Below are 62,179 nucleotides of genomic sequence, written 5' to 3'. Positions count from 1 at the left end.
TGCCTGCAGTTACCTGGCTGTGGTGATCATTTTCCTGGTGATTTTGTTCTTTGAGGGACAGCACCAAGGTTAGGCTGGCTGGAGGGTGATGGTGGACAAAGATGCAGCTGTAGTGTTTTCACCACTTTCTGACAGGTACATGAGGTGCAAAGTGGAAGTCCTCTTCAGAGATGATTTGTAAGGTTTAATGGGAGTTCTTCTGTTTTATATGGCTCCCAATGAATTACAAGTGCTTTGAAGATGGCAAAAGAATGGTAGAGCCTACAGATGCCCATCCATATGAGATACCACGCAATTTCCCTCAGCTTTTCAATGAGCTTTGTAATGACCGTATGGTAATCAAGGAAACATCTGCCTGGCTGTGCTTCTGCCATTGCTGTGCATCTTGTGAAGCCCCACTGCATGCACTTGTCTGTCTTGTCCTGGTTCAGGGAGAGTTACCTGGGTCTCCATATGGGTCTGCCAGCTTTAGTGCACTTTCCATGGCGCTTGGATACCTGTTCTGTTCTCTTGCTCAGTTCTGCCCTAAGGTAATGGCTCTTGCCAGTGTATTAGGCTGAAACCTAAGTGCAGCAGCCCTGAACTGATCCCAAAGTGTTTTGAGGCTTTTTCCGTGCTTCAGTGCTATATAGCTTCTTTCATGTTCTCTTGAAATAGCCTCTTCCCTATCCTTGTTTTACATTGAACAAGGAAGAAGCCTTTCCAGCACTTGCAACTATCCTGTGTCGACCTGATCTTTTTAATTATCACATTGTTGAACACAATATGCAGGGGGATTGTTTTGCATAGTAGAGTCAAACGCTGCACCAGGGAACGATGAAGTTTCTCTTGGGTGTTTCTCAAAAGGATGCTTGCAAATCTGAGAGCTAGCAGACAGCCTGTATGTTATGTAAAACATCTGGCTATGCTGACAGCTTTTGGGTCAGGGGTGGAAAGATCACATCTCCAAGTATAATCAGACTGGAAAGTACCATTTTTGTGCTTGCTGAATGCTTTGGAAAAGAGGTGTGAGTGCTAAGCGACAATAGCAAACTCAGAGCCTCAACATCCTGAAAGTCTAGCATGTACCTTGCCTGCAGGTATGCAGATGTGCAGATGGCTGCATGCACTTGCAAATACCTAATGGAAATGTGAGTACGGAGCAGCAAAGACTTGGAAGCAATTCGTGGGACTGGAGTGGATTTGGATGTCATCTGTTTTTTTTGGGGGGGGGGGGGGGGAAGGTGGGTGTATGGAGAGACTTGGGTCTCCCATTGTCAGCTTTCATATTAAATATTTTGGGGCTTTTTTTTCAGCTGTAAAGCCTGCAAATAACTGCAAATACACTTAAATCTGTTCATGCTATTACACTGATGCAGGAGCTGTGCTCACTCTGGAGCATCTGCTGCATCCAAGATACCTGACCCTGTCTAGTGGGGGGTGATAGCAGCTGACAGAAGCAGGTTCAAGGTCCTCTGTCCTACCAGACAAAACCAGTTCCAGGGAATTTGCTCTGTTGACTTTTGCTTCCACTTAATTACATCAAGCTTTTCCCCCTAGCTTTGAAGTTGAGGAGTGAATACACAGCACATTTATTCCTTTCCTGAAATAATAATAAAAAAAGCCCAAAGCTCCCAAATGGGTGAGCCAGGTGCTAACAGTTGGCTCTAAAAGTGGAAGGGGCAGATGAGATGCAAATCACCAACCCACTTAGGGTAAGGCTCAAGTCCTTCGAAGGACAGGGAGGAATGAATGAGTTGAATAGAAATGGTAAAGTAGGATTGGACTCCTACTCACAAACAGCCTAATAACCAAATGTGGTATAGGGCTAGGAGCTGGTATTTCACATTTCAGAGCTACCTTAAGGCAGGTCGCTTGGGTTATAAATTTATCTACCTTGCTTATATTAGTGTATGTGTTTGTGGACACTGCTAAGTTTGGGCAAGGGAATCAGGGCCATGGGTAACAGGATCTGTTTTCTGATATTAGAGTCCAGTTGATGGTGTCCCAGATAGCAAAGAGCAAGGTTTGGGCTGTCATATAGGGGATATTTATTTTCCCTTCACTTCCCCTTCTCCAGCCACAACCTAATAGTTAGTAATGCAGTGCTGGGCATGTGTTCTGCACAGTTGTATCTTAACAAACAAGCAAAACCTGTAGTAAGTTAACACCTTGGCCCTAAATTTGTATTTCGTGTAGAACTCTTTAATGGGGTATGGGAAGCAATTTCTAAGCTGCTTTGATTACTTTTATCCCACCTGCACTATGGGAACCTCTTAGTTAAAACCCCAAACTTTATAGAAAACAGCACAGGTTTATTTAAAACAAACAACTGCATATAGGTAAGAGTTGCTGCAACTTCATAACCATGCAATGTTACGCAGTGACATAACTAGGGAGGGCATGTATTTTACGGTAAAAGTTACGGGAGGGATGCAGAAATCCTTCGCGAACCTGCTCCCTGGGAACGGCTGGAAGCAGGAACGGGTGACTGAGTCCCCCTGGTGTCCTCACCGGGAAACGGTCTCTCCCTGAGAGCAGGGAGACGTGTGCGCCGTGTCCTAGACGTGACAGAGACAAGTGGCTCTGTTTCAGGTGGAGGAAGTTGTGCTGCACAAACAAAAGTTACTTTAACTTGTAGCAATTAAAGAATGCAACCTGATCTAGTGGAAGGTGTCCCCGCCCATGGCAGGGGCGTTGGAACTGGGTGAGCTTTAAGGTCCCTTTCAACCTTAACCATCCCTTGATTCTGTTTCTACACATATTTTGGTTGGGAGGGTTTTTTTGCTGTTGATTATGATAGTGTAAGCTCTTGTTTAGATACTCACGAAGCAGCCTTATCTATGAACAGCCACCAGTGCAGGGACAAAGGAATATTGGAAGAGAAAGTTGGTTGGTTACACCTTCAGTACCTATAGCGAATTTGCTCTGGTTTCCTCAGGTGAAGCTCTGCTTCCTGCCTCCTGGGCAGATTCTCTTGGCATTTCCACTCCTGCACATGTGTGGAGCTTCTCCTGCCCCTTGCTAGCCTGGAACTCCTGCGTCCTTCAAGTACCCATTAGCTCCTCAAGTGCTGTCCCATGTCCCACCAGCCGAGCTGCAGAGTTCTGTGCTACACCGCTTCTGGGGTGTTGGATTAAGTTATAAAACTCACAGCTGAGGAAAATGTTTGGGGTTGTTTTGTGCGAGATGAAGGCTGGCAGCAGCCTGACACCTGCCTTTTCAGGTGGTCTGCTGCTATCTAAGCCCTTGGCTGAGAGTTACAATAAAAGGCCTAGGGAGGAGGTGGTGCTGCCTGACAGAAGCTCAGTGCAGCAAGCTGCTGACTGTCTCAGGGAAGCAAACTGATCTTGAGTTGCTGAACGTGCTCCTCCCCTTTGGCAGAGGTGGTGGGGTTAATCATGACACAGCTGAACGGTGGCAGTTCATGGGACATACCCTTCATCTGGCACTGTATTCAGTGTCTCTAGTTAAGAGACACTGGCATCACAGGCATCACTGGCATACAGGCATCACCCAGGAGCAGTTTCATGCCAAGCTTGGGTAGTCCTTCTGTTGAAGAAGTAAGGGAAGGGAAAGGCACAAGGAGACTTGAAACTGGTGCAGGATTCACAGACAGGACATCTACTTGTCACTCTCCTGACAATGGTATCACTTCCACACAAATCCACGGCCACCTTGAAAATACATGTCAAGCTGGGATCAATCCATCATACAACTCAAAGCTGAGTGGGGCTGCTTGCCCAGGAGCAGAGGCCTCCATTTCCTGAAGAAGATAAGCCAGTGTTCCCCTTAGTACCTGCTGAAGGATGGGCATGGACTGACTGAAACCCTTGTCTAAGAGGATAGAGCATCAGTTCAGTGTGGAAGCCTCACACTGCAGGAGAGTCTTGGGGAAGATAACACTGCTGGAGCCCGTGAAGGGATTAAGAGGAGGATTGCATTAAGGCAGCTTTTCAGTGTCTTCCTCAAAAACCAAGGTCTGCTCATTCCTTCAGGGGATACTTGTGTCCATAACGCCTTGCAAACAGCTCCAAAGTTGTGGCATCACTTACCACTTGTGTCTGCATTTCAAGATCCAAGTGTCGGCCCAATATTAGCAGCAAGACCTCTTGGGTGGTGTCATCTTAACTCTGCCTGGGAAATGCTCCCATCTAACTTGAATAGTCTTTCAGGGGTTTGCAGTGCCTGAAATACCTCCTATTTCCAGTCATCCGATGCTTTTCCTGCCTTCTAAATCTCTTATAGGTACGTTCAAAGTTAATTACATCTGTGTTTTCATTCATGTCATCTGAAGGGGTGATAATCTGCTCCCCCTTCCCAGTGTGGCTTAGTGAGGAAGCAGCAATTAAAACATACCTTTCCGGGGCCAGCTGTGAGAGGTGGTGAACCAGCTACCTGCTCCTCCATCCAGCTTCCTTGTACCTTTGTATCATGGCACGTACCCAGCTCCAGCCTGAAGTCCCCCAGTCTCTGATGCATGGGATATGGGGGACTTCTCTCTCATGATTGTGGCCTGGGTAGTGACAGGGATGAGAGCTGCCTGTGTCAATCCTTGCAGGGAGAGGAAGAAACGTATGGCTAGAAATAAACTGAGGGTTACAGATACTATAAGCACTCCTGTGCTGTGTCAGTGAGGATCTTAACTGCTTTCAGCTGTAATTTCACTCTGTCCTGAAGTGCCTGTGGGGTTGTTAGGCAGAAGCCCAGGGCCATGGAGGTCAGAAGCAGCTCTTGGAGATGGTCTAGTTCAGTTCCCCTGTCTCTGTGCAGGTTCACCCAGAGCTGGCTGCCCAGGACCGTGTCCAGTTGGGGTCTAGGTATCTTCAAAGATGGAAACTCCACAAGCTCTTCAGGCCTCTTCCCTTGTTCAACCACCCTCACTGTAATAAAGTTTTTTCTTGTGTTGAAACTAGATTTTCCATATTGGTACCACTAAATGCCAAATCAAAGGAATAACCTAAATAATTGTTAGTGGCATGTCCCACAGAAGACAACTGATTTAAAAGACTGAAGTCCCTTACTTGCAGCTTTCCATACTACACCTGGTACAGGTACCTTCCTCTCTGAAGCCCTGGGGTGTTTTATCTTCAGGACATCTCTCCCCTTTGGATGTGTTTCCATTTGCCAGATCTCTCTATTCCCATGTAATCTGGAGCACAGATGAGTGGCAGCACACCCACTTAGCAGATCCTTCTGGGAAAAAAGCAGGTAATTACTAGGATGCTTCCAGGAAAAGACCAGGGGCTCAGTGGGAAACCAAAAGCAGGGGAGCAAAGCAGCAGGGAGGAAATGGAGTAAGAATAGAGATGCTCTATGGCTGACCATCTCACCAGTAAGTTATGGAATGAAGCTACTAGAAAAATTAAACCCCCCAATGACTCCATAATCTTATAGCTGACGTACTGTACCAGGACTTCACCAAGCTTCAATCCACATCTCCCCCCAGGCTTTCTCTGTGACCAGTGACAGCTCTTTGAAGACAAGACACCTGCAGTGAACACAGAGGTTGATGTCATTAAAAATTTACTGATTCTGAATTAAGCAGTGGGGGAGCCAAATAGTTGGCTTGCTGGTTTTTGCTATTTAAAATGTTCCTTGTTATGCAGTTTATGAACTGTCAGGTCCAAGACTTATTAGGACACAAAAAAAGCAGATTAAATGATGCAAATGATAAGGAATGGATGGGACAGAAACAGGGTGAGTAATTCAGGCCAAGCTGCTGCACTATCTTAGAAACTTAATCTAGTCTTGAAGCAGCCTGGCTGGGCAGAAGCTAAAAGGGAATGGAAGGATTAAGGCCATGTCCATGTCCCTTTTTTTAGCTTTCACACCTATGCTGCACTACCCTTCCCTGGGCCAGTCACAGCCCTCCAGCTCCCCACCTCAACTGAGGTGGGAGTTGTTTTGTGTTTTATAAACCCCTCTGACTTGTGAGGCTCTCTCCTGATTCTCTTGCAGAGCTGGGTCAATTTCAAATGGTAAAAGAAAATGCCATTTTTCACTGCTGTGGATGCAGACCACAAAAGGATGCCTTTTGGGTTGTTCTCTGAGCTCAGAACTAGAAAAAAAGAGCTACTGCCTCATCTTCCAAGTCCCTCTTGCAGCAAAGCTAAAAGAAGCACTTACAGAAAAGCCAGATAGTCATAAATTTACTTTCCATTGCTCATCCAGTTGCAAACCAACCCCCATTTCTCCTCCTTTAACTTGTTTGTGGTCCGTGCTGATCCCTCTTCAGCCTGGAGTGCAGCGTAGGTGAAATGCGAGCCTGCTAATTCTGCACTTTCCGTTCTTCCCGTGTACCGGCTGGAGAGGAAGAAGTACTCCATAAGTGCAAGGAGTGCCACCTAATGGCCCGTTGAGGAACCCCAGAGCTCCACCCAGCCCGCCTTCTTGGTGGCTTTCCCCCATATACATTAGTAGAACAGTGTATTTTCACAAGCACGCTGAAAATGCAAGTCTCTTTCATGGCTTGTCTACCCATAAACTATGCTTTGCGGGTAATGTAATGTAGAGTGTTTAGTTTCATATGCGAACACTTGTTTCTTTAAGCTCAAGGTTTGTGTAGCAATCCAGATGCAAGTAAGAACTTGGATGTCCGTGGTGCTTTTTCTCAGAAACTCACCATTAGCTCCTTGGTGTTGCTCTTCAGCACAGCATAACTTGCTTTACTTTAAGGATGCATAGAGATGCTGTATGGGAAATACAACAGAAATGAGGGGCTCCAGAAGAACACACACAAGCCATTTACTCTATAGCACGTCCTGCTGCTGCAGCAGGAATAGCTTAAATTTTCAATAGCTACTTTGCATTTCAGGAATTATTTAATAGTTGTTCAGTTACAACCAAGCCCTAATCTTTGATTTGGTAAAACAGTATTACCTCAAATCCTTTATTACTAACAGTGGTCCAGTGCCAGGTAGCAGAGCCTGTTCCAAAGGAGCTGCATTTACTTGTTCTCTTGAAAAACATTCCTAGAAAGGAGGCTCAGGGAACTAATTCCTATAAAGTCTGAGCAGCAGCACCTGCCATGCCTGAGGAATGTACTTCCACCTAGACATAAACAGCCTGCTCATCAGCTTAGGCATAGGCATTAGGGTTGAACTTGCTGCAAGAACATACTTCCCATGCAACCTAGATTTCCCAAATGAAAACAAATAGTAGGCATAGAATCATAGAGTGGTCTGGGTTGGAAAGGGCCTTCAGATCATCTAGTTCCAACCCCCCTACTGGAGATGGTGAAGTATAGAGAAATGCACATTATCACTTTTAACACATACTTTGAAGCAAACTATTTCTATTACGTATCTTTTTTGCAAGATACTAATTCATTTTCATTAGTTCAGAGAAAAATTCTATTTTCTTCTTCTTCATCAGAACTCATTGAGTATTATGAAAACCTCAATAACATGTCAAATATTTTCAAATGTTTTCTACTTCATGGACCTTCAAGATTTCTTGCTCAACAACCAGCTTCAAGGTAACTTAAGAGCAGCCTTTTATTACAATGAAATACTTAAGCAAACCCCCACTTAGACAGTTTAACCCCCAGAAATGTTACCTGAATCATTATGAACAGTTCCAGTAGATCACCACAGCATGAGATTGCTTCCGTCTTCAGTGTGCAGACCCATTTCCTGACAAACAGCACACACACGCATTTGACCTCTCTCATACTTGATTTGGCCCAGAAGCATATTAACTTGTTTCTCAGATTTCCAGTCAGGTCACTTACTTTGCAGCTCAGTGAAGTGTGTTTGTTCAGGATTTATTACTAACTTATGTTACAGTCTCTAAACTCACTGAGGACAAAGTCAACTGATACAGAAGATGGAATTTCTCACCTTCAACCCAAATTTACCAGCATATTTTAAAAACAGATTGGTAGCCATTGTCATAATTGTGGGAAAGACACTGTATTCAAGAACAGTCTTACAGAAACAGCATTCACAACAACATACCCAAAAAACCAAGGCCATGACCTGTTAATAATAGCCTGCAATAGGTAGGAGCTGCAAAGTGTATCCACCTAGGTCTTTGTCACCCTTACCTCCGTATGAAGGACATCTTGGCATCATAATACCTCACTGTAAAAACACACATGGGCAGAAGTAATGTTTTTAAATAGCTGGTCCAGAACTGCTCAATTGTTTTAAAAACAGATCTATTTTAGGACATTTATGTATGTGAGACAGAACTTCCTGTAGCTTAAGTTAGCCCTGCCCCGACAGGCATTTACTGGTCACTGAATTCTGCAGGTCAATCCCCATGTTTGTTTTCTATTTGTTTTTCAAATGAACATCACTGATGTAGAAGATGACATAAGAAAGAAAAAACTCCATTCAGCTATCCCCACAATCCTCCCTTCTCCTTTTATCAGTTGCAGTGGGACAAACAAGGAAACTGGTGAGAACAATAGTAAGGGAAATACCTCTCAGAAAACATTTCATGATGCAAGATACCACCTCATGATATGTATCTAGCCCTCTTCTTAAAAAACCTGTGGTAGTAAAATACATTTTAGGAGTACCATCCATGTACACGTCAAGTTTCACTGGGAACACAGAGACACTGCAGTTTTATGAAGTACGTACAAAAAATTAACATGTCAAATCAAGTTTTAGAATCATTATTTGTAAATTTCTCAACAAACAAGAAACAAAAGTGAAACTGTACTAAAAATACGATGGAGAAGGCAGAGTTGGATGTGGTCTATATTCACCAATGCCTGTTTTGACAGGGAAATTTAAGAAGGAAAATGTTGATACAGATAGGATATACTAAACCGGACAGTTATTAGATAGACAGCTGAGCCCACTGGTGAGTAACGCAAGATGGCCACAACTACCATGAGAAACCCAGGATTAATTACATTTAATGAAGATGAAAATTCAGTAACAATTTATTCAACATATTTAAGAACAATCCAATTCACATTAAACCTCTGTAACATCATTATTTAAAAAAATACACCAACATTTAGAAAGGGTTAAGGTTTCATTTGCTAAATTCCATTGCACATCAGTTTATTTTCGCATTTCAAAAGGGAGCAGCAAGTAGTTGATTATATAAAGGCAAACATATTTGCATCCAAGGCTAATATAGCCATTTAAAGTTGTAGCAACACTACATGAAACAGCATAATTAATTTTTGGGTTTTTAACAGAAATATTTGTAATCAATTTTACAAGTAAGGAATCCAGATGTTAACTGTGGAACCAATACTTTCAGTGTAGCAAGAGAACTATTAACATCTCACAAACTTTATGTAGAAAACACATCTGCTCAGCATTCACAACTTCTCATAGCACAATGGTTTGAGTACTCAACTGCCTGGCTCCTTGGATACTAACCACCAGGCTGGCTGGCTTCCAGAAGCAGCAAAATAAAAGACTGTCAGGCACTGTCAATTTAACACCATTTTGACTTGTAAAGCACTGGAAGTTTAACTGAAAAATCATCTTTTAATGACATGGCCAGGAACAGTTTTTATCAATACTGATACCAATATTCCTCACAACTTTTTACTTACTAGTGTCAGGATATGGGGGTCAGTTACTCACACTCGTAACTCTCATATCCTAACAAAAAACAGTGAACAGTTTGTGCAGATGATCAGAAGCAGTGGATGGAGAGTCTAGCTGGGACCCTGGACCAAACAGACACACCTAAGACTGAAGTTCATTAGCTTTCAAGCGACCACTCGTACTTTTAATGGTGTAGCTAATGTTTAAACAATCTCTGAAAATAAGTTCCTCAAAATGCCTTTAACTTTTAAATTGAGCCCTTAAGTATAGGGCCTTCTCCTTGTCTACCAAGAACCTTGTGCTTGATTTCCTAGCACCTTCATTACCCTTCTGGATCTTCTCTTTCCTGCTACAACCCACCCATTAAACCTAAAAGGATGGTTTGTTATGTTTTTGATGCCTATGCCTCTCCCATCTTTGGTAAAATCCTTTATTTAGATTCTTACTCTCACCTATCTTTTCAAAAGGCTCACAGGTGAGATGACCACCTAAGAGTGTAACTGTGGCTTATGCAAAATAGTTTCTGTTCTAAAAGTACATGCTACTTAATGACACTACAGTAAACAGAAGAATTCCTATCTAGTATAGATGATTAAGAATGGCAAAAAAAAAACAACACCCCACTTAATTCCCTCCTCCCCCTTCCCCAACACAAAGGGGCTTTAAGGACAAACATAAACTAGCAGGATTAAAAATGTCTTAATCTTCTGTCTTGAAACTAGGAAATAGGGGGTTCAGCAAGTGTCCACCTCCCTGTGTATTATCCAGATTCTGCAGGAGGAACATTTGCACAAACATAGCTTCAGAATTAGATTCCTTGGAAGACAAGCACCAGCTAGTTTCCCAGTCACCACTGATGTACAATTCCACAAAACTTGTTGCTTGGCATGGTGACAGTAATTTAATTTCCAGTTCAGAACAGGCACATTCGGAAGTTAACCCAGCTTAAGCAAACCCTGAGCAAAGTAGTTTTGAAGCAATGGCTTATCTTTTTGAGACAGCTTTCTGAAAGGTTTTATGCAAGACAAGAATCAAGGTGTTCATTTATTTTAGACTCCAAAACCTCAGTCTGGCAAACAGGACAACTGACTTTTTTATCCTGTCTCACAGCAGTGCTGGAACTTGCAGAAGACACTGTAGATTCAGCTTTGGTTTTTGAAGGTGTACTTATACTAGAAGAGGCACCAGTACCACTTTTTTTAATGAAATAGTTTTCAAAGGCAGTTCTGTCTTCCTTTTTTGGCCATTGCTGAAGTGTATTAGAACCTTCTGAGAGTTTTTTCTGACCTGCTGTTTCCTGCTCAAAAGAGATTTGTTTTGGTGACCCATTATCAAATGGCATAACCCTCTTGCCACTTGCAGAGCCTTGGTTTGATTTTTCTTCCGTAACACGAGCAATTTTAACAGGTGATCCACTCACATTCTTGTAAGCTTTTGAATTAGCAACAGAGAGTTTAGGAAACTCACGCTTCGAAGCTAAGTTGATTTTCTCACTGGCATCACCAGTATGCAGTGGAAAGAAGATGCCACTACGGGGTGATTTTTCAAATTTTATCTCATTTTTAGGGATCGGTATTGTCCTTACTGGGGAACGAAGTTGTGAACCAGATGTTTCATTTCTGCTTTTTTCTAAGAGTCCACTGTCTCCTGCCCCAAGCCGATATCCCTTTCCACTAAAGGGCACCAGATCTTGTGTATCATGAGTTTTTGACTTGCCTGCAATTTAAGAAGAGAAGGAAATATCTTCTTATTTTTTAATATACATAACTTTTTAATATACAAGTCATGGGCTTATTATTTTACGTACTTCATAAGGAAATAAATCTTCTGCTTGAAAACAGAGCAGTAAATTAAACCTTTTGCAAACAGTTTAGTTGAGAAGGAGCCTAGAAATGCACACATAAAATGGGCTCTGTTCTTCCCTATGTAACAGTAGTATCTAAGCAGAGCTCACGTAATGGCTGATCTGTACTTTTTCAAGGAACTGTTTGGACAAAAAACAGTTTGGAAAACAGGCAGAAAAATTATTTTAAATACCTTTCTGAGGTGACTCGGAATTTGGAAGTTTTGCTGCCTGAGTTTTCTCCTTGGATTTCTTAGAGAAGTTCTCTGGCTCCTTCACTTTTGTGAATGTACCTCCACATTTCTCTTGATGCTCAGCCCACCAGAAGTCTCGTGCAGAGGGTGCTCTATTCATCGAACGTTTCACGTATCCAAAGTAAGGTTTCCTGTTTTGGCAGGGGCCGTTGCATCGCCACCAGTGCTGGCGGTACAGATCCACCTCATCGTGAAAATCATGATAGATCTAGGTTAAAAACCAAAACAAAACAGTCATCCTTGAAAGTTCCTAATTTTACACTAACAACTCTACAATATTCTTTAAAAATAAAATACCATTTCATTCCTTCCATTACTGTTGTGTTTTTTACATTACCAGTTCAAAGAGCTGAACCTGGGTACAATTCGATCGAAATCTAGACACCATTAAAACAAAGCTTAAAAGACAGGATGTGTTGGAATGTGTCCTAGCTATCCTGTTTGAACTGCACTAAAATCACTTTGAAAAATCTATCTACAATTTCACCCTTCATGATGAACTGGTTAGAATGCATTGCAAACAATGCAAGTTCTGTATTTTTCCTCCAGCTACTATCTTAATGGATCTTGCCAGACATATTATTTCGCAATACTATCAACCCACTTGTCTCTACTGATACAAATCTTAACTAAAACAGACTTCTCCAAACAGTATTATGACATGGAGCTATTCTGTCTCTGATAGCATTAAGTCCTTTCAAGGTTAAATTAAAATACTCACAAATGGTATACTTGAAAATCATATGACTAACAAACTGCTACATCTTCCTCAACCTGTTCCCACCATCATCCCCAACAAAATAACTATGGAACTGGCATACACTTGGATGCAAGCTTGTATTGGTACCAACTGTGGAGTGTCAAACAAGAAAAGTCTATTACTTATACCACACCACATACCAGGAAACCAAATCAGGAAGAAACTGCTATTAAATTAAGTAGTTTACACGTACTGTGACATTGGCTCCAGTCAACCGATTAATGCGACGCATGTGTTTACAGAACTCTGGTCCATGAGATTCACGATCTTTGTCATTATTAGTAACAAAAAGCAGGGCATGGATCATTTCATGCAACAGTGTCTGAAACGATGGAAATCATTATCTATTTACTGAAAAGCATTATATGTAGTTTCAAAATTAAGCTGTAAGTATGCTACTCCTCTATATTTATTTCAGTACTGATCTTCTCTTCATGCATTCACATGTTTATTCTGGGGCATAAAAACATGATACTTGTTCTGCCTGTCAAATCAAATTACCTCTATTTCCATACCACCAAAACATATTACTACAATAAGTGACATTCCAAAAAGGAGATATAATCTCCAGACTTAAGTCAGATCTTTGAAGAGATCATCCCCTCTGTAAGCAAATGAGACACTTGTGAGAAAGTTGAAACCACACAGCATTTCTGTTCATTAAGCAAACATGGATGTTCAGACAACTCAAAGCAGCAGCCCTGACAGAAGCACAAGAAGCAACACAATGTTTACAGTCATATTCTATACCCTTATTTTTAGCTGTTGGCCTTTTGAGCTAAAAGATGGAGCTACAGCCACCTTCTGATTGTACTTTCAGTCCATGTTTGTTAATATTAGGGAATAATTTATGAGTAGAAAAGTTGGGGTTTGGGTTTGGTTTTTTTTTTCAGTAAAATAAGCAAGTGGCCTTAGTCTCCCACTCAGAGTTGCCCAATTAAAAAACCAAAAACAAAAGATGACCACGACACCAAAACATAAGCATCACAAGTGTAACAATAAAGACAACACTATTTTACAATCTATATAAGTATATAATACATAATCCTACTATAAAATGTTGGGGGGGACAATACATTTTATGTGCAGATTCATGAGCACTCTTCAAATACCTCAACAAGATCCTTCCTTGGTCTTAACTTGAGGAGTGGCTCACTTAGACGAATGGAACACATTCCACCTCTTCCTTCATATTTACACACTCCAGCACAGCTGAAAAAGATACAGAAAGAAAATATGAAAAGCTACTTGTTTCTGTAGTACATTGAGAACTGGAGTTAAAATGCTGTCCTCTTCCAGTACATACTAGGTAACTCTCAGAACATGAAAAAAAACTTTAAGTAGTTACTTGAAAAAATTCAAGAAAAAAATTAGAAAAAAAAATCCAAACCTACAAATTCCTTAGAATAAGCTATGATTGAATCAGCAAAAGTGAAACTGTAGTTTATTAGATATCTTGCAATCACTTTAATTCAAAGCTGAAGTAATCCTGAGGAAGGTGGCGGTGAGAGGGAAATCACAATGGACTGTTCCAAGCTAACCTGTTTAGGAAGCAGAGGATTGTTTTCATTAGAACTCCTCATGGAATGAAATACATAAAAGAGGCTGGAGGTTCAAAGCAGCCAACACCAACTTAACTGCTGGTTGCTGCAATTTAACTCCTCATCCTCTCCAATTGTTTGACTCTTACTGAGCTCTCATGGATCATCACTTCTGCATGCCAACCCAGCAGAAAACATTTTTTTTAATGTTACTGAGTTAGTGCTCTACCTTTTCAGTGTTCAAATATTTTCAACTATTTAAAGAGTGCTGCAACCAGCAGAGGATAAGAGGGGGGAGGACCCCAGCAGCCAGCAACTGCATCAGCTGATCTGTAACAGAACTGCAACCTGTACTTCAAAGCTTTTTTTGTTTTCATCTCAGATTCCCTGTATATTCCCTTTCCTAATCTATTCTAAGCTTTCTTAATATACTGTTACAATTTATTTACCTTTCTGCCATGCTGTAAAACTATAACAGAAACTGAGAACAAGAAAAACAACAATATAAATACGTTCTTTTACATTCTGATGTACAGTTTAAGACCAAATTATTTATTCCACTTTAACATCTCTCCAGTTTTGCCTGCACCCCAGGAGAAGACATCTAGGGCTGCTAGGGATGACCAATGAAGGCCAAAATAGATGACAATGACCAACCTGCATCCCAGGGTACAAAACACATTAGAAAAGCAGGACATCCAAGTACCTGGAAGAGCAGCTGTGGTACTAGCACACCGTGCCTATGAACCAACACTCAGGGTAGAATATAACAATAAATGACAGCTTTTCCTTCCTTTGCCCCCCACCCCCATAGCTATATATATATATTAGAAAGAAATTCTTCATTGTGAGGGTGATGAGGCCCTGGCACAGGCTGCCCAAAGAAGCTGTGGCTGCCCCATCCCTGGCAGTGTTCAAGGCCAGGTTGGACACGGCTTGGAGTAACTTGGTCTAGTGGAAAGTGTCCTGCTCATGGCACAGGGTTGGAACTGGATGAGCTTTCAAGTCGCTTCCAATACAAGCCATTATATGATGAGATGAGCTACTCCTTATTTGAGAGGCCACAGACTCTTCCAACAGCTCTGACACAGCACCGGCACCCTGCTGGGGCCCCACGGCAGTTTTCCCCGCACCCCGCCTGCCTGGCGGGCAGGCCGCTCACCGCCTCCCCATGCGGGGCTGCCCTGCGCACCGACCCGGCGTCCCCCACCCCCATAGCGTACAGGGTCATGCGCGGGCTCCACGACACATCCACCGCTGCCAGGCGCCCCCAGAAGAGCGCCTCGTTGAACTGCACGAAGAGGCCGTGCACATCGGGGCTGGGGTCCAGCAGCTCCCACGCCTCATCCACCACCGACAGCGGCCGGAGGGGAGAAAGGTCCCGCAAGGCCTCAGGACACGGTGCTGGTGCTGCAGCCGCCGCCTCCTTGTCTTCCGCTTCCCACAGCTCCTGGAGCTGCAGCGCCAACACAAAGTCCTCCTCCATCCCGCACAACGCAGTGGCGCCACAACCCCCGGGCACTAACGCCGCGACACCCTCCAAAACGCCTGGCACGCATGCGCGTTACGCGACTAACAGCCCCGCGCAACCACCTTGTTCCGACCACGCATGCGCCTAACGCCGTCTGAGTCCCTCTGTCCCGGCCACCCACGGTCGCACGGAGGGTGGCTGCGCATGCGTGTTGAGCGCGGCGCTGTTGTCGCAGGCGATGTACGTTCTCCTCTGCGCAGGCGCAGCGGTGCTGTGTCTTGCGGCGGCTGTAGTGGCTGAGGGGTGGGTGTCGGGTCTCGGCTGCCGGGCAGTGGGGCTGTTGGAGGTGCGGCCATGGCGATGCCAATGTCGTTGGGCGAAGGTGGCGGGAGCCGGCTGCGGCGGCAGCTGGAGTCCGGGGGCTTCGTGGCTGCTGAGTACGTGAAGCAGCTGTCGCAGCAGTCGGACGGGGACCGGGACCTGCAGGAGCACCGGCAGCGCATCCAGGCGCTGAGCGAAGAGACGGCCCAGAGCTTGAAGCGCAACGTGTACCAAAACTACCGGCAGTTCATCGAGACGGCGCGGGAGATCAGCTACCTGGAGAGCGAGATGTACCAGCTCAGCCACATCCTTACCGAGCAGAAGGGCATCATGGAGGCCGTCACCCAGGCCCTGCTCCTTCAGGCCGACCGCGACGACCCCGAGCTGGGCTCCCGTCGCGCTGCTACCACCGACCCATTCCTGCCCCTGTCGGCCAAGGAGGCAGCAGCCAACGAGGAGGGGCGGCAGCGGACTCTCACCACCCTCCTGGAGAAGGTGGAGGGCTACCGCGACCTCCTGCCCGAGAGCCCCAGCAAGTACCTAGTCTACAACGGTGACCTGGTGGAGTACGATGCTGACCACATGGCACAGATCCAGCGGGTGCACGCCTTCCTCATGAATGACTGCCTGCTCGTGGCCACCGCGCTGCCCAACCGCCGCGGTGCCTACCGCTACGTTGCTCTCTACTCCCTCGATGGACTGGCTGTGGTCAACGTCAAGGACAACCCTCCCATGAAGGATATGTTCAAACTGCTCATGTTCCCAGAGAGCCGCATCTTTCAGGCTGAGAATGCCAAGATCAAGAAGGAGTGGCTGGAGGTGCTAGAGGAGACCAAACGCAACCGGGCCCTCAGTGAGAAGCAACGCCTGGAGCAGGAGGCCCTGCCCCGGCCTGCTCCAGCACCTCCTGAATCCACCAACCCCTTCGAGGAGGAGGAAGAGGAGGAAGAGCCTTCTGCTGAGGAGGAGGTGGTTGATCTCTCACTTGAGTGGATCCAGGAGCTGCCTGAGGACTTGGATGTCTGCATTGCTCAGAGGGACTTCGAGGGGGCAGTGGACCTCTTAGATAAACTCAACGAGTACCTGCGGGACAAGCCTGTGAGCCAGCCCGTGAAGGAGCTGCGGGTCAAGGTGGATGAGCGGGTCCGGCAGCTTACAGATGTGCTGGTGTTCGAGCTGTCTCCAGACCGCTCTCTGCGGGGAGGGCCACGGGCCACCCGCCGAGCTGTGTCCCAGCTCATTCGCTTGGGCCAGTCCACCAAGGCATGCGAGCTCTTCTTGAAGAACCGGGCAGCCGCGGTGCAGACAGCCATCCGACAGCTGCGCATCGAGGGTGCCACGCTGCTCTACATCCACAAGCTCTGCCATGTCTTCTTCACCAGCCTTCTGGAGACAGCAAGAGAGTTTGAGACGGACTTTGCTGGCAACAATGGCTGCTACTCGGCTTTCGTGGTCTGGGCCCGCTCTTCCATGAAAATGTTTGTAGATGCTTTCAGTAAGCAAGTGTTCGATAGTAAAGAGAGTTTGTCAACTGCAGCAGAGTGCGTCAAGGTAAGAGGGTCCAAAGAGGGTGGTGTGACATGGTAGCCAAAACAGGTTGTAAAGCTTGTAAGTCTGCTTTTCTAACCCTAGCTTACTTGCTGACTCTTGAAAGAGTCTGTGCAAAGGTTTCCTGAGTTGAAAAGTGAATATTCATTTGGGGTTGGTTTGGATTTTTTATCAGTTTAACAGAGGAAAGGTTTAAGATGAAAACGCACAGCCAGAAAAACCCTGCCTTTATCAGAAATACAGTATGTGTTTATTCTTAATTTGCCTTTAACCAGTAGAAGGTCCTAAAATTTATGTAAGCTACATTTGAGTGATGAGTATTTGAAGACTTTTTTGTCTGTTTTCCAAGCCTGTCCTAGACTACATTTCCGTAGTTTTTTGCAAGACAAATTTATTTCAGCTTCTAATGGGGGGAAAAAGAAGGGTTGGGGGATTTCATAATGTAATTGTCAGAGTATTTTTGATAGGCAGGGTTTATCTTTCAGTTATTAATTTCTCATTAATAATGTATTAAAGCAGGAAAAATCAGTGAAGTATAACTAAGACTTCTCTGTTTTCTGAGAATTCTGAATGTGGTAAATAAGATGTAAAGGGGGCCTACACACTAGTAACCCTTTGCTTTTAATTACTACCCAAGGTAGCTAAGGAGCACTGCAAGCAGCTTAGTGAGATTGGACTGGACCTCACCTTCATCATTCATGCTCTTCTGGTAAAGGATATCAAAGGTGCGTTACAAAGCTACAAGGATATCATCATCGAGGCCACCAAGCACCGCAACTCTGAGGAGATGTGGAGAAGAATGAACCTAATGACTCCAGAGGCATTGGGGAAACTCAGGGAGGAGATGAGGAGCTGTGGGGTGGGCAATTTTGACCAGTACACGGGTGATGACTGCTGGGTCAACCTGAGCTATACTGTAGTAGCTTTCACTAAGCAGACTATGGCCTTCTTGGAGGAAGCGTTAAAGCTTTACTTCCCAGAGCTGCATATGGTCCTTTTGGAGAGTCTCGTAGAAATCATCTTGGTGGCTGTCCAGCATGTTGATTACAGTTTACGGTGTGAACAGGATCCTGAGAAAAAAGCATTCATTAGGCAAAATGCATCTTTCCTGTATGAAACTGTCCTTCCTGTTGTGGAAAAAAGATTTGAGGAAGGAGTTGGAAAGCCGGCCAAGCAGCTACAGGATCTGAGAAATGCTTCAAGGTTGATGCGTGTAAACCCGGAAAGTACCACCTCTGTGGTGTGAAGTGACCTAGCTGTTCTTACGAACAGCCTGAAAGCACTTGCTGAAAATGTACATTGGATACATGAACTAAATGGGTTTTCTGAGTCCCTGCAAAATGCAGAAGTCCAACTGCTACATTCCAGAAGCTGAAGACTTACAATCAAAGCCTGAGAGGATGCAACACTTTACGTGGTGGATGGGAATTAGGGGAGTGAGAAGTAAGGTTAAGGTCCCATGTCCTTGGACAGCATATACTGTAATAATGGCTTATGTAGTGTTTGTGACTTGAGAAACACTGCAGTATACAATTTTTGGCCAAATATTTGTGAAAGTCTTAAATATATGTACACCACATGGCAGGAAAATATCACTTATCACATCACTGTAGGAATTCTTTTTTAAGGCAGGGTTCTGGTAGGAGGGGAAGTGCTGAAACGTTCCCAGGGTGTGAGACACATCCACCATCCAGATGTGACTCAGCACTGCAGATAAACAATATGAATTTGCACAGTCTGATTTGTTTGGTAGCAATACAAACTCTTCAGTTTTTTTCCAACATTCAGATTCTTTTAATTCATTTCAGAGGCAGATCTAAATTAAAAAATGTGAGGGGGTTTAAGGTTTTTGTGTTTGGATGAAGGGGCTGCTTCTATTTAATAAGCTTGCCTGTCAGCTTCAATTGCAGCTGTCTGAAAACAAACCTGCTGTCAGGAGCATTTGTTCCCTTCAGAGAAAAAGTGAGAATAACTCTTTTCCCTCCCCTTTGTGTTTCCCTTCCTTGTTTTTTCGTGGACTTAATTGGGGTCGAGTCAGTTTGGTTAAGTGTGCACTCTTGCTTGAGGTACTGTCATAAATGCATGACAGGCCATTGCCTACTGGTAGAAACCACAGTGAAGAAGTGTAAATGCTCTTGAGATGTGGAGGGCAGGGAGAAGGTCTGAAGGTACCGTTTCATTTGGGAGAAACAGCATGCTGGTTCTGCTGTATGGAGGCAGCACAGAATGAAGAGTGAGTGTGAAGCTTTTTTTTAAAGGATGTGATCTGCAAAATACACACTCTGTCCCTCCTGCAAATATTAGTATTGTTTTCTGTAGTACAGCAATAACCTAGAAGCACTATCTTTTTTTCTGCAGAAAACCCAGGGACTGTGTTTGGTTGGGAGCACTACTGTAGATGGGGGAATTTTATGCAAATGATTGTATGTTTGGATTGAATGGTGATGTCTGTCTCATTCAGTGTATGTCTCTGAAAATAAAATAAGCCAAGTCTTGTATAAAGGCTGGCTTTAGAAAGCTGTCAGCATCATGTTCTGAGCTGTGTAAACTTCTTCCCCTTTAGTGAAGACTTTCTTAGCTTAGTGAGAAAATCATGTTGCAGCTAAGTAACCTTGTATTAGACTCTCAGTAAGTGTTCTTAATTGGAATCATTGAGTATCCTATACCTGTTATGCTTTCGGATGAAAGATTTTGCAATTTGTATCAGCATAATGAATGCCTCGTGACTGTCGGAACAAAAAAGGTATTGCTAGTAAAACATTCTGCGTAACTCCTCATATTAGAGCTACTTTCCTCCCCGTTTTCATGGTGCTAGTTCATTGCACTTTTTACTTCGGTGGCTAGTTTTCATTCTGTTGCTGTTTGAATGCCTTTTGAACTGTCAGGTTTTGCCAAGTGTACTATTGTCTGTGCTCACTTGCTTTCCACTGTTTGGGCTTTTTGCTAGCATATCCTGGGAGAAAAATGGTTTTAAAGGGTAACTTACTGCTCTTGCTAAAACTGAAAACCACTGAAATAGCTATAGTTTTATTTTAAGGGACTGAGACAGTGAGAGTTAGAACTTGTGTGATATTAATGTCCAAGAGAGAGCCACACAGGTGTTTTTCACTAATGAACTGGTTTTGATACCAAATCCTAAGGAAATATATCAAAGTAATATATTCTTTCTCATTTGCTTGAAGTGGGCAGAGGTAACAACATTACTTAATCTGAGAAATACTTTCAAGTGGATTTTAAGTGAGAGCTCTACATGATGATGCGTATTTTGGAAGAGAGGGGGAAGCAAGGGCTTTTTTCTCTGAAGACAGATATATTTTATTGTTTTCTTTGCAGCAGAAGAAAGCAGAATTAATACAGATGAATTGTTTTGGTTTTGTGTTGGGATTTTTTCCTGTGAAAGAGAAAGGTAAGCTGTGGAACTGCTGCTCAAGACTGATTATTGTGATACTTGAGAATTTTGTGTAAGAAGCTGAATTGTAGTTTCAGGATTCCCAGCTCTGGAGTAATATTGAATAGGAGGAGAGCCCTGTTCATGCATCCATTGCAAGTTGTTGTAGCACATATTGTCCTCATCAGAGGATGGAAGGTAGAATTTAATTCTGCCATGTGTTCTGTTATGCCTCAGTCACCGCTCCCATTATCAATCTATTTACAGCACACAGGGCCTACTGATTTTGTCTCTGCTGTCATCCATGGATCAGTGAGCTTACGTGGATGTTGGTTTTAATGTATCAGAGAATCTGGCGTTTCCTCTGGGTGATCAAATATCATGTTCATGTGCCTGGCACAATCCAAATATGTGTGTAGATTTGTATAAACCACTGTAGGTAGCATTGATACTTTGTAACTTGTGAATCAATTCAAATTGTAATAAAAGAAAATCAGGAACTTAAGGAAAATTGTGTGCAATTACATTAAGCACTTTGTATGTTAATTCAGTTAACAAAAAAGTTAATGTATGCAGAGAATCATGGTTTAATAAATATCAGATTTGAAGACAGTAATTTGGAATGGCAGTTTTCCTGAGCAATACATTTGTCTAGTTTTGTTCAAGGTGGGATTTGCAGTAACTACTGAATAACATGATAGCAGTTTTGTTGATCTGAGGAAGAACCAGTCTTTTGAGACAATTGCATATAAAATCTGGTTTCCTGTCTGCTGTGACAAAATTGTGATGTGTAAAATGAAGATTTTTTTTTAATTATTATTCAGATGAATTTATGTATTAGAATTTAATGCAATAACTTTTCAGAACAGTGAGGACCGTGTATTAAAACTTTTGGACATACAACACTAGTGGTGAATTTCCATTTTTATTACATCATCATCAGGAGGAGGATGTTGATTCAGAGTTGGAGTCCACTAATATATTTCCAGTGAAGTAGGAGAGCTTCAAGTCAGTGGGCTGTGAGGGAGATGTAAGAGGCAGCTGGTGAAAGCCAAGTGATATCACTTCAGTTACATTCTTACAAAGCCAGTGTGACCAGGCAGTGTCATACTATGGAATTTGTTACCTTCCAGACATGATTTTGTTACCAGAGTCCATTCGCTCTTAAATTGAATGCTGCATGTGCAGTGCAGCCTTTCTCCTCGCTAGGTGGAGCTCTGTCTGTTGAAGCTTCGCTAGGCCAAGGACATGCCCAGCCATTAAAGCTCTGCCGTCTCACAGCGTGGCTTGGGACATTTTGTAACACGCTGGGGAATGAAGATGCTGCACTGAGCTTTTTGGATGTTAGGGTCAACTTTTTTTCCTTCCTTGGTAGTGCTTTTCTTCTTCATTTTCTGATTTTTGTGCTGTTAATTTCTTAATTCTTTACGTTTTCTTTTCCTGCTGTTTCTATCCCATTGACATGCATTCTGCAGAGGATCTTGCCTTTCTACTTCTTCTAAAGGTATGTACCAACATGTGACATTTGTTTTGCCTGAGACATGCTTTGCTAGACTGCAAGCTTCACAGAGATGTGAAGTCACTTGTCACAGCTTCAGCTGCCTTGTGCAAGATGCTCAGCTTTATGACTTCTCAAAGACAAGCTTGTGTGACCTCTTGTTATTTTACTTCAGCACTGAACTGAAATTCCAGCAAGAGCTCATGCTCACAATGCAGCTTTGCACTCCACCATGATAATGCAGAAGATCCCTACTATCAATCTCCGTGATTCAATCTTCACACTGCCTTTACTGCACAACTCCTATGTTTTAACTGGGCTACCTCTTACTTAAAATTATCAGTAGTTCTGCAAACTCTTACTGTGTTTTCCCTGAAGAAAATCAAACCCAGAATGCGGCATACCTGTCAAGGAGCTTCGTGAACATACCTGTAGACACCTCTTTTTCCTCAGTGGTTTGAGAGTTGCGATACACGTTTAATCCCTGCAAACACTGAAAGGTAGTAGGGAGAGAAACACCTCAAACCGTGGTGAAAATAGATTTATGCCCTTGGTAATTACAAGGGATGCTGACTAGAGTAATCAATCAGAATTTGATTGAGCCACCTTGGACACAGTAATAATGTCTTGAGCATTTAGGTAATTTTGCTGCTACAATTTTAGTGGCCTCAGCATGCCCTATAATACAGTTCTCAACTTCAGGGTTACAGACTGAACTAGATTCTCTGCTACAGATGTGCTCTGTTTAACAGCAGAGAGAAAGTATCAGCAAGCAGCCTGTGCTTGACCACTGAGCAGTGTTCCCCTTCCAGGTGGCTGATCAGGACAGATTTAGGGCAATTTTAGATCCCTCTAATGTGCCCCTCTAGTATTTATCCTCTGTAGCTCCCCATGCAGTAGCTGCATTCCTTTCAATGGCCTGAGCATCCTACTTCTCACCCAAGCAGGAGATGATCTGGGAGGATGGAGAGAACGTGCCACCCAGATTTCTTGACGAGGGCTGTGATGGCACATGATTACCAGTGGGGGTCCCACAAGAACTCTGCATCAGCAAGCATCATCTCTGCACAGGGAAAACAGGCTGCTCTGTATGCAAGCAGATATGGTTGTATTCAGTTCATTCTCATAGACCAGTACAAGACCCAAAAGTATGGAAGATGAGATTTTAATCTTTTCATGTCACGGAAGGAAGTGGATTCTGAGGCTTTAGATTACCCAAAATATAATTTGGCCCTGCAATTGCCAGGAATCTTGTTCAGATGTGCTAATATGTTGGCATATGATTATTGAATGTATTGCACTAGGGGGGTGGACCAGGGAGAAAAGCAGGTAGCATTAACTTCACTGCTGCTAGTGAAGTCCTTGGAGATGCTTGAATTAATGATGGTTTCAAGTTATTTATAAATAAGACAGAACCATGCAGCTCTTCAGTGAGTTCTGCCAACACGCACAGTTCTTTCTCTGTCCTCCCACAAAGCTGAGCCAGTCAAAATCTAAGTGCTCATGAAGGTGTGAGAAAGCTAGCCAAATTCTTTGCAGCACAAAGCATGACTTGGGGAAAATTGGGGTCTGAATTTCACATACCCCTAAGCTGACCGTGGACTGAGGGAAAACTTTTCCTCAAACACTTCCAGACATAAAGTTCTCTGTGCTTTGATACATTCCTACTGTTTCTAAAATCTCAGTTTACAGACAACTGTCTGTGCCAGTCAGATTTGTTAAGACTAATGTGTTCTGAGTTTGTTTTAATTACAGCTTCACAACACTGCTGCAGTCTGGGATTCCTGTTATTATATTTGTTCTCAGTTCACTGGACTCAATTTTCACAATAGGAAGGGGCCCAGCTCCTTCAGGATGGGGTTGTCAGAGGAATACTTGAAGCTCTGCAGAGAATCCTTCCTTCCTCAGGATTCAGTGAAGTTTTCTCTCAAAATGTGAGTCTCTGATAAGCAGCTCCTGTTCTGCTTTTCTTCCTCCCTCACTAACAATTGGCAGGATTGTTTGTTTTCCCACTTTGCAATGTAACTTCTCCAGCAGAGGTGCCAGATTGGCTTTGTGGAAGAAGGAGGCCAAACTGCATGTTAAATTACAGTCTGTGCATCTGTTTTAATGTAATTCAGGCCATATACCTCCCTGCCTGTTCTCGCTAATGACAATGTGCATGGGGAGGTGGGGGATTGGGAGGTTTGCAAGGAAAGATCTGTAGTCCTTGTCCCTCCAGCTTCCATCCAGCGAGGTGCTTGAGCACACACTGAAGAGCATAATACTGAATTTGAGAGGCCCATTCCTGCACACAGAGCTAATAAGATGTTAAAGTGCTTTTCATGCATGGAGCAGAAATAGATTTCATAAAGCCAACTGGCAAAGAAGCTATAGGGGTCATCTCTGTGACACCTTAACTCTAGGGTGACAAACCGTGGTGCCTAACAAAACCTTCCCCTTCTTCAGTGAGTGCAATAGGCTCCATGAATCATCAGTGTTGCAGCTTTCAGGAGGCAGCAATAATAGAGTTGGACATGCTAAAATAAAGTTGCTTCATCTGACCTGGTGTGAGATGTGGCACCACATCAGGGTGGAGGAAATGCCCTCTGGAAAACTGTGACGCTTAAGGAAGGGTGCACAGTGAGGCTGGACCAGCTGCTGCTCTGCGATGTGGCTCCACCTGAGCCTGACTCCAGAGCTGGCTGGCACAAGGAGCAGCAACTTCTTCCCACAACCCATCCTCCCTTGTTTTACCCAAACCCAGAGCCTCCCATTGTGAGCTCTCCCCACCAGCTGTCTGCCTGTCATGAAACAGGTCTCCTCCCTCCCAGTGGGATTAAACCCCATCATGTTTGCTTGGTGAGAATTGATGTACACAGTAGGCAGAAGGCCTCTGCCTTGCTCCCTGGCATCTTTGCACCAAATAGCCCCTCTCCTGGTGTGCCTGTAATCAGTCACCATTTTTTGTTTTCCCCTGAAATTTATTACCATTTAAATAACATTCCAGCCTGAGACGTCCTGTGGTGTTTCTGGCTCTGCTCCCTCATGCTCTGTGAAATTAATTCCATTAAGATCATGTCCCCACAGGAAAACAGTGCAGGTTCAACTAAACTGGTTTAGAAACTGTTTTAAACCCACACAAGACCTTCTGTGCCCCTTTAGTCGTGAGTGGAGCACTTTCTATGTACTTGACTTGGGCTATAATATGCTTAGACAGGAAAGTGTTTATTCCCAACCAAAATTACAGCACCAAATCCTGCTGTCTGGGCCAATGTTTTTGACTACTGTGGGCAAATTCCATATTTAACTCAATGTGTGCTTTTAGGCTTTGAAAATTTAAAGGCCAGACTGCAAATGCCTTTAATCAGGAAGCAATTAATTGCATAAATTTCCTCCTTGCAGCCAGTGTAACACTCAAGTAGGTAATGCTCCCTGTGAGGCAATGGCTCATGCCTGTACACTGCTTTTATTACTGTATGTCTCTGCTAATTAGTTCCTGTTGGATGGTAGGCCAGATTGTTACAGGGGGTTCAGATAAAAGGTAAAGAGGCAATCAGTTAAGACAATCTAAATATAGCTTTAGGAATTGAAATAAATGATTCATTCTCCTGCTGAGCTCTTTTTTCTTTAATTGTTATTACTATTATTTCTGAAGAAAACTCCCAAGCAGGACCTATGCTTTTGATGGAAGTCAGGACCACGTTTACAAGGATTGTTCCAGTACTTTGATGTCAAGCACACTAGATTGGAGCTTCTTCCAGACTACCCTGGTGCTCACCCAAGTCCAATCCCAGGTAGGAAACACCTAGTTTGTCTCTTTTGCACCCACCTTCATGCAAAGGATCACAGTTCTGGTTGTCCCTCCAAAACCATGCTCAGCTTCACGTTGAGAAGTGAATGGGTACCAGTGCAGGGAGAGGTGGTGGGGGGGGGGGGGTTAGCCTTCATAGACAGTCCCTGGGGTAGCGTGTACTCAGTATCTCATAGAACAGGAGGGTAAGGCTTCGGCTACCTCTTTGTCCCAAATTCACATCAAGGCCATTTCCCCCACTGCTATCACTCATACCAACCTTGCTTGCCTTTTCAAACACAAGCCATGCATGCTTCCTGTCCTACGTGCTGGCCAGAGATGTCAAACTCCCTCTTAAAGCTATTATTCCAATTTCCTAGCAGAAACCTTCCTCTCTGCACACACAAGTCTTCATGTTTGACTATTATAATTGTATTTTCAGAGTTATAAATAACACATTAGCCTGGTTTATGTGTTCATGCAAGTCAAGCTATAAACTGGCAGATGAATGAAATTAACTGTCTCCAGAATTCACATTCCTGTCACTTATTCAATTATTTGATCAATGTAATTGCTCAGAACAAGAGCTAATTGGAAAATGACATGCATTTACCCTCTCTACAGAGGAGAGGCTTATCAGGTGTTTTACTGCAGGCACTTTCATTATTCCAATATTCTGGAAGAAACAAGGTTTTTAAATGAACCAGGCCCAAACACACAAAGCTTGTTTGATAGCCAGATGCTTTCCTGCCCTTAAAATAGCTCCAGTATTTTGTGGTGCAAGGGTTTGAACACGTCTGTATTGCAGTGCACACAAGTAAGCACCTTGGCACACATGTATGGGAGCCACAAGCCAAGCTTTCCTCCGGGAGTGTACAGCACTAAATGTGTCTTTTCTTCTGTGTATCTTTATTGGTGCATTTATGCTGGTGCTGCAGCTATATGTGTTCAGTTCTGCCTAGGACCGGCTCCCATCCCTGGGAGGTGATACAGAGGATATCGATGAGCAAAACAGCCTCTAACAGATCTAACAGATTAGGAAAGGCAGAAAGTGATTTTGTTGTTGCTGATGTGGAAAAGACTGTAATTTCCCACTTTGCCAGCTCAAAGCCTGCATCGAGGTCACAGTTGAAACACTGGTACCTTTGAAATGATTGTTTTTTGTCCCTTGCCTTGCTCAGATATTCTGGTTAACAACACACACACACATCCACACATCTGTGCACTTGGTTATTGAATGAAAATCTAAGAAGTGCCAGAGCAGAGGGGTGAAGATTGAAAGGATCAGAAGGTAGGAGATTCAAATCCTAAATCGGTCCCTCTTTCCATTATTAGCTCTAGCATTGTTTGGGGTTAGAATATTCAATTTAAGTAAGAGACAAGCTAGCACTTTTCCCGGCTGTGTGGAGGGGGAGGAAGCTCATCTATCAATGCCAACAGTTTGCAGCCTATTGTCTGCAGGCCCCGAGGGGATCTGTGGGTTATCTGTAGGGGAAAGGGAGCTAAAAAAATCAACCCTGTTGTCTATTGCTTTAAATTCATGGCAGATGGCCTGTGCCTCCGCTGGAGAATATCGGGGTCTGCAAATTGAAATCGGGTAAAACCCGGTGTGTTTTACCTCCAAGTGTTTGTGAGCAGTTCAAGCACCAGCTTTTGCTTTCTTGAAAAGGCTCTGCAAGTGCTCCATGGAGCATGTGGGAAACACACTGTACTGGATCTTGTCCCCTGAGTTCTAGCTGTACTGCTAACATTGCACAAGTACAGGACAGTGCTAGGAAACACACTGTACTTCATGCACTGTCTTAGGAACTGGTATTGTTTATATTTGATGAGAAGTAGTTAACCAGGTAAGTGGTTATTTAGTTCCTCTACAAGGAGATTAAGAAGTGTGTGCAGCACAGCCTATTTGTACTTACACCAGGACATTTCTGAGAGTGCAGGGTTTTTAGGGCAGGAAGCAAAATTATACAATAAGAGAATAAAACCCACCACAGATAGGTAGTGAGCTTGCAGTGCTTGTATATGTGTCCCATTGGTCCCTGGAGGAAAGAAAGTTAGATCCATCAAAAGACCTGTAAGCACAATCTTGTGCTGCTTAATGGGGATGACCTGCAGTTTGTGAAAGAGAAGTGCTGAGGACACCAGGGACCATTCCTGCTCACAGCTTTGCTACACACATGGCCACAGCAAGCTGAAATCGAGGACATTGCCAAGGTTTGGTGTCCTGGGGGTGACTCCAGTTAGTGGACAAATGGCCCCTGAGTGCAATGCTGTGATTTCTAAGCTGTGACTAACAGTATAAATGAGTAACCTGATGGCACCACAGGACATCTCACATGGAAAATGCAGGCTCATCTGTTGCCAGCTTTAGGCACAAAGAGAAGAAATAGAAAAAAAAAACCAAACCAAAACAAAACACAATATATGGGGTTACTTCTCAAATTCAGGCTGCTGCTATGGCCAGACTAGGGGAGAGGCATGCAGGGAAGTAGGCATTGCTAAGGCTGAGAGAAGAGGCAGCGCTGCAGCCTGCCAGGCCCCAGAGCAAAGGGATGTCACAGGCGCCTCGAACCGGCGGCACGACCGGAGCAGCTCCCGGGGGAGCGCGGGACCCTCGGCCCTTCATGCCTGCTCCTCACTGCCGTGTAGCCGGGAACGTGCTCCCGCGGAGGCCAGGCTGGCACCGGTACCCGCACCCGGTATCGCCAGCAGGGGGCGGCCGCCGCTGCTGCAAACCACTCACCGCCCCTCCGACAGTTCTGCATCCCTGCATCCCAACCCAGATACACACCTTCAGCCCCACAGCCCAGCCCCATCACTTCCATGTGCTCACCACTCAGCAGCCTCATATTCCCCCAGTTCAGTGTCCCGGCAGACCTGCAGCCACATGTTTAGTTCTGTAGCCATGCAGATCCACTGACCAGCAACACAACATCCCCACAGCCCACCATCCCTGCAGCCCCCCAATCCAATGCAACATCCAAGCTACATAGCAGCCCCAGAGCCCCACAGCTCTGCATTCCCAGTCTCATTTGACTTGAAAATCTGTAAAATGGCTGCTCAATTTAAATTAACAGAAAACGTGTTTTTTCCATATCGATGTTCACAAAGGTGTTCATCCCTCTATATTAACATCCTTCATGTGGATTCAGCTATTTAGGACTTTTAAAAGGGTTGCATGCATGTAACCAGGAGCTCTGCAATCCAGCAACACTCCCTACAGCCCACCATCCCAGGGCAACATCCAAGCCCTACAGCAGACCCAAAGCCACATAGCTCTGCAGCTCAGCATCCCCAGAGACAAACCATCTTGGCATCCCAGCCAGGGCACACAGCAAGTGCGGCTGGCACAGTGCTGCTGCTGCTCCTGGGTGTAGGTGTTATTGTGGTTTCTGCTTTCTGGGGCAATGACAACTGTGACTGTGGAGGTGGTTGTAGTCACACTGGACCTTTTTCTGCTTGGGGTCATGTTATAAAATGTACTGGTAAAGATGCTGTTTCATTCCTCAGAGCTGGAAAAATCTTTCTAGTGTGGGCTTCCCACAGCCTGAATGAGTAGGCAGCTTTACAAACATACAGGATGCAGCCAGGGTGCACTCCTGGTCCAGCTGCTGCAACCTCTTGGCTCCAGTGCTACAGCCTGGTACTTCACAGTGAGTTTTGTTCCCATTAGGAATAGTCCCTCCCCCTGCACAGTACAGTTTTTTTCTGCATGATTTCAGCGTTGGAAATGCATACTGGGAAGCTGGTGCCTTCATTCCTTTGGGACATTCACCCTGCTACCTGTGAATTGACCTGATTGCATTTCTGCAACTGGAAAACTGAAGAACTATATGCAGAAAAATATTTATCCCCTGTTTTTTCATCTATTCCTGACTGCTTTCTTGTCCTGCTGAGCCTCATGCTAGTTTAACTCCTTGCAGAAGTCTCATAACATGTTTGATCTGATGGAGAGCTCCTTTCCCAAAGCAATGCCACAGGTGTGCCGTTCCTGTGTGAACATATTCCAAAAGCACATGTGGGCTGTCTTAGCTAGAACTTCATCCTATTTTATACTCAGGCACAAAATATCCGGTTACTATTTTCTAGCAGAGAAGGTACTTGAGATGGAAAAAGTCCTTAAGGTCACGAACTGGGATAGAAAATGAAGCCATGGAAAATATTTGTAGGCAAACAATAAAAGTGCAGTTTGAAACAAAGGAAATATTTACTTTCAAGTAGATTTTTTAATCACTTCAAAGTAAAATTATTTAAATTGTAGAAGACATTTGAATAAATAAAACATTATTCTAAATGTCAACAATGGGAAAATGTGATGCTTTGATATTTGTAAATTTTTCCTTATTACTTTTATTTGAGAAATGTTTGGGACATGTTTTCTTTTGTAAGTCCCTCAAGAAAAACAATAGTTTTAAGGAATCAGTACTTTTCAATTAGAAAATATTTTTTTCTGGAAACTCCTATCTGGAAAAAAGCTGGAAATAGTTAGTGTGAAAGTCCTGCAGGAAGCTTTTAGTTTCAGATGTGTTGTTCTGCTTCCCCTGGTATGACAGAGGTACTTATAATTAGAGTTCAAAGATGCAGTGCAGGTGGAACTAACTACATATTTCCTGACCTTCGTGCCTGTCAGTGCAGGGGTGGTTAGACCACTGTTTACAAACCCAAGCTTAATTCACTCTCATACCAAAGGCAGAAATTAAAACTCCAGAGAGAAATCAGTGCCAGTGTATCACAGGCTTTCTCTCATCTTATGTCTGGCTGTGTTGTGTTCAGAAGAAAGATGCACATAGTAGATACAGTCCAATCCCAGCCCTCCTCTGGTGAGTCAGAGTCAGCTTCTTAGGTCTTAAGGCTCTAAAGTCAGGAGGGAAGGATGGTCTTGTGGCTTAGGATGAGGACTGTGAGTCACAAGAGTTTATTCATGGAAAAAGAAGTGCTCCTTTCATGTATTAGCAGATGTCTCTAATCAGCCTAAGCAAGTTGCTGCTGGAAAATTTCAGCTGTAGGCATGTTAAAGCTGGAGGGGGGTTAAAAAAGCAAAGTGCAATTGACATTTCATAATTTCTGCAGCAACATCTATCCGTAACTGGTTGCCCTGTAGAAAAAGGACACACACCAGGGTAAATACCAGAAGTATCTTAATTAGCATTTCAGGCTAGCTAAACTCCCGTTGATTAAGCTGGGAATGTTGATTAAAGACCTCAAGCTGTGACCCCAACAATTCAGTCAGGTTACTCCTGCCGCTTAGCAAGGCTTGAGTTAAATTGGAAAGCAGGATAGAGTTTATCAGCTCTGAGCAGTGTGCTTCTAGGCAGATAACCTGCAAGCACCTCCCTGCTCAGCCCCAAGTCTTACAGGGGATCCAATAGGTTGTCTGTGTGCTGGTGGGAGATATTAAAGTCTTTCAGGAAAAAACCTAAAAGCCAGCCCAGCTTTGGATCAATCCTCTGGAAATCAGTCTTGCAGTTCATGTAGTTAATGATCAGTTGGTGGGTTAATAGTCAAAGGTGAAGTCAAGGGTGATTAAAGCTTAAGGAAAACCCTAAACTGCTCACTGACTGTAGTCAAAGACATTCAGCTCTTTTCTGGTGGTTACTTTTCTGTCTAGGCTCCCATGGAGGCTGATGAGGGATATTTTAGCTTGTTAAGGCAATAGCACCATAGCAACAAAACCCTAAGAAGCCTGTTAGTTTGGCGCACAGGACCTGTTTTGCATACCAGGCCTTTGATCCATAAGTGTATTTAACACTGCCATTTTTTTATAAGTGTGATGAAAAGGTGAAATAGGTCCCTTGTTCAAGTGGGTACAATTTATTATTGTCTCTTAGCTTTTGAAGGACAAGCCATGCAGAAGAGCTCCAGTCAGGGGAGAGAGGCCTTGAATACAAGAACGTTTATGCTTGGGTTAACAGGGAAGCAAGCTGCACCAGGCTTTGCAGAATCCAGTCCTTGCATTGGGGAAAAAATATGTTTTAATTTGTTAGTCTGCAATTCATGTTTCCTCTGTTCTTTCTCTCATTGAGAGTAGTCTGAGATCCAGGACAGACCGCATTTAACAGGATCTAGCTGTACATCTGACAGCTCTTGACTGTGGCTTCTCACAGGCTCTTGGACTGGCAGCATGACCATGGCAGAGCACCCATGTGTGCCTCACCCACAGAGCTGAGCAGTGCCCTGGCCACAGGCACTTCCTGATATACGGCAGCTGACCATGCTTGCATGAGGAAAGGACCCAAAGGGGTCCCATGAGGATATCCAATCCCATGGGTTTCAGGCTGCTCTTCAGGGACATTCTGGTGATCCACAGGACAAGAGGAGGTGGTCAGTGAAATAAATGGAGAAAAAGTGAATGGAAAGAAAATTAAAAGTGTATGTGCAACAGGTGCATCTACTTCCACGCATGCAAACAAATATTACAGTGAGAGAGCGAGAGCACTGACACGTATCCTCAGCTTTGTCTGGTTTCCTTTCTGTTGTCAATGAAAATCACCATGGACCCATACTCTGTGATAGTCCTCAGACTGTTTTCCAAAGGTATGGTTGAAATAGCAACTCTCAGTAAACCCTAACTGCCTAGAAATAAGACCAGCTGTCCCTGACCATTTCTGACAGCCCTGGCTGTCTCACCTTACTGGAGATGCCTCAGCCCCTGGGGCAACTGCAATATGCAACTGCAAATACTATCAGGAAGTTTGTCCTGCCATCAGTATTGAGCTCCCCATGCTGCAATTTGAGCTCATTACATCTTGCCTTACCTCCACTCTCCACATCTTTCCTTTTCTGTTGCATTGGTTTTATTCATTGCTGCCTTCCCAACCTTCACCATCTTCTGGATTTAACTCTACTTCTGAGTTCTTTTCAAGTGCTCCTTCCTACCCCTGAGCTGTATTTCCCAGAAGCAGCTGAAGCACATTCCTGTTTCCTCTGCACCCACTTTGCTCCTTTGCTTCCCTTCAGGAGGGCTGCCTTTCACAAAAGGCAGCTCCAGAATCTGCAGGAACTGCACCACACAGACATGAAAACAGCTCCACAGTAACCAAGACCTAAGATAACTCAAAGCACGAGAAATAAAGATCTCTGTGTATAGTCACTACCTGGAGCTAAACAGAGATATTCTACCCCTCATATTTTTCGTTAATAGTTGCCCTGGACATTTTTGTTTTATCAGATGGGGAATGACACTTGAGACCTAACTAATTTGTGCCTCTTGTCAATGGCCCTTTATTTCCTTTTAGGTTTTTTTTCCCTTATTTTTCTCTGGCCCTATAGTAATATCTTTGTTCCCTTTGGTAAGCTGGCCACTTGGAGCATTACAACCCTGCAAGGCAGGCCTGGCTATCTTAATATTTGTAACAGCAGCAGCATCCACTGGGATGGCAACAATGCACAGCAGCCAAGGTTCCCTCTGTTAGGCATCAAAAATCACCCTTCTTGCATCAACCAAACCCACCTCCACAGTGACCAGGACAAAAAAAGGCTGAACCTTGGATGAAAAAGTACTTTTTTTCTCATAAAACCAGTTGAAATGCTTTAGACCTTTCCCTCCTAGGCATTTTATTACCCTTGTTAATGACAGGCTCTCTGCCTATACCAGTGCAGGCTAGCAGCAAGGTACTAATAAACTCATAAACAACATGGAGGCAGGGAGCAGGCCCAGGTGGTTGCCCATACAGTTAAATGGCTGCCATTGTCCTTGCATGAGTTTGTCCCAGACCAAGCAAATATTCCCGCAGCCAATGCCCAGACAAATTTCAGGAGCTGGGGTAGGCAAGGGAGAGCTCCTAACAGGCAATCGGGGCACAGTTCTCCTGCTCCAGGGAGAGAAGAGGTTGTACCTCTGGGGATGGCTGGGCATGCCAACGGGTACATCAGGGGCTGCAAACATTCCCTGGCCTGTCCTATTAATTTGTGTAGCTGTAGCCTTGATACTGCGCAGCTTTTAGTAGATTTACTCATTCCAGCATCCCTGCGGGGTGGGGAAGTGCTGCTCAGTCCCTGGGTTTGAGGGGCAAAACAGACCCATGGGGACACTGAAAGGGCAATGTGGCTCTAGAGAAGACTTCAAGTCCCACAGCCCACTTATTTCCCAACCTTCTGTCCCAGCCCCACTGCTTGAAGCCCCTTGGGCTGGTGAGGATGAGCCAGGCAAGGTGATGTGTCCCAGGACTGGTGCAGATACTGAGCTTCTTGGGACCACACAGTGTGAGATGTGGCCACTTCCTCTGAGCTCTGCAGCTGAGATGAAACCCAGCCTGATGAGGCTGGGTGGCTTAAAGCATGTGCTGGGCAAATGTGGTCCTGAGAACACTGTCAGATTTGCACTTAACTTGACCCTTAGGGACCTGAAGGAGCTTAGGCAGAGACCTGGCTCTTCCAGCACATGTGCTTTGACTTACTGGACATATGAGTCCTTGGGGCCTCTCAGAGGCCATGTATCAAATCCATACAGAGAGTTTCTGCAGAGAAAATCAGTTTGGAAGAGCAGAGGGTGCTCAATGCTTTAGATCTGCATTGCCTGAAGTTCCTGTGCTGAGAAAACCAGAAAACAGTTCAGTGTAAATTTTCCATGTTTGTTTTCCCCGTGCCTGTGTTAGCAGTGAGATGATCAGTCTTTTAGCCACAGCGTCATCTGCTCTTGGATCATGTCCATCACCATGGTGTCAGGGACTGCTAACACAATCCGTGTTCATTAATTAAGGCATTGTATGAAAATGAACTGTTTCAGCTACAACTCTATTTTGAGATCAATGTTTCTAGAACCAGTATTATTTTCATACCTGAACAGTCACAACTGGACCTTTTGGCAGAGCACCTTCAGCTTTCCATGGCCAGCTCCCAGGCACAAGCTTAACATCCCTGTGGAGCTCTGCACACCTCGGGTGAGGATTTGTGGCAGGAAGAGGGAGGTGTTGGAAGCCACAGCTCCCTGATGCTGGGGTGACAGGTGACCCTGCCCCCAGCCATGCAGCTGCAATGAGCCCACCCTTGGCCATCACCTGGTGATGAGCTTTGCTATGGCCAGTGGCCAGCCTGAGGCTCCGCTGGGGAGGAATAGATCCAGGGGCATTATGGATCCAGGCTGGGATGTTTCACCTGCATTTATCCCAGCCTTTTGTTCTTCCTGACTCACTTCTCACTGACACCTGCACACGTCCTGGTGCACACGTGGTGGGAATACTTTGTGCCTTTCCCTGCTTTGGGGCGCTGACAGCAGAGGGTGCAGTGAGGGCCTAATACTCACATGCGATGGGGCTGCAACATCGGACCCCACCGAGGAGATGAGACCCACTCATGGCCTTTCTCATTCTCCTTGCTGAGTACTGCTTCTGGTAGGAAAGATGTTTTTCTTGCATTATTAAAACAGCTTAAAAGCAAAAAGAAAACTCAGCAAAATGAAAAGTACCACCACCACCACCAAAAAAATCCATACAAGAAATCTGTGCTTCACCCACTCTTCTCTTAATTAGCTTTAAAGAACATAATAAAACCAGAAAGCAAAGCAAAACCCAATAGAGGTAAGTGGGGCGGGCTGCTGGTAAAACAGCAGCAGTGGGGAGATGGCTGCAGAGGGCATTATCACGCAGACAGCCCCAGATTTCTGAGGTCTGCCTCTCCCCTAAGTCCCATTTTGTGGCAAATCAGAGTAGACAGGGTAATTACTGCAGCTGTGTTTGGGGCTGGTTTAAGAGCTTGTACTTCCCCAGCTGTGTTGTTAGCGCAACAGCAGGGGCAGGCAGCATTCCTGCCAGCACAGCCCAAAACAAGCAACCTTCTGGAGAAACTCTCCGGGTGATTTTTGCCTGTTCATTTTCAATGACAAGTTTCTGAGGAAAACAGTAGTGTCTTAAAACCCACACCTACAGCAAAAAAACCTTGAGGACTTTTCCCTCCTCCTCTCCAGCAAATACTTCGCTGCCTCTTTTACAATGCCATTTCTATTGACGTAAAGCAAAGATAAGAAATGTTTGCCTGCGCTGCCTCACTCAGTTTTCCATGTGTGACTCCTGGCTGACTTGCCATGTGTCCCTGCTGAGGTCTCAATCCACTTTCGTCTGAAAGCGTCTGGGTCCTTGCTTGGCTTATCATGCCGACACAGCTGGCAACCTATTAATCTCCTGCTCCCAGTGCCTTTACTGCACTGGGAAAGCTCTGGTGCCTTTTAGTGGTTTGTATTTACAGCTAACAGAGGCTGGAGCTCGAAGCCCCTATGTCACTTCTCCATTGAAACCCCTCTTCTGAGCTGCTGGAGCCAGGGCAGGTTCAGCATTTTGGTCTTTCTTGCTCTAGCACTCTCTCTCAAAGGTATGGAAAACCATAAAACAGCAGGAAAAGAAGGTTTGAAGCCAGAATCTACCAGTAATTCTTTGTCCTTGCTCACATCTTTAATCTGAGGACTTCAAGACATACAAGAAGTATCTTTTCATACCCTGGTAAACTGAGGCTCAGCTTTCATTCAATAGAAGTTGTCCTGTAAAGCTGTTTTCAGGCACATGAATTCTGCCTGCTCTCTCCCCAGCTAAGAGAGGACATTAGCCTGCCAATGTTACCCAGCAAAGGAGCCCTTGGAATCTTATTCTGTTCAGAAAACTGGTTTAAGCCAGGCTGGTCAAAACACTGATGCGTGAAAATAAACCACCCTGTGAGGGTTTGCCTTGTAGAGATGTGCTGGTAGTATCATTCTGGCAAGTCTTTCTAAATCCAGCTCAATCCTCAGGCAGAGGGAGGTGTGTGAGCAGGAAAACTGGGACTAGAATGGCAATTTCCTGAACCCAGCCTTGTATGCTGGCCAGGCGACACTCTGGCTGCTAACAAAATAGTTAGAAAGGGACTCACAGGTAGAGATGGGACGCTTGAAAGGCAAAAAATAACTTACAGAATGGCTGGCTTCAATGTCTGATTATGCATACCTATTGTGTATGGCCTGAAAACCTGGGAATTGAAGGTTTTCATCTTGTCCCTGAAAAAGAAGTGTAATGCCTGGGTAAACTGTCTTCCAGCATCCCAAACCTGCTTACAGTTCCTGCCCCAAAGCAGATTTCTGGTGGGGTGAAGAACAGCATGCTGAGAAGCACCTGTTCCTCCCCAGTTGCGGCTGCCAGGGCCAGGGAGGTGGCTGGACTCAGTGCTGAGCTGGGTCAGCTAAGCTGGGGGATCAGGGAGGTAACTGGGAGCCTCCAGGACAAACACTGGAGCCAGTCTGGACAGCAGGGTTTGCTCTGTATGAAGTGCACCATGTTCTGTGCTTTCCTGTCTTTGTGTTACCAAGCAGCACAGAAAAAGATATGGCTTTTCCCCCTCTGCTAAGCTATCCCAGAGACAGCTGTGGATACTGTCCTGTGATGCCTTCCCTCAAAGTCAGGCAGCTATCAGGAAAGAACAACTTGCTCACTTTCAGTAAAACTGGCATTTGTGCTGGCTCTTTCCAAGCCTTTTAATCCCCACCTAGCAACTGCTTTCAGAAAAGGTCTTTAAATGTGGAAAGGGAAAAGGCTTTTCAGCAGTGGCCATGGGGTTCTTCCAAGTTTGACACCAAGAGGAAGCAGCTGGATCCAAAGAAGATAACACTGGGACCAATCATAGTTTTTCAGACTTTGAGTAACCAACTAAAAATGCATGGGTCAAACTGTCGGTGGAGACAGGTCAGCATGGACCCATTGGCTGGCCAAGCTTCACTGGAGAGGGTGAGCACAGAAGCGAGTGTGGGAGCATCCCTGCAGAGCAGATAGGTCTCTCTGTGCCCCTCACCTCCCAGCACTGTTGACAAAACTACCCTGTTAGGAAACTGCTCTCACCCCTCATGAAACATGGGCTCATGCAAGGACACATAAGGCCCAGCAAGAGGTGCCCCTGGGGACAGCCAGTGGTGGATGGAGTTCTCCAGAAAGTACTGATCTCTGTTTACCCTTTCAGGTGACCATTTCAGCCCAATCTGGGCATATTTTACAAGGACCATATGCTACCGTTCAGGTTTATGAGGCTGTTCAGTGTCCTTTTCAGCAGCTGTGACCCCAGATCAGCTGAAAAGGATTTTGAAAGTGAGATAAAGGGCTCACCTCCCACAGTGGTTCCCCTGCAGAGGCACTACAGATAGGAGGTTAGGGTTAATTTGTTTTCTGAATTAACAAAGAATCTGTGAGGCTTGAAGCAATTGTGCTTTATTTTATTTCGTTTTTTTTTCAGGTTGATCTCAACAATCCTTTTTGCCTGTGAATTTCTGCTTGTCTGTTCTCAATCAGAGCTTAGCTGGAGGGGTGGTGAGAGTTTATTGTGTTAATGTGTGCCACTCACTAATCCCTTTCCCCAGGTAGTGAAAACTTCCCTGAGATGATATCTTGGGTGATTAAAATGTTCTTTAAAAAAAGCCCTGGGAAATATATAGAGTAAAAGCAGCAGCATCTTGTACTTCCCTAGCCCTTCCTCTCCTAGTTCTCAAAGAACAGCCTCAAAAGCACTTCTCTTGAGTCAGAACAGGTCAGAGCCATGCTTCATAAAAGCTGCCTTTTCTTTCCCAGGTTGTTGCCCTTTCTTTGCTCCCTCAAGCTTCCCTTTTCTTCTCTCTCCACCTCTCCTGCCATGGGCCAGCTCAGCTTGATCCTGCTCTTTGGAAAACGAATGGGTGTATCACAGCTGGTTTTGTTCCGACAAAGAACAGGATCTTGGTGACAGCCCTGCAGAGCAGGCTGTACCCTTCTCTGGAACAAGCAGCAGTGCATCACGTCATGCTCGGACCACACCACCTCACTCCCTCGCCTCTCTCTGTGTCAGGCTTTTCAAGTTTCTACAAGGAAAAAAGCTTTCATTCTACAAGGCCAGCATCCAGTTCGTATTTGCTATATCAGAGGGACAACGATAAGGTAGGATGTAACAATGACCTGCTTCAAGTCTTGATAAAATAATTTCCTCTCTCTGTCATTTTTCTTGAAGCATAATATTTAACTAATGTGAGCATGTAAGATAGAGCAGGAGCTTTTCTGTGAACTGCGTGATAATGCGACAGATTCAGCCCAGAGACAGACAATTGCCACCCTGTTGACCTATGTGGAGCTAAGCCTGTTTATCCCCCAGCTTAGAGCTCTGAAAACAATTGGGTTAAACCTGTAAGATGTGTGCGTGTGATAGGGTTGAGGCCAAAAGCATTGGAGACAGCGGCTATCTGTTACAGCATCCCTCCATTAATGCCCCTCAGCCCACCGCCAGCACGCCTGCCCGGGAGCTGCCTTGACTTGCCGCTGTGGTGCAAATGGGCCCCCCTCCTGCAAAACCAACCAGTTAACTCATCTTCTTACACAAAAGGCTACTGTATTTGATAGGGTACATTACAGTATAGGGCAACCATGCAGCTCTGAATCCACTCACGCCCCCCTCCCAGAGCACACACAATGCAGACAGTTATAGCTATCTTGGTGGAGCCTACTTAGCTCAATGAATTGGCTGTGTTTGTCTACTGAAGGTGTTTAAAAATGTGCATGTGGCATTTTTTGCTCACAGCATTTGCATGAAGAGCTTTCTCACACCATCTTTTGATGCTGTTTAAGTGGATTGTCACCCAGAGCATACTGCCCGCCTTCTCATCTCCCACCTACAGGAGTTTCCTTGTGGTTGTGCATCTTTTCTCTTACTGAGTTCTCATTGTAGCATTGATACAGGCCATGGATTTGCCATTTGTCACTGCAGATAAGAGGTGCCAATGCTCAGGAACCTTTGTGCACTCCTCAGTTGTGTCATATTCTGTCCTGGCATCAGAGATCACAGTACATCTGCTCACCTTCACTTGTCACACTGTCCAAAACAGACAGAAATTCATCTGCTGACATGACTTCAGCATGCCATGACACAGTGTTCAAGATGGCCAAAGCTGACCAGCATACAGTATTTCCTGCATTTACTGTATGCTGACTTCCAGAATCACATGCCATTCCACAGTACTAATGAGGTATATGATTTATGGGATGCCGCTGAGAGTAAAATATAGTTATAATTTTAGTACTACTTTTATTTCTTTCTTTCCTTGCATAAATGTGGTATGAACCTAATCTGGTCTATTGTCTTTTCTCCAATTTCTTGCTCCCCAAGGTCGACAATTCCTCTGGATTTCTAGAGATGGAAAACTACTGACTGCTGGGTGCTGGCAGGAGAAGGGTCACAAACATCTTGTCATGGAGACGGAGACTCCTCTTGACAGCTCTGCTCCTCAGGCAGAACAGGCCTTTCTATCAAAGCTCATGCGTGTGTGAGACAGCTTTCTTGGGGTCTGCTTAGAACCTGAAAAATCAACTCTCAGAGGGAACTAAAGTCTTAAAAGCCATGCCTTTTTCCATTATATGTGCCTTTTGTTAGCATCGCCTTGTTTTGTGTAGAGACGCAGATGTGCATACACTAAGAACCATGCAAAATAAAAATGAGACTGGCTGGTAAATGTGGCTCTGCCCCCTGCACAGAGCAGTAGGGACCAAATGTATCAGGCATAACAGCATCTAGTCTCCATGCTCCATGAAGCTCTTCAGAAATGAATGAATATGTTATTCCTTGTCTTGTGTAGATCCTGGCTACCTTCGAACTTTCACTAGAGTGTTTTGTTTTCAGTTCAGAAGGGACATAAGGCTCTGCAATTCACCCGTTCTCCTCTTGGCTTAGGTGAAGCGAAAGAAGGACCCATAACAATTTTTGGTACTGGGATCAGTACTTGATTTCAATCAGGGGTGTGATTTATCACCTCTATCACTCCTACATCAAGCTGTGGTTCACTGTTGAAACAGTACTGCTGCTCAAGATGTTACCACACTATGGGTGTGGTATTATGTTACCCCTAATGGGTAGCTCTGAGCCCCCTCACCCATTACAGCAAAACAGCCACAGAAAGGCTTCTCACCCCTTTCAATGAAACATCTGCTGGGCTGAAGCTGCCTAATACTGAATTAAAAATGGTGACTGCAACCAGGTGGCTGTGGAGCACTTACCCTTTAGGGCTCTGCTATGGAGGCAGAAGCCCCAGAAACAAGTGTAGCAACGGGCTGCTGTGGTGGTAACATTTCTAACAGCTGCAGCTGTGTGCAAAGTAAGCCTGCACCTACACACCTAATGTTTTCCCCTTTCCCAACAAGAATAAGCCAAATTTGCATTATCCTGGCACAACTGCACCCATACTCTGGGGAGTTAGCTGCAACAGCATTGTTAAAGCAATTCAGCTTTTCTAAGTGCACAGACTATAATTACACTAAATTAAAATAGAGTGCTTTTGTTCTAACCTAGGCCACGAGGACTTGCACCAAAAATAACCAAAGGTATGAATTAAGCCATTTCTGTTATTTTAGTACATGCCTGAGCACAGGCAGGCTCCTGCTCCATCCCTTCTGGCTGTCGAGCCTGGCAAAGCTCAGCTGCCTGGGTCACCACCTCTTCTCAGACTTCATCACAGAGGGGTCAGTGAATGAAAGCACTCGATGGAGAAAAGCTTCTTGCTTGTAGTGGGTGCCCTGTGATGTCTCTCTCTGGCACTAGCGCCCATATCCGACAGCACCGTATCCCAGCTGAAACCAGGACATTCATTTAGGGGAAGGTAGTTCTGCAGGACTGGGGAGTCTCACAGGAAGGTCAGCAGTTCCTAAGGGCCTTGAGCATGAGGGACACACTGAGCCTCTGTGCTCTGTTGGCTCCTGTGCTCCTTGCAGGGAGTGGGTGCATGTTGCCACTCCAGTGCAGTGATAAAGAGCTTTTTTTTCCCCAGCCCTCCAACTGCATGCACAAGGCATCTAACCTGGAGTCTTCTCATCTACCTTCAGACAGGGAGGACCTTGCCTCTGGCCCTGCTTTGAAGTGCAATGTTGTCATGGTGAGCCACTGTTCCCATAGAACAAGCCAGGGCACATAGGAAAGCAAGATCAGCTGTACTGAGTGCTTATTTCCAAGAGGCATGAGCCTTGGTAGGGTCTTTGGTGTTCAGACTACAGAGCCCCAGGGTTTATAAAAGCAGGAAGACCATAAGCCTCACAGTCCTGACCTTTCCATCTCTTGCTGTGAGCATGGGACAGGCTGTTGGCGTATGATGTGTAGCAGGTACCACATGTTGTGGGTATGAAAATAGCAGCATCACGTGGGTTTCCAGTTAAGCAAGTGAAATAGGGAAACTGTACTCCAGATTGCACCAGGAGCTTGGTGACGCTGAAAATGGTAAACTGAAATCTCAGCTCTGCTACACTGTTATCAGCACTGCTTTGGGTAAATTAAGATGCCTGTACTTGCTGTCTGCAAGATGAGGATACCAACAACATCTACATCCCAGGTGCTCCAGGTGGCACTGTTCATGTTTGCGGATATTGTTAAGGGCCCCAGAAGAAATGTGTTAATAATGTTCCCAATTTAGGGCAGAGCCAGTCTTTTCAGCAGCTTTTAATTTTCTGTGTTCAACCTCAAAACTTTTCCACGTCTAACTTATTTCGACGGTGCTAAAAGCATAGTCCCACCTTTCCCACAGCACACGGCCCAGTTTATCCCTCCCTAGGCTGCAGATGAGAGATTAACGTGTAGAATACTGCTGGGTACATAGTAGAGAGAGTACTGCTTTCCAGGCGAGCGAGGGGTACAGTCCCCCCAGCACTCCGCAGGTAACTGGGGACTGCTGGCCTCGGAGCGCAGCCGCACCAGGGGCAGCCTTCGAGCCCGCAGGGTAGCTCTCGGTCCGCAGCACCCCGGTAACGCAGTGTACCCGCAGCAGTCCCGCTGCTTCCGCAGGGCGGCGCGGGCAGAACGCGGCCACCGGCAGAGGGGCCGGGCAGGAGCGGGCATAGACCCCGACGGTGGGGGGGAGAGGGCCGGCGCGCCCCCGTCCCAGTAGCCAATAGCGCTGAGCGGCGGGGCGAGGGAGCCAATGAGGAGAGCGCCTCGCTGCGGGCTCCCCCCCCCCTCCCGCCTGTGTGCTGCCGTCGGGGAGGGCAGCGCTGAGCACTGTGGCGCCGCCTGCCGGGCGGTGCCATGTCATGCCATGCGGTGAGGCGCCGCCTCCTCCCCGCGCAGCGCTATGTCACGCGGAGGCGCGGGGCTGGCGGTCGGGACTCGGTAGCGCGGGGCGAGGCGAGCGCAGTGCAGCCGGGATCCCGCCACCGACTGCTGCGGGAGCCGCCGCCACCGCCTGCGCGCGGGAAGAGCCAGGGGCGCCGGGGCTGGCTTCGCGGCGGTCGCGCCGCGCCTGCCGGCCCGCCGGGACCCCGCACCGCACGCCCGCCGCCGCTGCTCCCCGCCGCCCCTCGGCCGGCGGCCCCGGGCCGCGCATAGCCCCCCGGCCGGCGGGGCTCTGCGTCGCCGCGCGGATGCCGCCGCAGCAGGAGGGCGAGGCGGGCTACATCAGCAAACCGGTGCCGGGCGGCTGCGAGGTACCGCCGGTGCCCCCGCGCAGGGTGCGCAGCGGCCGAGCGGCGGCGGCGCTGGGGGCGGCTCTGGGTGGCCGCTGCCGGGCGACGGGAGCCGGAGCCGCGCCCGGGGCCGGATCTGGGGCAGGAGCGGGAGCCGAGCCGCGGCGCAGCATCAAGTGCGTGCTGGTGGGAGACGGCGCTGTGGGGAAGACCAGCCTGGTGGTGAGCTACACCACCAACGGGTACCCCACCGAGTACATTCCCACAGCCTTTGACAACTTCTCCGGTAAGCGCCAGGAGCGGCCATGGGGGCACCGGGATGGTGGGAGGGGGTGTTGCCGCTGCCGGGAGCGGCGCGTACCGGCTGTGCCTTCCTTGGGGCCGTGACGGGGGTGTGAGGGGATGTCCATCTTAGTTATTTATTTGAAGTAGGACCGGAGCGTGTTAAGAACTCCGTCTCAGGGAGCAGCACCGGCAGATCTCCGTGTAACGGGGCCGGGCTGGCAGCTGGTGTCGCGCCCAGCAGTGCGGGCAAAGTCGGGCTTTAATTGTGTACTCTCTGGTCTAAAACTCCCAGCTCTCGGCCAGATGGGAAGCGCCTAAAAGGAAGGTTTACACACGTGCCTTATCCCCCCCATTACAAAGGGGGAGGTTCAGGGGTTTTCCTTTGGCTCAGCACGGGGGGTGGCGGTGTGTCCCGGGCGTGTTGAAGGTGTACAGGATGATATAAACTAAACAGACTAAACCCTTTGTGGTGGAAGAAGGACCCGTACGGCTGGGCTCGCTCTCCTGCCACCTCTGAGGGTTAGTGCAGTCTCTGCTTGCCACATCTCTTTCTGGGAAATGAATCGGAAAGCCCTGAAGGCTTGTGTGTGCCCAAGTGTTAGCGACGGACTTCCATCTCTGCTCAGTTGTTAAATCTAAACTAATTGAAGATTATAAGAGCTGAAGGATGGTAAACCTTCTTTTCTTCCTTTTTCTTTAATTGAAAACGTGTAAAATTGGACTCACCACACTTTTCCCCCCTCCCTCCTCCTTTCTTTCCAAAGCTGTCGTGTCTGTCGATGGCAAGCCGGTGAGACTTCAGCTCTGCGACACAGCTGGTCAGGTCAGTGAAGCCACTTACTTGATTTAACTGGCAGAGGGAGGGGAGAAGTTGTTGCGCAAAGTAGTCCTGCTAATGACTTCATGGATTTGAAAGGCTTCCCAGTGTTTGATCATCTTATTAAACTGCTATCATTTTCACTGCTGCTTAACTTGCTGTTCAGCCCGGCGTCTGTTGAAGGATGGGGGACCCCAGTATAAGGGCTGGGCACAGGCTGCTGCTCTGCTTGCTCAAGCTGTCGCTCTGCTTAGCCTGACTAGAGAGGCTGAACATATTGGGAATTCAAGGGCCACCTGGTTTTCTCTTTGAGCGGTTGTTGCCGTCTTTATGTTTGCTAAGTATCTGCGGGTTTAGGAATTACAGTATTTGGGATGTATGCATGCAAAATATCCACAGCTGTAGGTGTGTGGAGATAGTGAGCTTTTGAAGGAGCAAGAGCTTAAGGGAGAAAAAAGTCCTCCGGGGTGTTGCCTGTGGAGTCTTCATATTTGCCATTCCCACCCCCTTAATAAGTGCTGCCACCCCAAAGCCAAGAGTTGAGGGTGGCTGATGCCTCTCAGCTCCTAGTTTGCCTGATAAGTGAAAAGAGATCATTTCTTACTGCCTTGTGTTTTCTGCCAGTCCCTGGCTTGTACCACCCTGAGCAGTGTGCAACACTGCCTGCTAGGGTGGATAGTCAAAAAGTACCCAGAAGTGTTTTGCTACCTACCTGGTGTTTCAAGACAGTGGGATCTGGGTTCCTGTGCAGCTCTGTGGATCCATGTCTATGCCTTCCCAAAACCACCCTGAAAATCTCAGTGGCCTTAACATACAAACCTATTTAGGTGAGTTGTAATTGGGCGCCCTACTTAGGAAGGGGGTTTGAAGGGCTGTGCAGTCCTAGACAGCAGTGTAGGACTCCCATGTGCCCTACAAACCAAAGCTGAAATCCTACAAGCACCCTTCTGCAGGAGTGGAACTGTCCCATGATTTTGTGACCTGCTGAGGGTGGTACTACACCAGCTGGGGCTGTACGTGTTTGTATGCAAAGCGTGGCAAGTGAAAATTGCCATTGGGTGAAAGGCAGCGCCTGTGAAAACGTGGCTGCGAGCTGCAGGAGGGACAAGCAAGCCCAGTCACCTCTTTGCTGCTCTTAATGGTTAGGATGTTTGCTCTGGGTTCCCAAGTCCAGCCGGAATGGGTAGAGTCACTGCTTCAAAAATGAAGGGGTTATCTAAACAGACAGAAGTCATCCTGAATAAAAGATACCTCAGCTGGGTACTTCAGTAAACCTGCTGCTGTGAGATGGCTGCTGAAGTCTGCAGCTAAACAAGCACTCCAGTCAAGAGAAATTGTATTTCACCATCACCAGCCCAACGAAGTGCAGAGTCCCTGCAAGGAGGTGCACCCACCACTGAAACCACAGGAGTGTACTTGGCAGTTTATATAAAGGGCACTATTTCATCTCAGTAGAAACCCTTCAGATCTCGATTTGGCTTTCAAACTCATTGAGTCGAGTCCTTATGAGGTTTCTCATGTAGCAAGCAGAGGCAATTATAAGGCAAGGTGCCTTTCTGTAAATGCCCTGTCATTCAGAGCAGCATGTCTTGATAAAAATGGGCCTTCTCTTGAGCCAGGCAGTGAGAGCCTGGTTTCCTCTGAGGTTTAATCTGAGAATCAAGAGAGCTAATGAAGCTTGCTTTCTCGACTTGTGTTTTATAAATTGCTGCCTCTCTTTGAGATACTGGTGGAAGAAATTCATTTGTGCAGAACAAGACTTCTGAGGCTTCCAGGGGGTTTTAAACTGCATATCCTGGGCCTCTAGAGGCTTTAAAGCAAAATTCCACATCTCGAAAATTAACATGGAACTTGCAATGTAGCAATAAAGAGATGTTCTCAGCGGTGTGTGTTCTTTGCACTTTCAGTTCAGAGCTTCTGAGAACATGGTCTGTTTTAATTAAAACGTCACTGCCACTGAGGCAAATCCTACCTGTTCAGGCTGCTAGTGTTACCCTGCTTTTATCCTGCTGTCAGCATAAAAACAGCCTGCTTGGAGTTAACCCTTGCTTCTTGCTGCATTCTTGAGGATCAGCATGCCTTTGTTACCATGAGGTGTTTGGCTTTTTTGTGGGTATTTCCTGAAGCTGAAAATGGCCTTGCTTTGCTGGAGTTTGCACTAAAAGGGGCGGGGGGAGGGAAGGGAAGGTAGACTGGAAGACCTGTTTGCAGTTTGTTTGATGTGGCATGGGTGGGAGGGAGGGAAAGGTAAAGCTCTTACTCTATGCCATTGGCATGTTAAGCCCGCACATTGTGAGTCATTATTGCTCCCATCAAGTTTAAATCCCTAGGCACAATGGCAGGGAAATTATTCCCATATCCTTTAGGATGTTGTTAAGCAGTCACAAGTTCAGAAGGTGATTCTAGGAAAGGTACAAGGTATTCTTGCTGCTCTTGCCTGTATCTGGAGGTAGGGGTGTCAGCAGAGCAGCTTTGAAGTACATGGGTGCTCCTCTTCGAGGCTGCTCACTGACTCACCCCTGTAAGAGATGGACCTGTAGAAAGTGCCTTTTCCCTTCCAAACTTTCATGTTTTGGCTTTTTTGTGCTGTAACCTGCTTGCTGTATCGTTTCTCCTTTGCTGAAATAGGACAGAGAGCCTGTGTACAAAGAGCTAAGGAAATATTTAAGCACTCAAAACAAGCCACAGCATTAGGCATAAAATCTCAGCTAGGTGGGGAAGCCACCACCTTGGTCCCATGTGCCCAATGGTGGCAGGGTGCCTGCTGGCTAGCAGTCGTGAGACCTCAGGCTGGGTACGGGGATCTTCTGCTTGTAACACACCTCGTTGGGTGGTCTGGGTGCTCATGTTGAGATGTCTCTTAAGGTGGCAGTGGTACATGATTGTCAGCTTCCCCAAGGGTCAGGGGTGTCCTCTGGGACTGATGTGCTTTTTCCATGGGATGCTAATGCAATTTTGTTCCATGCAGGATGAATTTGACAAGCTCAGGCCTCTGTGCTACACAAACACGGACATCTTCCTGCTGTGCTTCAGTGTGGTGAGCCCTTCGTCCTTCCAGAATGTGAGTGAGAAGTGGGTTCCTGAAATCCGGTGCCACTGTCCCAAGGCCCCCATTATCCTTGTTGGGACGCAGTCGGACCTCCGGGAGGATGTCAAAGTTCTCATTGAGCTGGACAAGTGCAAAGAAAAGCCTGTCTCAGAGGAGGCTGCGAAGCTCTGTGCCGAGGAAATAAAAGCTGCATCCTACATCGAGTGCTCTGCTTTGACTCAGAAAAACCTCAAGGAGGTCTTTGATGCGGCCATCATGGCTGGCATTCAGTACTCGGATACCCAGCAGCAACCAAAGAAATCCAAGTGCAGGACTCCAGACAAGATGAAAAACCTCTCCAAATCCTGGTGGAAAAAATACTGCTGTTTTGTATAGGGGTTGCAAGGACCTGAATGCTGCTCTGAGGAAATCAAATAGAGGCTATATTAGCTGAAATCTCATTCTGTGTCATCCCAAGTGTATAGTGTAGATCTGTATGTATGTGTATATGTTGCTACTGGATAACTCAGCTGCCCTTTTGAGGGTGGCAGAAGGATTCTTAGTTAAATAATTGCTATAAATCAGGTCTGGCATACACTTTGATTACTAAAACCTCTTGTTAAGGAAGAAAAGCACCACATGTCTGAGGGTAGAAGGATTTGTCCAAAGGATCTGACTTCTTGCGTTATGTGTGCAACAGAGAGGAGCACACCAGAGGCCTTTGCTGCCAGAGCTTCGCAGGAGGAATGTATGAGCAGTGGTAGAAGTGTAGAGCTCCGTACTTGGACGATCAAAGGAAAAAATAACACTGTGCCTCCTAACTGATGTTTGTAGCTTTAAACCCCCACTCCTGCTCTCTTCTCCGTGTCTTCCCAAGCCAGCGCTCTTGGGGATCACTTTAAAAAGGGCATGTGAGAGGTGTAATCTATACACAAATGCTACGGTTGGAAAGGTCATGAATATACCTTCAGCATGTGGTGAGGGAACCTAATCCCTTATGGAGCTGGTATCTCATTTGTCACCTCCTGACTTTGTGAAAGCCCTTTCTGTCCTCCTTCTCCTGCCCTTCCCAGGAAGTCGAGTGAAAGCCCGAGAACATGACCAAGCTTTAACTCGCCTACCTCGAGCTGGGGCGAATTCCTCTGTATTTTTGCAGACATGACGACAGTTCATCTATTTCAGCTGAAAGGAATGTAAATGCTGTTGTGCTGGTTATTTTTTTTTCTTTCATTTTTAAATAAGTATCTGTGCAGCAGCACCTAAACCACATCTGGCTTTAAATCTACAGGAAGAATTTCAGGATGCCCCTCCTTACCTTTTAAGGCTGCTAAACAAATAACAAATCAGGCAGGTTAAGATTTATAACAAACTGGACACTAGAAACTGAGGCTGCTGTGTCCTCTTTATGATGCTGTTTTCAACCAAGTTCGTTTCCCTTCTAAAGGCAACAGTTGCTTGTGGTTGAATCTCATCCAGGCTCATAGTGGTGAAATTTGCTGAAGCCACCCCAGCAATTTAATTGATTGGGTTTTTTTTTTTTTCCCAGACCAGTCCAACAGATTAGCTGAAATGTGCCTAAAATGTAGCTGAGTGATCAACACAGAGTTGAATGTGACCTATTCTCTGACTAAATCTGGTTCCCTCTAAACTAAGCCTAATTCCAGTCCTGGCAAGCTCAAGTGACCTGAGGGATAACGTGACTCTCTGCAAGAATCAGTATTTTAACATATCCTGCAGAGAACATTTAGTTTGTGCTGTCTGTCTGTCTGTCTGCCTGCCTTTTTATGGCCCTGACTATGGGATTTTTTCCCCTGGATATTTCAAGATCAGGTTATATTGGTTTTTTTTCTCCTTCAGCCATAGCCTTGAAGTGACCTTTTTCATAGTCTTAAACTAAACTGCAGTGACAGAAAGCCAGGACCCTTTTTTCATCAGAAATGAATCAATGCCTGATACAAAGAAGAACTGTGGAAGCCATTTGAGTTGATAAACCCGACCATGGTTTACCTCCTGGCACATTAAATAAAATGACATTATGTAAATGGATTCTGGGCTGTATTGGCATAGGCTCCAGAGGCAGTATTTTTTCCTCCTCTACATTGAAATGAGTGCAGAATGGGTAATGTTCCATCGCAGAAAACTTGAAAATGGGATGGAAATCTTTACCTAGGGCCTAATTCAATAAAAATGTGTTGGCTTCTGCACTGGAACAGCTTAGAAAAACAGTTTCCATAGCACAGAAGCTGGATGCATTTAGCTTAGTTGCATCTGATTGGGAATGGTTTAATGTTTACTGGTCATGAAGTTAACATCTGAGCCTTTATATTTCTTACTCAAATGCTTTGACAGGATTTCAGATATGCAGTCATACTGTCATCTTGGAGAGAAACATAAAGGCGTATTTCTCTTGGGTGCTTTGCTTCTCTGTAAAATGGTCTTGGTGGATCAAAAATGTGGGTCTGGGAAGGAGACAAGCTTGAATCTGAGCAACTTTCATTTGCAAAATCAACATTTCTCCTGGAAGATCATCCTGCTTTGTATCACACCGTACTGGAAGCAGTAGGTTCTATTTTATACACAGCCTGTTTCATAGTCTGGAGTAGCATTACTTTTAAAAGTAGCCAGCTGTGACTGTTTCTGAAAATGTGATGTATATACAACTTGTTATAGCCCTTTACTAGGTGTGTGTAAACTGAGTCTTATAACTTTACGAATACTGCTCTACACGGAGCTACACAGGGTCTAGGTTTTAGAAATGACTTTTAAAATCATCAGTATTTTACGATGGCAAGCGAGGGGAAGATAGCGCAATTGAGAGAAAGATATCTCTATGTAGTCTATAATCTGACGTGCCTTATTAAAAAAAACACCTCTCTTCTGTTTTCTAAGTGTAGGCTATATTCTGAAAGAAATATTTCATGTGAGAATGATATAAATGAGGTATTTGGAAATAAATTCTGACCTGTGTATGTGTCTGCCTCTGCTGCCTACTCAGGGAGGCTGGAGGACAGTCCCTGGCCATGCACCACACTGATGCCTGGGGCTGTGAACCTGGTGCCCTGGCAAAGTGCCTCTGGTTTAAAACTACGGGCTTCTCCCTGCCTGCCCTGTCTTCAGCAGGCTGGGCTGGGGGGGAACGGTATGATGGGCTTCATTACATGCAGGCTTGTGCCCCTGATCATCCTTGCAGTGCAGGAGTGTCTGACCCACCAGCGGGTCCTTTATGGTGAGTACCTGGTGTTGAATCCCCACTGCTGTTGCTGTAAGAATCACTACCCATGTGTTTGGGTGCTGATGGCATGAAGTTGGGGTTTGCTTACTAGAGACAAAGTCACCCCACATTTGCATGCTGATTTTGCAGGAAAAAGGACTGTGCGAGCTGAAAGCCCAGATCCTGTCTTGCCAAAAATCACTTTGCTACCTGTGGGGCATTGCTTTCCTGCTGGGGCAGGATGCTGTCCTACACATCCCAACATCTGGACAGGGCTGATGCAGTTCAGATCATCCTTTACGCCAGGGTGACTCTGTGCATGTGTGTGCCACTGTGATCAAAAGGCTCCTTCAACTTCCCTGCTTCAGATACTGGACCGGCTGGCAGCTGAGACTGATAAGAGCACATTGAAGTAAGACTGCTGCACATAAGGTTTTCCAGGAATGCTGAAATCGCTGCCGCTTTGTGATGGATGGAAGTTCCCAAGAGAGGATTTTGTTTTGTTTTGTATCAAATTAAAGTGCTCTAGGAAAAATTGAATGTTTTTTTTTTCCTTTTTATGGAAAAAAATGTCACCTTTACCATTTCCCCCTTAGTATTTTGTGCATTGGACATGCCTCTAGGGTCTGATTGAGGGTTGACTAGAACTGAGACATTGACAAATACGGCAGTTTGGTAGAGGATATCTAAGGAAACTTAAGCACACTCTTACTTTGCATTTTATTTTCTTCCCAGACCTAGTTACTGCTCACAGAGGGGGGAAAACTGCTGCAGGGGATGGCCTTTTTGTATGACTGCATGCAGCTGACCTAATATTGTCATACGTGCTATCCTTAAACACTGAACCTCACTGAAGCATGTGAGTGTCCTTACAATTGAACAGCCTTTCTGAGCCCTAGTGTATAACTGGTGTGCTCAGAGGTTTGCATAGAAGATACTTGTGAACTTCTGCCTTTAGTGCTGCCCTATCATGCAGCAAGGTGGCAAGAGGGGACAAGGGGAAAAATAAACTATTCAGGAAAGAGTGAGACATTATAAACCTCAAGACATGCTGGCAAAAGGACTCCTAGACAATTGGGAGTGATAGAAACTACTTTAGGCATAAGCAGATTAAAAGCCCAATTAGAGAAATGCATTGGGAAATTAATAGCCCTAAGGAGGGCTGTTAGCTGCAAAGGTACAGCCTTTTCTTTAGGAAGTCTCAATGCTGTGGATAGCTGGAAGCTGGGAGGAAATATCCCTACACACTATAGGGAAAAGGTCACTCTATTTGCTCAGTGCTTATACTTTCTTCCCAAGCACCTGCACTGGCTAGGGACAGGATGTGGGATGAGGTGGACTTTTGGCATCAACTAGCATGGCTGTCCTAATGTATTTAATGTTTTTGAAAGAGCAGGATGGGTTTCAAGCCAACAGCAGGCCCCCAAGATACAGCAGGACCTTCTGTAATGTGATGTAACGATGAGGGTTGCTCATTACCCATTAAGTACAGTCCTCTACAGTATAACCTGAGGAACAAGCAGCTGTGTGATTCAATGAACTTTACCATCTGAGGCAGGGTGTTCTTCAGCATTACCAATTTGTTTTCCCACACTATTTTAATGGGATGGAAAAATCAGTGATGTGTATGAAGAAAGGCATAAAACCCCAGCTTCGAAAAACTTTCTTAGTTCAGACCCAGATGCTGGTTTGGTTTTGGTTTAATCCAGCAAGGGAAATGTGTCTAGAAAAGGAAGCATGAGGAGCAGCCCTGCTGATCTGCAGGACACTGCACCAGTCTGAGGAGCTCCCCTGGCTCTTCAGTGCAGAGCAAGGAGACCTGCAGCAGACACCAATTCAGACACTAGTGATGGGTACAAGAGGGTCCACAGGCATCTGGTGCTCTTTAGGTCTGTGCATGTAGGTTGGATCCTGATCTTATCTGGAGGCAGAAGAGGAATCATTTCACCAAGGTCAGCAGGACTGCAGACCTGTAAATCTTTGTGTAGTCTAAAAAAGACTCAAGCAGGGATCCCTGTTAAGCTTTCGGAGTTGCAGGTGGGCTTGTAACGTTGCCTCTATATGGCTCTTTCCCCCTGGCTTTCACTGGGAGGGATGAATATTGATCCTCTACTGCTGCTCAGAATTCTGCTTCTCTTGGTGGTCCCATGGGTCCAGCTCAGCTAGTTCAAGTCCTCTGTAAATTTTAGCCTGCCAGTTTTGTGTATAACCATTAATCACCCTAAGGGGCTTGTTTCAGTATCTGCCTCACAGTCAAATAGGAGTCCTTTGGTTATTGTTCATCAGAGGACAGGCTTAATCACAAGGTTTATGCAATCCCAACCCATCACCTCTTGCAAGGTGGGATGTCCTTGTGCTGTGGGCCCTCTGTGGCCACCCTCCCTCTGTCCCTGACGGAGGCCTTCGCAGTGATGCTACTTGTTAACAAAGGCAGAGAACAAGTTCCAGGTGGAAATGTGGTTTTTATGATTCATGTTTCCATTTTCAAGTTGCTGATGGAGTGAGAGCTGCATGCACAGAGTTCTATCTTTTGTCCTGGCAGGCACTTGGTCTTACATGGTTCAGTGGGGGTAATAACACCATGAAACAGCTGCACCGTTTTCCTCTGCCTCACTACACCTCATAGTCTTTTGACAGAGGAATGTTGAATAACATTTATCTGAGGGGAGTACTCTAACAATAGCCCTCCCTAGTCATCCTCTCTTCCCACAGCTCCTCTCCCCCTGCGTTCCACTCTCTACAGGCAATTTTCTCATTTATTTTTAATTCAGAACTGCGTGTTGCCTGAAGCCCAGTGCTCAGCATTTTCCTGCTGCTTGTATCCCATTCTTCCATCTTCTGAGCTTTGTCATGGCCTTTCTACATTTTAATTACAAGCTCAGCAGGCTTCAGGCTTCCCTGCTCCTTAGGGCTGAGCAAACCCACTCCTTTTCCTTTCACCTCATTCCTGTAATCTGCCATAATGCACCTGAATGAATCTGTGGAGAAGACGGGCAGCATATTGCAGAGCAAAGGCTGGAGACTGGGTGGCAGTAGCAATGGGGTAAAGCTTTTCCCACTGCTCGCTGTTGTGGCGGTGATAAGGTGGCATCAGATGCCTGTGTGCGGGGTAGCTGTTGACTTCTTGGGGTGAGGGTGCCTGTATCTGCTGGGCTATAAGCAAAGCCCTGGCCATTTTCAAAGGGCTTTGAAGTACCCTCTGACAATCTCTTCTGGGAGATAAGAGATTGCGGGAGGGGAAGGCGTTCCTGGAAATGGTTTCAGCAGCACGTATGTTTATCTGACACCAGACAAAATACACAAGGATACAAGTAGAAAATGCAAAGAAATGTGAAACCTTGGGGTTTTAAAGCTTAAATCAATCATTTTTCTAGCATCTGACTCAGGCTTCCAGTTGTATGAGGCAGACATTGGTGGCTATATCCCTGCCTGGTCCTTTCAGTATCTGCATGGCGCTGTTATTTGTGGATTTGCCTTCTCTCTTGCCTGTGCTATCTGCCCCTGCAGCTACCCAGGGTAGCTCCCCAGAGGTCCCACACCAGCTGCAAAGAAAGTATTTGGTTTTCTTTGTTTTAAACTGAGCTCCTGTTCATTCCGTCACATGCTCCAGCATTGCAGGAGGTGGTGAAGAGCAGTTCACAGGGAAATAGGTGGCCAGGTGATCAGGTTAATGACTGTGTGACTTCATCTGCTGCCTTCTCTGCTTTGTAAGCCACCACCATATTTTCTTTTTGTCTCCTCAGCTGAAGAATCCTGGCCTTTTTTAGTCCTCTAAATCTCTCTCCTAACCCCACCACCCTACTGCTGAGAAGTGGAGGGCAGTTTTGTGGGCAGAGCCTCTGCTCCATGTTTTGTTCTTCAGCACTCCTCCTGGTAATGGTCCATAATTTATTGGCTGAATTTCACCAAGCTTTAGTGTTGAACCTTGTCAGATACTTTCTGGAAATACAGCTATATCATAACCTTGGAACCTCTGTTACACCCAAACTTCTCTTCAGCCCTTACAACTGCAGCAGCTTTCCAGAAGCATCTGTTGCATTCAATGGGTTTGGGAGCAGAAACATCAAAATAACGATGAGAGACAGATAGGAGGCACTTTGCAAGCCTGATGGCAGAAGAATACCTTGAAAAGCTCTGCTATTGTTTGGGATCCAGTCCAGCTTTTTAATTCTTCATCTGAAAGGTCAGTTAAAGCAGTCACTAAACCCCTTTAAAGTGCCACAGATTGGTTCTAATTAGGACCAGGTTGTTCTGACTGGAGGCTGCATTTGCTGGTAAAGCTCTTTGGCATGATGCAGGGCTGGCTGACCAGGAAGCAGCCCCAGATCCCCACTGAGCTGTGGTAGTTCAAAGTAGATTGTTATGTCACAGCAGCTTTCCTACGGGTCCTTTGCACCACTTTACTGTGCAGGTGAGAGTGTTAACATTTATGAGGCTTGAAATTTTGACCTATGTTTTGGATGACCATGAGGGAGAGGGTGGCAGAGCAAGAGAAGTGGAAGTGGCAGTGGCAGTGGGCAGGGTCAGGGCTGCAAATCTGGAGTGCCCTGGGGCTGCTGAGATCTTCACAGTCCTGACGGTTGTCATTTCTATAATAAACAAGATAAAAAGGTGTTGGGGGCTGGGAATTGCTAGACCGCAGGGTACCGGTTTAATACAAGCCCCCAGTTGCTTTGTAGCCCAGTCTGTTGGCTCCAGAGGGCTGTTTCCACAGTGAGGACAGCAGTTGCTGCACAGGATCCCATTTGTTTTCCCTTGACACTTTGTATTTCTCACCCAGGCACTTCTGTTTCTGATTAATTAACAATCAAGGTGGCAAAAAGATAGCACAATCTGGGGTTTACAAATAGCTTTATCTCAGTGGGTGGACCAGAGTGGAGCTTCTTGGGACATGTGGCCCATAAAATCCCCATGATGTAAGGGCTTGGGGTTGCTTTCACCCCCTCTTCTCCTTTTCTCATTGTGGTTGATGGTGTTACTCCCAGGAGTGGTGTTGCTGATTGATAATTTCTCCATGTGCTGCAATCAGGCTGGGACTTCTGCTTCAACGACTATTCCATTGGCGTTCCCAGATCCCTGCAGCCACCACACACTTCCTTTCAGAAGCAAACACTTGAGTGGGAAAATGTGTAATAAATGAAATAGCAGTATTAATGGTGCTCATTTGGAAAGGAGTTAATCTCCTTTGCACTACCACATGTTAATGGGTGAAGCATCTGCATTGCTTGTTCAATAAAGCTGGTGCTGGATTTGTCTCCATTGCCTAGAAAATCCCCTTTAATCTTATGAAATGCTATCACTGTAATAAGAGGTATATCTTGACTTGCATCATTTTTCTTATTCTCACTATTGTCTCGATGCAACGTGGTGCCAATTTGCAAATATTTAGCTAGATTAAAGCATTAGGCTTGTGTGACAGGGAGAAGCATCATATAATGAGAAAAGAAAGAGAAGAAACTGAGTTTATTGTATAAATACATGTGCCTCCAGACCCATTTTACTCAACACTTAAGTCTTTGGCTTTATTTCTTCTCAAGCAAGCTTTACACCCAGGCAATTCAAGCTTTTCCCTTCCACCCTTTATAGCTGCTGATAAAAACTAGATGCTGTTTGGTCCTTTTGGGCTGCATGTTACCACATTAGTTAAATAAAAGCCTCATTTATCTGTGCTTGAAGGTGGGATTGCTCTGGCTGGGTAGCTTAGGAAGACCTAAGCTTTGAGTGCTTTACTAAGCAGGCAGATGGGGCTGCTTATGTGAAGAGCCAGAGAGTTTAGGTGAAATGGAGAGAGGTGGGATTTTCCCTTTGTGGTCTGATTCTTTGGCCTGCAGGCTGCAGGTCCCAAATCTGCTCCCGATTACACTGTGTAACTTGATTTACAGCAGCCCACTCTGGATTTAACTCCACGTAATTGATGGCAGAGTCTGGTCCTTATTATGCATTCTGCACCCAGCCAGTTTAAAGGGTCAGGGAAAATATCTGAGGGACAGAACTGCCTTTGATCTTTGGTTTAATATTTCTGCTACATTTTACATACACAAAGAGTTATCGTGGCCTTTTACTAAGAACTGTTTAGCAAGGAGAGGCATAACAACTGGCCCCTGTGATGATGAGGAAGCTTCTGGGATGTGTGAAAGGTAAAGTAGAAATGAGAGAAGGAAGAAGATGGATTTCTCATTCTGTTATTCCCACTAATAAGGCTATATGCAGGTAGAAGAAAGGAAAATACTGAATACATGGCCTCTTTATTAGAACTTTTGATTTGAAATTGTTGGCTTGCAGTGTCACAGAGAATGACATTGTGAATACCATCACCATAATACACCATGGGATACTTGCCCTAAAGAATTCACATTTGCCAACATATACCCTACACCTACATTACCTAGTCATTATTCTGAGTATGGCACATATAAGTATATATATATATATGTATAAAGAAAGATATGTCTTCTCAGTTTACTGTTTGCACATGTTGGCTTTTGTGACATCAGTGCTAATATGTAATTTCACCACTGTCCCAGAATGTAACAGGAAGTGTCAAGAGGGTTTTGGAGAGGTGAGACATATATCTGTAACATCTGTTCCGGATACTCATCAGGGCCCAGTTAATAAGTTGTATTTGATGCTATCTGAGCATAACTTGCTTTTTTTCTTTGCTTTGCAAATCATCTGTAGCAAAACAAGAGGATGGAGACCTGAGAGGTGCTTTTCAACACCACTCATCATTATGAGAAGCAATGCAGCGTGGCTTTCCCGGCATGTTGGCAGCTCAGGTTTTCCTTTGGAGACCCATCCTCTTCAAATCAAGTTATCAGCCATGCAGAGCAACCAGTGGTCGGAAGCCAGGATTAGCCCTCAGGGACCATTTTAGTGGCTTCCAGATATGCCAGCAGGTTTCTGAACAATCCAGACTGTGGTGACCACTATGTGTTTTGGGGGATCAAGGAGGAATGAAAATTTCTGTTAGGCCTGTTAGAGTTTGTTAAGGTAGGTGCAGATTGTGCAAATGAATTTCTAATGGTCATGGGGTCCATGACCATTGACCAGCAATTGACCAGACCTTGACCAGCATGGTGGGAGCAAACACGAGGTGGACATAAGCACACAGTCTACTATAAGGAGAGAAAGCCTTAGGAAGTGGAAGGGATGGGCTTGGGATTCAGAAATGCTTTACTTTCAAATCCCTACCCCTGGTTAAAGAAAAATCATTACCATTCTATGCTGAGATATCTAGGGAGTCTGGAAAATGGTAGTGTCTAGAAAAAGAAATTCACATGAGCATGCATTTGCAACAAATTCCATGTATTGAAATACTGATCAGAAAAGGAGGCTGCCTTTATAGGCCATTCCAGACTTTCAGCTTGAATACACACAAGGAATGAAGAGCACTTCAGATCTGTATTGACATTTTGATCCAATGGCATATAGAAACTACTGCTCCATAAAAATCCAGTATAACTGCTGTCTGTGCACAGATTTTGTCTGCTTTTTGCATACTACTTTGATGACCTGCTGATATTCAAGCTGATGCTGTGGAAAATTGGCTGTTTTCACTTCACACGGGGAATTAATTATACTTTTGCCATTCTGACTTGCAGAACTCATGCCAGATAATTTTCACATAAGATTAGGGGACTGAGAAAACCTATGAAAAGCCAAACAGCATCAGCCCTACACCCCCTGCCATATAGAAGTCCAGGCAATAGGAAGCCAATTAATGTCCCCAGGAAGGTTTATACACTTTGGCTCATATCCAAGTACAAACATGATAATGAGTGGAAAAAAACACATTTGTCCGCAGCCTGTGCCAACTTTTTAGCTCCAAGTCCATTAATTATTCCATGTGTCATGGGATGATAGGGCATCCCCACAGACGGACCCATGGGTCTCTGCTCGTGAGCAGCAGCAGCCCTGCCAGGCGAGCAAGATGCCTACAGCCCTTCCTGCCCATGTGACCTCCAAAAATGTCCCATCCTGCTCAGATCAGGAGGGGCTGTGGATATTTGGCTGCCAGTGGGATGTGCCCAGCCTGAATTCCATGGATCCCTGGGTTGCACAGGGGACACGGATGAATTCCCTGCTTGGGGTGCTGCTCCAGCTGCACTATGTGATCAGGATCCCTTGGGGCGTGCTGCTGCACACACCCTCCCCACACTGCTCAGGAGAAGATGACTGCATTGCCTCACCTGGAAATACCTGAAATACCTGTAGGCCACACGTGCTCCTTCACTACGGGCTTTCCAAGCACTCCCAATGACCTTCCCTTCCTCCTCTGCCTCCTCACTTCTGGTCTTGCCTAACCTTGGCAGGGCAGAGGTTTGGCCCTGTACTCCCCTTCCAGGGAAAGCATGTCTTCTCCTTCTCTTGGACCATGCAAGGGTTGAGTTTTGGACTGAAACTTTGCGATGTGGGGCCATTTCTACAGTTCTGGAGTGGATTTTCCTTTCCCAGAACCTGTTCTCCAGTACAGGCATAGCGCAGATACTTCCTCTTGTAATTAGTCCTTGAGCCCCACAAAAAAATGCAGCTTTTTAAAGGGGAAGGATTTAAAATCCATCACTGAAGCAGAACATCCAAGCTAAGCCACATTTTGGTTTTACTGTCTTTAACAAGGTCAAATCCTGCTTCCAACGGACCATAACATGAGATTTGTTTTAAACCTACATGCCTAAAAAATGTAACCCAGTCCTTCCCCCTACTGAACAAGGCAAGTGTCAACAACATCTCTTTCCCTCAGTGGGTGAAACGCTCTGTCTCCATCCTTGGGCAGCAGGCCTATACTCAGAGAAGCGAGCATAAATCAAAGATTAATCTGGGATGTAACCTTGAAGTGTTGTCCAGCAGAAAGACCAGTTGCATAAGCGACATGTGAATTTTCTCTTTCAGCAACCGGCAGCACTGCAGCCATAGCAGCCCCTGCCCTAACTCATCCCACAGAGACCTCACATATGATTGGTGATAACATGGGATCCAGTTTCCACAGGGAGAAGCATTTGGCAGGGAGCCAGGACCCAGGGGAAACCTATATCCAAGCAGCATTGCAGAGGGGGCCCTGCCTTTTCCTGAGGTGCCCGGGCAGGCAGGAGCTTTCCACAGCCCTGCCCTTGGGATCGGGGCCTTCCCATGGTGCAGCCATCACAGAGTGGCTCAGGCAAAGGGTGGCATGTGGGCAAGGGGGGTTCTGGGACACCCCAGCCCCATCCAAGCTGTGCAGCTGAAAGGAGCTAATACTTCCAAACACACCCAATTTCTTGCTGGGAAAGGGACAATGTGAATCTGGGGACAGCCTTAGTATAAAGCATCTGAACCTTACCCTCATGCTTTGGTAGGGAAGCAATTGCTTGGTATGTCTATGGAGCACAAAGCGCTCAGGAAATGCATTTTGTAGAAGCTGTGTCCTGCTATGGCAATGGCTGAGGCAGTGTGCACATCCTTTATCCAGCAAATGGGATTGCTTGAGAACTTTCATTTACCATCCACAGACCTACATTTTAATTCAACCTGGAAAGCTGAGCAGGATTCCTCTTGCAGGATTCCCCAAAACCATACTTCCACATTTCTCAAAAACATTTTGAACACCCCCCAAAGAAGAATCACAGTTTGCAGTAAATGCATTGCACAGACTCTGCCCACAATACAAACCAGCTCTATAATCCTGACATTTCCATTTCCCTTTGTTTAATCTCAATGTCTGGCTGCCTGGGGCTCACCAGTCTCCTGGCTAGCAATGCCACTTGGCTAGAGCACAAGAGGGAGGTTTTGCAGCACCTTCTTTGCAGCTGAGTATCTGTGTGATCACAGAGTTCCTGCCTCACCTGAATAGTGCTCACAGCCTTTGCAGAGCCAAGCACTCAACAATAAGCAAATGTCCCCAGGCATTTTAGCCTTTATTTTACCAAGCAAGGAGAAAACAGAAGTCTCCCTGAGCATGCACAGGTGAATGCACATGTCACAAGTGAGTGACCTGTGCAGGGAAGTCTCTCCTGGCCCTCACAGGCAGAAATGGCCAGCAGTGATTTAGAGCTACTGTCTGCAGAAAACAAGGGAAGGAAGGCTCTATTGCTCTGCAAGCAGCAGGGGGCAAGGGAGCAGATATTGGGCTCAAGCAGGCCTTGCTGTGTGTCAACAATAACTGCAGGATCACAGGAAGATTCTTTTATTAAAGAAAATAAATTTGGGTAAGTTGGTCAGTTATTCTCCAGTGGGCTGTTTGAGACTGATTGATTGGACCACAACTGGTACCAGGAACATCTCTCTGACTGACTGCTGCTTTTACAGCCTTATTTTTCCATCTCTCTCCTCTCCGCTTTGTTTTCTTTAATAGATGAGGAGACTAAAATGAAGGTGAACTCTGTGAACTGCAAACAATGGGAGCTCAAAGCTTCATATTGAGACATTCAGGGACAGTGTACTATGTACTTTGTGCAGGGGGGCTTTAGTTCCTCTGGAGGAAAGTAAGTCTCTTGTTTGGAGAGGCACAGCATTACAGAGAAAAAAGGAGCTGAATTTGAGAAAAAGAAGGGAATAAAAAAGAAAGGAAAAAGGAAGGATGAAAGGAAAGGGAAGGGAAAAAAGAAAGGGAAAGGATAGGAAACAAGTGTTGCAGGGGGTCCTGGACACTGAGATGCTGAAAGGACCTGTCCCTTAGGTGCCTCAGGACTGATAGCCTTCAGTGTCCAGGAGGTGTCTGGAACTCTGGTGTCTCGTCTCTGTGAACTCTGGCCTCTATGGCTGTAAAGAGGGAAGGAGAAAAGTCAATCCCCCCACACTTTGCTCAGTGAGTGCAACATGGCACAGCTGGGAAGGAGATAACAGCTGAGGAGCTGAGAGGGGGGAGGCACATGAGGACTAGGATAGAAATAGTATTTGAACACGCAAGACAAAAAAGCAAGGTGATAGGGAGAGGATGTCTTCAGGAACTGTTGTGCAGGAAGGGATAGGAAGAAGAGGACAAAAATGAGGAAGACCTCTAGAAGTATGAGTTTACTGAGACTCTCAGTGTGACTATAAGGGTAAAAAACATGCCAGTGTCAAACTGGGTAACTGGGAAGTGAGAGAGTTCTGGACATAGACCACATGTTTAAGATAACATAAAGAAAGACTCAGTAGTGTGTGTAAATGTGGAGGTGGATTATGCTGCCCATGCAATATACAGGTTGGAGACCATGGAGAGACAAAGAGCTGCAGCAGCCTAGTTCTGTATCGGGACAAAAACGCAGTAAAATAAGACAAGGTCCTACCTGACTGAGAGAACAAGAGGGATGTAAAACAACTAAGAACGAATGCCAATGGCAAGGAAGAAATCACGGGCGCTTCTGTCTGACAGAAAACTTCCTTCTGCCCAGTTTGACCCTGGCCCAGGTCATAAAGATGAACTTTCAGCAGGATGGAGCCTGTATTAATAGCAGGAACTGTTTGGACTCTGGTTTCCAGGCACTACAGCAATACAGCATGAAGAACAGCTCAGATGCTTTGGCACCTGCTGAGGGCTGTGAACAGCGTCTCTATGTACAAAGCGTCAAGGAGGAGAAGGAAACATTTTATCCATTGTTCCCCTGGCTTAGAAAGGACATTTTTATGGGACTGGA

General features: G+C 45.6%; 3 protein-coding genes across 3 annotated transcripts; 2 read left to right on the top strand and 1 right to left on the bottom strand.

Moving 5' to 3' along the window:
- Positions 1 to 8,826: 8,826 nt before the first annotated feature.
- SPRTN (SprT-like N-terminal domain) lies at positions 8,827 to 15,705 on the bottom strand. The gene is made up of 5 exons (XM_005146034.3): positions 15,128 to 15,705; positions 13,476 to 13,575; positions 12,557 to 12,685; positions 11,544 to 11,811; positions 8,827 to 11,222 (listed from the first exon to the last, which is right to left on the bottom strand). Exons 1-5 carry the CDS (start codon positions 15,388 to 15,390, stop codon positions 10,522 to 10,524), a joined length of 1,461 nt encoding a protein of 486 aa, XP_005146091.2. The 5' UTR covers positions 15,391 to 15,705; the 3' UTR covers positions 8,827 to 10,521.
- Positions 15,563 to 21,245, top strand: EXOC8 (exocyst complex component 8). The gene is made up of 2 exons (XM_005145983.3): positions 15,563 to 17,247; positions 17,882 to 21,245. Exons 1-2 carry the CDS (start codon positions 15,730 to 15,732, stop codon positions 18,488 to 18,490), a joined length of 2,127 nt encoding a protein of 708 aa, XP_005146040.1. The 5' UTR covers positions 15,563 to 15,729; the 3' UTR covers positions 18,491 to 21,245.
- A 21,960-nt stretch (positions 21,246 to 43,205) lies between these two features.
- On the top strand, positions 43,206 to 50,346 carry RHOU (ras homolog family member U). Its single transcript, XM_031046215.2, has 3 exons — positions 43,206 to 43,533; positions 44,297 to 44,355; positions 47,318 to 50,346. The coding sequence occupies exons 1-3, from the start codon at positions 43,206 to 43,208 to the stop codon at positions 47,771 to 47,773; spliced, it is 843 nt and encodes a 280-aa protein (XP_030902075.2). The 3' UTR covers positions 47,774 to 50,346.
- The last annotated feature ends 11,833 nt before the right edge of the window (positions 50,347 to 62,179 follow it).

The sequence above is a fragment of the Melopsittacus undulatus genome, chromosome 3, assembly GCF_012275295.1.
Source record: "Melopsittacus undulatus isolate bMelUnd1 chromosome 3, bMelUnd1.mat.Z, whole genome shotgun sequence".
NCBI lineage: Eukaryota > Metazoa > Chordata > Aves > Psittaciformes > Psittaculidae > Melopsittacus > Melopsittacus undulatus.
The sequence above is the reverse complement of the archived record's forward strand: the minus strand, read 5'-3'. Positions and strand labels throughout refer to the sequence as shown.

Excerpts from the sequence above, each read along its gene's own strand:
- EXOC8 (XM_005145983.3), top strand. The coding sequence starts at position 15,730 with ATGGCGATGCCAATGTCGTTGGGCGAAGGTGGCGGGAGCCGGCTGCGG. Across the intron at positions 17,248-17,881 it reads CTGCAGCAGAGTGCGTCAAG|GTAGCTAAGGAGCACTGCAA; the intron begins GTAAGAGGGTCC and ends TTACTACCCAAG.
- SPRTN (XM_005146034.3), bottom strand. The coding sequence starts at position 15,390 with ATGGAGGAGGACTTTGTGTTGGCGCTGCAGCTCCAGGAGCTGTGGGAA. Across the intron at positions 12,686-13,475 it reads CAAGGAAGGATCTTGTTGAG|ACACTGTTGCATGAAATGAT; the intron begins GTATTTGAAGAG and ends CCATCGTTTCAG. Across the intron at positions 11,812-12,556 it reads TGACTGGAGCCAATGTCACA|ATCTATCATGATTTTCACGA; the intron begins GTACGTGTAAAC and ends TTTTTAACCTAG.
- RHOU (XM_031046215.2), top strand. The coding sequence starts at position 43,206 with ATGCCGCCGCAGCAGGAGGGCGAGGCGGGCTACATCAGCAAACCGGTG. Across the intron at positions 43,534-44,296 it reads AGCCTTTGACAACTTCTCCG|CTGTCGTGTCTGTCGATGGC; the intron begins GTAAGCGCCAGG and ends TTCTTTCCAAAG. Across the intron at positions 44,356-47,317 it reads TCTGCGACACAGCTGGTCAG|GATGAATTTGACAAGCTCAG; the intron begins GTCAGTGAAGCC and ends TGTTCCATGCAG.